The 53303-nt window shown below is 40.1% G+C and overlaps 3 protein-coding genes across 5 annotated transcripts; 1 reads left to right on the plus strand and 2 right to left on the minus strand.

The window, feature by feature from the left end:
* Positions 1 to 4344: 4344 nt before the first annotated feature.
* On the minus strand, positions 4345 to 40737 carry fam168a (family with sequence similarity 168 member A). Of its 3 annotated transcripts, XM_039597967.1 has the most exons (9): positions 40609 to 40696; positions 38314 to 38429; positions 19793 to 19900; positions 19038 to 19129; positions 16790 to 16870; positions 12378 to 12523; positions 11399 to 11585; positions 10699 to 10825; positions 4345 to 10458 (listed from the first exon to the last, which is right to left on the minus strand). In XM_039597967.1, exons 3-8 carry the CDS (start codon positions 19852 to 19854, stop codon positions 10713 to 10715), a joined length of 681 nt encoding a protein of 226 aa, XP_039453901.1. In that variant the 5' UTR covers positions 19855 to 19900; positions 38314 to 38429; positions 40609 to 40696; the 3' UTR covers positions 4345 to 10458; positions 10699 to 10712. The 3 variants fall into 3 exon arrangements, with proteins under 3 accessions (XP_039453901.1, XP_031598918.1, XP_039453900.1); XM_031743058.2 differs by lacking the exon at positions 38314 to 38429 and having other exon boundaries at positions 40609 to 40737; XM_039597966.1 differs by lacking the exons at positions 4345 to 10458; positions 38314 to 38429 and having other exon boundaries at positions 10471 to 10825; positions 40609 to 40737.
* Positions 40738 to 41720: 983 nt separating this feature from the next.
* Positions 41721 to 48047, plus strand: kbtbd3 (kelch repeat and BTB (POZ) domain containing 3). Its single transcript, XM_031743332.2, has 10 exons — positions 41721 to 42066; positions 42406 to 42697; positions 42824 to 42989; positions 43914 to 44096; positions 44532 to 44705; positions 44809 to 45099; positions 45290 to 45532; positions 45630 to 45920; positions 46045 to 46194; positions 47342 to 48047. Exons 2-10 carry the CDS (start codon positions 42417 to 42419, stop codon positions 47462 to 47464), a joined length of 1902 nt encoding a protein of 633 aa, XP_031599192.2. The 5' UTR covers positions 41721 to 42066; positions 42406 to 42416; the 3' UTR covers positions 47465 to 48047.
* Positions 48048 to 48161: 114 nt separating this feature from the next.
* On the minus strand, positions 48162 to 49746 carry LOC116322932 (sarcolipin). The gene is made up of 2 exons (XM_031743153.2): positions 49511 to 49746; positions 48162 to 49106 (listed from the first exon to the last, which is right to left on the minus strand). The coding sequence occupies exon 2, from the start codon at positions 49044 to 49046 to the stop codon at positions 48951 to 48953; it is 96 nt and encodes a 31-aa protein (XP_031599013.1). The 5' UTR covers positions 49047 to 49106; positions 49511 to 49746; the 3' UTR covers positions 48162 to 48950.
* Between the last annotated feature and the right edge of the window lie 3557 nt (positions 49747 to 53303).

The raw sequence follows: 53303 nt of genomic DNA on the forward strand, positions 1-53303 counted from the left end.
CCTTAAAGAGTGGAGTCACTTTTTGAGTAATTTTGGTGAGGTTGCCACTCCAGGGAAAGTTCACCACTGTTCCAGGTTTTCTGCATGTGTTAATAAAGCCTCTCACTTTGGTTTGCTGGACTCCCAAAGACTTAGAAGTGGCTTTGTACCCATTTCCAGACTTACAGACATTAGTGACTTCATTTCTTAATGCTGTAGGACGATGTTCTGCTTTTTGAGATTTGTTTTAGCCCACTTCACTTCGTCAGGCAGGTTCTGTTTCAACGATTTCTTGATTTAACAGTCAGACATGGATATGGCAAGTGAAATTAAACTCAGCTTCTCAAGAAATGTGGTTAGTTTAAGTTAATTCACAATTTATGACAGGGGGAATCTTGGAAACTTAGAATGCAAGTATGTTCTGACATCTTTCTTCCCTTAATAAATAGTGATAAATAAAGAAACTCATAAATGGATGCGTGTGACAAGTATGCAAGTGTTTCTCTCCAGGAAGGGGAAAGACAAAGCTGTGACAAATCTCCACTCCACTTTCTCTGGAAGTAGGATTTTGTTGCTCAATCCTGCAAGATCCATGCAGAGGAAGACGGAATCAATATTCCTAATAAGACATCAGTTATTTGGACTTGCATGGCCACTGTGATCGTTACCGTTAACACCCAAATATATTTTGACATCTTTTTTTTTCCCCTTATGTTTTCTAGCTGATGCACCTAAAGTTTATACATTAGTCATTTCAGAATAATCAGAATCAGAAGACTCTATTAATCCCTGAGGAAATTATCTAAAGGTTCCTCTTGTCTGCACTGTACCTGCAGCAAACCTGCACAGGCGATTATTAATTCACACAACTACACGTGTACTTATTACTCAAGGCTTTGTGTGTGTGTTTGGTGGGGCATTGTGCATAAAATAGGTGTTAGTGTTTGCTCAGTGCATGCCCGACTTGTGGTTGTATTGCTCAAGTCAGTCAGATCTCTGTGGTCTTACAGAGAAGTGAAAGAGCTGAGCATTCTTTCACTATCTTTTTTTTTTTGTTTTTTGCTACACAGGAAATAATGCATCCTCATTCTCTCATTCATCTACTTTTTTGAAGGTACTTTTTTGGGAGGGGGAAAAAAAGCATCAAGACGAAACAAAAAGGAGAAATTAACTTTAAAAACAGAAGGTACAATGCACTATTTGCCATTATGGCTACAATTTTGTGCATTTTCATTTTTAACTTGAGGAGTTACACAATAGAAATGGGAAGTATAGTAAGACAAAGATTAGTTTTGTTCTCATGCAGACATCTACAGCTACAGAAAGTCCCACCCAGAGCTTAGTACAACAAAGCGAGCTAGATCCTCACCCATTACTCCAATTTAGGAGAAAATTTCCAGAAACATAAGCAGGTGGGGGTTTTTCTTTTTTTTATCTGCCTGGACATGCGGAGAAATACAGTCATAAAGAAAACACACCCTCTTTTAATTGTAAGGTGTGATGCAACAGGACGTACGAGAAAAAATTATCCGGTCATGTGTTGTTCAACCTCAGATGAACAACACATGACCTGTAACACATTTAACATTTTAGGTTAAAATGCAGAAGCAGTGTGTGAAAAACTGAGTGCATCCCATAATACAACAGCTTGCAGAGCCACCTCTAGCAATAACTAAGCCAATCAGCCTCTAAGATTATTGTGGGGGATATAATAACGTTGCTTCAGTACATTGAGGTTTTGCAGGCATTTGTTGGTGCGTCATTGTTCTGCTCCATCTCCTAACTTAAGCCAAGCTTTAGCTGTCTTACAGATTGCCTCATATTTGACTCTAGAATACTTTGGTTTACAGAGAAGGTCATGGTTAAATTAATGAAGGTGCCCAGCAAGCCCAAATCATCACCTCTCCACCACTGTGCTTGACAGTTGATATGAGAAATTCGTGCATTAGGACCAAACATCCGCACTTTGGGATCATCTGTCCAAAGGACAATGGGCCTAGTTTACTAATATGGACCCAATTCATAAATCATACTCATTCTAAATGAAGAAGCTCTTGCTCACTGCCTGCAATCTGTATACATAAGATAAAGAATGCTGGAATTAAACAATGAAACATTTTCTTCACATGCAATTTGTTTTTGTTCTGCTTTTTTTTTTTTTTTTTTTTAATTTGAGCATTTTGTGGTTTATGGGGTTTCGGTAAACTGGAAGTGGCTTCTAAAGTCCGACATGTCGCTCTTTCTGGGTTTATTTTGCAGTTTGAGGATAGTACACTGTGTCCATGGGGGTGAATTTGCTGGGACTGGAAAGACTGGCAACTGTCTTGAATGTTTTGCACTTGTGAGTGACGGACTTCACATTGTTGGGAAATGACCTTAAAACTCTTCCCAGACTAATGTGCAGCAACAATTGCTGCCATCTTTCCTGCTTGGCACTGTGTTGTGACACACCTAAATGCTTTAGGCCAGCAAACTGCCAAAACGTCTGCATTTATAGTTGTGCTCACATTTGATGAGTGGAATTACCCTCCTAATTACTATAGAATCAGTAAGGGCGTACGTCAGTTTTCAGCTTGCTTTTTCTGCACTTTGGCTTTCATCTGAGGTGGTACTTGCGTAATGTTAAGACCTGCTAAAATCATGATGAATAAAACACTACAGGGAGTGCAGAATTATTAGGCAAGTTGTATTTTTGGGGAATAATTTTATTATTGAACAACAACCATGTTCTCAATGAACCCTAAAAACTCATTAATATCAAAGCTGAATGTTTTTGGAAGAAGTTTTTAGTTTGTTTTTAGTTTTAGCTATTTTAGGGGGATATCTGTGTGTGCAGGTGACTATTACTGTGCATAATTATTAGGCAACTTAACAAAAAACAAATATATACCCATTTCAATTATTTATTTTTACCAGTGAAACCAATATAACATCTCCACATTCACAAATATACATTTCTGACATTCAAAAACAAAACAAAAACAAATCAGCGACCAATATAGCCACCTTTCTTTGCAAGGACACTCAAAAGCCTGCCATCCATGGATTCTGTCAGTGTTTTGATCTGTTCACCATCAACATTGCGTGCAGCAGCAACCACAGCCTCCCAGACACTGTTCAGAGAGGTGTACTGTTTTCCCTCCTTGTAAATCTCACATTTGATGATGGACCACAGGTTCTCAATGGGGTTCAGATCAGGTGAACAAGGAGGCCATGTCATTAGTTTTTCTTCTTTTATACCCTTTCTTGCCAGCCACGCTGTGGAGTACTTGGACGCGTGTGATGGAGCATTGTCCTGCATGAAAATCATGTTTTCTTGAAGGATGCAGACTTCTTCCTGTACCACTGCTTGAAGAAGGTGTCTTCCAGAAACTGGCAGTAGGACTGGGAGTTGAGCTTGACTCCATCCTCAACCCGAAAAGGCCCCACAAGCTCATCTTTGATGATACCGGCCCAAACCAGTACTCCACCTCCACCTTGCTGGCGTCTGAGTCGGACTGGAGCTCTCTGCCCTTTACCAATCCAGCCACGGGCCCATCCATCTGGCCCATCAAGACTCACTCTCATTTCATCAGTCCATAAAACCTTAGAAAAATCAGTCTTGAGATATTTCTTGGCCCAGTCTTGACGTTTCAGCTTGTGTGTCTTGTTCAGTGGTGGTCGTCTTTCAGCCTTTCTTACCTTGGCCATGTCTCTGAGTATTGCACACCTTGTGCTTTTGGGCACTCCAGTGATGTTGCAGCTCTGAAATATGGCCAAACTGGTGGCAAGTGGCAAGTGGCATCTTGGCAGCTGCACGCTTGACTTTTCTCAGTTCATGGGCAGTTATTTTGCGCCTTGGTTTTTCCACACGCTTCTTGCGACCCTGTTGACTATTTTGAATGAAACGCTTGATTGTTCGATGATCACGCTTCAGAAGCTTTGCAATTTTAAGACTGCTGCATCCCTCTGCAAGATATCTCACTATTTTTGACTTTTCTGAGCCTGTCAAGTCCTTCTTTTGACCCATTTTGCCAAAGGAAAGGAAGTTGCCTAATAATTATGCACACCTGATATAGAGTGTTGATGTCATTAGACCACACCCCTTCTCATTACAGAGATGCACATCACCTAATATGCTTAATTGGTAGTAGGCTTTCGAGCCTATACAGCTTGGAGTAAGACAACATGCATGAAGAGGATGATGTGGACAAAATACTCATTTGCCTAATAATTCTGCACTCCCTGTAGAATTAGGTGAGGGATTTTGACTTGATTTCTCTCTTTGTGCATATTTTGATGAATCTCAAAAAGCAGTGTTTTATAAAATATACCCCAAAATAAAAAACATAATATCATGACAACACAACCAGGAAAAAAGGCCACACACACAATAAGTCTTCCTTTTATAGGAAAATTTTAATAGTTATTCAATGTTCTACATTTTACAGTAAATATACAATTACAAACTTGGCTTAGTTATAGTACTAAGATCACTAACTGATCTTTAAAAAAAAAAAAAAAAATAAAAACCCTCAACAACAACAAAAAAAATAAACATTAATAAAAGAAAAAAACGAGGAAATAAAAAAAAAAAAACCAAAAAAAAAAAAAACAGATTTACACTTCATATCACAAGCCTGACGCAGGTCCTTCACTCTGGACCAAATAGCTAACATACAATTCACTTCTCTCAACGCTGAACAGACGTTGGGCTTCAGTTTCAAACACAACCTTACGGTAACAGATATACCATAGCATGTGCAAACTGGGTACCAAACTAAAACTTCCAAAGATGGGGTTGTTCGTCGTACTTGATCCCAGAAGGATGCAAGCAGTTTTTTTTTCCTTCTTCTTTTGTTTTTTTGTTGTTTTTTTTGGAAGACAAGGAATTTCCACTTTTTGCATCACATTTAGTGTCAAATCAAACTAAGAGATATCTCTGACAAGTTGAAATTAAAAAGCTGCAGCAGAACATCGAAGACATTTAAGAGCCTACTATTCATTTTGATAGTAGTGTTTTAATTTATACTCGTGAAAAACTAAGACTTTGCAACTGCAAGGCAAAAAATCAAACAAAAAACAAACAAAAAAAAGAGGAGGGGAGGGGAAATGGAAGAGAGGACAGGTGTTATGAAATGCTTCTGGTCAAATTTTCACTGTCAAGATAAAAAAAAAAAAAAAATAAAAGCAAAAAAGGTTTGGAAATCTACAGGTTGATGGATGAAGCGCTGAAGCAGAGCCACGATTAAGACAAGTTTGCACGCCGCCATCCCCCCTCGTCCCCAAACGCTGCAAAGTGTGCAACTGCCCATTTTCACTTAAGTGCAAATCGAAATAAATGAAACAAGGAATGGAGTGAAATGAGAAGCAGTTTCATCACTCTGGAAAAAATAAACAAAATTGAAACTGTTTCCAACCTCTTCACTGGGTCTCCACATTAAAACAAAAATAAAAAATTTGTTTAAGAGCTTTGGTCCACAATCAAAAAAAGAAAAAGAAAAAAAGGTAAAAAATACAGGTCTGTATTTTTAGTGATGTTTTGGTTGATGAAACATCTAAAAATATCCCCCAAAAAGCCTTCAGCAATTTGAGAAAGTGTTCAACGATGACATTTAATTATGAATTTTACATGTAAATGACTAAAAAGGCTCAAAGCCATCAGCCATAGATGCCACATTAGACTTTGTCACCAGCGACATCTAGTGTTTAAAAAGGCGTCGATGTAACAACCATCGCTTCTGCAGTTCAGACGGGGAGGTGAGGGATGCAAACTTTAGGCAGGTTAGCACAGAAAGGTATGAGAGTGAAAAAAAAAAAAGTGCTAAGAGTGAAGACGGGAGGAAACAATATGATCCGACATCATTTTGCATCCCTGAATGTGATGAAACCAGATGTGTAATGGAGTGCAGAGTGGGCACAAAGTGAAAACGGGGGTAAACCCAGAGAGGAGAGGAGCAAAAGTTAAGAGTCAGACAATATATGCATCAACAGCGTGAGAAACAGGACAGCAATAGGGGAAAAAAACTAAACTAAACACAGATTCACATGAAGCCAGACGCAACAAGGACTCAGAATTCACCACTTAGGAGAACAAAGCAATATTTATCGAACAACGACTGGTGAAATATGGCACAGAACAAAGGGCACAGAGGCTGAGGGTTTTCAAGACATCATTCAATACAATTCTTTGAACCCACAAAACAGAAACGGACAGAAAAAAAACCCAAACTGATTCTAAAGGCATCCATTTCAGTTCCGTCACCGATCCTCTTTTTTAGTTTTTTTTGTAATATATCGTCTGTAATTTCAGGCAATGATCAGAAAACCGTGGGAATCTGGTGATAAGAAATCCCACAGTTTTACGTACAGACCTTGTGTGAACTCCACTCCCTCCTATAGAAACGGATATGTAGTGGACAGATGCAGAAGAGGTAAAACAAAAACAAAAAATAATATATATATATTAAAAGCACAAACAGTAGCTGCCACACTGATGCAACCATGCTTAGCTAGAAATACATTACTGTACCACTTGCTGTATAAATATACTGCATGTTTTTTTTTTAAACTTAGAAATCCAATGCTATAGTGAAATACACCTGAATATTATGCATACCCATTATGCTCAATTGACCATAGGGAAAGAAGAAGAAGAAAGAAAACAAGATTTAACTGAGAAATACTGACAAAAAGTAGTGGTTGGTTAAATAAATCCTAATGGAGTAACATCACTGCTGTCGCAAGAAAATGTAGTTTGTGAACTTGTGAAGTTTCACCAGCTTAAATTAAAATGTACAAGATCCTTAAGCGGCGTCATTTTCCTTACTCTCATGCTAATAACACCCACTTGATAGCGGCTAAAATACAAGAGTCGCTTTAAAAACGGGGCCCAAACGTAGGCGCTTTTCTTCCGACAGCGGCATTATGCCATATTTTCTTGAGAATTAACATACTAGTGTACAAACATCTGGACTAAGAATACCTCAAACACTCAACCTTATTGTTTTATTTTTAATTATGATATAAATTGCTTCTTCCTCCGTCTTGCACTACAAAGTCTAGGTACCTGTTACTTAGCATTAAATTATAGTAGTATAGTCAAGTTTCTTTTTTTTGTCTTATGTTGTGCAATATTTCCTCACAATGTTATTCAATACTCCAAAAAAATTTGATATGTCTACTTTTCTTAGCAGTAACTGTAATAATTATTGAAAGGCGGCTGCATACGGAGCCTTGAATCCATATTTAGAGATTACAACAATATGCATTTGTTTATTTAACCAAAAAAAAAAAAAAAAAAAAAAAAAAAAAAAAAAAAAATCAATTCGAAATGCTGATAAAATAATTACTGTATGTTAAAGTTGGAGGCATTCCCCTCTTATTTTATTGCAATATCAAACCACTTCATCCACATACCCGTGCGCTAAATGCTTTTTTCTTTTTTAAGACCAATCTACACTCGCAGGAATGTGAAGTTCTCCTTTGAGCTTTTTTCTTCTTGTAAATCCTGAAAAAATGCCACAGGCCTCACCTAAAAGTAAATCCCACCACGATCATGACTACCCCACACTGACGAGGACCAATACACAAAGTCTTAAAGTGCCGCTATTATGCATCTGCGTTTAGATTTGCTTACAAAGCCCAAAGTTCACACCGAATGGAGTCATTCTCTCCCTGAAAACACTGCCATGGAAATGCTTTGGCTGTAGTCCAGGCTCTTCTTGTGTTACATATCTGTGTCACTATGTAACAGCCATAATCTTGGCCAAGAAACCAAGAAAAAAAACCAAACAGCTACTCCCCTATTATGTCCTTTTTGTTGAGTTCTTCTACAAAATGATCAGTTTCTGCCAAATTACATTTGTCTCCACAACAATAATGAACCCCACATGTTTAATTTTAGCATGGTGCATAGGTATAAATATTTACTCGATCTGTATTGTGTTTGACTGTAGATAAATTGCCAATAAAGTTGTTCTTTCTAACATAAAAACACAAGAGGAAATGGGTGAAATAGTGCCACAAAAACAGCAAACAAGAGTGTCATATTTTCAATTTCCTGACATTAAGTTCAGAGAAGAGAAAATCTGGCTGAAGCTAAAAGTTTCTGTTAGTATTTGATGGCTCTTAGACGAGCATCCAGTTATGAATGTGGCCAAATTTGATTCTTTTCTGTCAAACTGTCAGAGCCACAGGCAGGATAAAACACAGATGCAGCTTCTAGGTCAGAAAAATTCAGCCAGTGTGGAAGTGCTTTAAATCTGCATTCTATCTAAAGACCAGCAGATGGCGATAGCTGTGGCTGCAAAAACACTTGCGGTCCTATAGAAGTTCATGGGCTCATTAATTCACTTTGAGTCACACTGAATAAAAAAAGTCTGTTCTGTAAATGTTGGTGATTTTATTTATTAATTTTAAAAAAGGATGATTATCTGCTTGCCCATGGGCTAATCACTTGCCAATCAAAAAACAATAAGATACAGTTTCCCAGTCAGACCCACGCCTCCTTGTAACGTCCAGTCTTTTGCAAAATGGGGCTTAAACAAACATGTGACGTCACAGTATCCATCCATCTTTTATACAGTCTGGGTACAGTGCAGACTTCAAGAGCCAGGAGCCAAAACTGAGCATTTCAGAGAGAGAACGACAAAGATGCTGAAGCACTGCGTGAACTAATGCGTGACTAAAATTGTGTTTTTTAAATTGGTTTAACTTTAAAATTAATGAAATGGAAAAAATAATTGTGAATACAAGCGTAACGGGGCACTTTAAGCTACATGACAAGGTACGGTATCATTCTGACCAAAATCCTAAAAAGCCGTGCTGCGACATGGACCTTGTGCTGAGCACATTATTAACAGAGTGCGTCCAATCAGAAGGCTGTGATGTGCATAACATTAAGAAGGATGGACTAGATTGAATTCTATTCATCTATCCAATGATATTTATCTGACATGTCCATTATTTAATAAAAAAAAATTCAATAGTCTGGGCTCTCATCTGCAGGCCGTTTGGTTATTAGTCCTCGTCTGGAAAATGGAAGGAGGAGGAGGAGATGATATATTCACAGTGAGAAAAATCAATGTACATCACATACAGCGCAAAAGAGCCGTCTGTTTGTGCACCTCCTCGCAGGCGAGATGCAACAAACTTAAATCTCTTGTGCCTTAAGATGACGGCTGTGAATATGTCATCTTGTCTACTGTCCTCATCCCTCCCGGCTCTCCTTCGACATCACCACCAATCCCTTTAAACTCCATCACTGCTGGCTGTGTCTCCCATGCACACCCCAGAAATCCATATGTGTGTGTGTGAGTGTAAGTGAGTGTGTCCACCAGCTAAAACATAACTGGAGGTACTGTACAATAAGTGCCACTAAGTGACGGTGTTTCCCAACACACCACAGGAGCCCCTGTGTGTGTGTGTGTGTGTGTGTGTGTGTGTGTGTGTGTGTGTGTGTGTGTGTGTGTGTGTGTGTGTGTGTGTGTCAGAAAGTGTGCACGACCATCCAAGCTGTTGTCACTGTTAGTATAGCTGTATTTTTTTAAGGTTTTAAATGTACTTACCTACTCTAACCACAGAAAAAAGCTGACATGACCCAAACCACCCAGGAACGTCCTCTATAGCTAGGATAAAATTTTGATAGTGTCACAACATACCAGCCTGCATAGTATGTAGCATGATGTTTGTACTAGGTACAATGCTAAAGCAAACAAAAAATGTGACGCGTAGCATCACAGGTGATGGCTGGTCAGTGCTCACAGCACTCCCATGGAGGCGTAACAACCGGGATGACATACTGACTACTGCTGGACACAGCTACGCACTGGAAGACGACCAAGATCAAACTGAAAAAGGATGAGGAAGAATTTGGGGGGAGAGACTGCAAAGTAAGGTTGGGTGTGGCAAAAAGAAGGAACATTAAAAATCAACAATCTGTAAAACTAAAATCCTAGTTGTGTTGAAACCCTGTGCTGATATCTAGTCATTAAAAAATTTGGCAGCATAAGTCAATAAGTCTTTGTGACCGATGGAGATGATGAAGAATAAGTGCCCAATATTCTCCAGCCAGCTGAGTTGCAGCAGGCAGAAACGCACACACACGCGCGCGCGCGCACGCGCGCACGCGCACACACACACACACACACACACACACCAGCACAACACAGTAACAGGAGCGCTCGACACCCGTGATTGGTCAAGAGTCCTTCTGGAGTTCCAATGACAGACACAGCAAAGAAAAATGAGGAAATGAAATAAAATAACCATACAAAATAAGATAATGATTGGTTGGCAGATGAAAAGGAAAAAAGAAAAACAAAACAAAGAAAAAGCAGCTTTTGTAAAAATGTTAGAGAATGTCGCATAATAACAATGATAGTAAAGTGGCTGTTGCACTTTAGTTTTGTTCTTGCAGACAGATGCAGAGTTCCCGTGATTACTGACGGGAGCTCGCGGTAAGATTCGAGCAGTTGCATACGATGGTGGACTCCAGATCTGGTGGGAAAGAAAAGCAGAGGCACACATAGGTGATTGAGTTAAGACTGCCTCAGACCTCTGAGGGAAGAAGGGGGAAAAAATGGCGAGGCAGCGCGGTTTGTTAAAGTCGAGAGAGACGGGGACGAGACGAGGAAAGGAAAAGGTGGAGAGGAGGGGAAGAAAAGAAGGAGGAACCAGATGGAGCAGAGAAACGTCTTGAAGAGGAGGATCTGAAACAGCAGGAGGGGAGATACTTACATGATGGATGGGCTCTACCAGTGAGGCGGTACGTAGCTGTACCCAGGTGTCCCTTGGGGCCTGTAGGTTGGCACAGTAACTGGGTGTGCTCCAATTGGGGGGTGTTGTGGCGTTGTCAGCAGAGTCCCTACACAAAGAAAACACCACCAAGGATGTAAAAATCAATCTGTACCTGAGCTGCATCCAACAATCATGCACTTCTTTTTGCTTTTTTGCAGCAAAAAGGCAATAAAATAAAGAAAAAAATGGTTTTTTAAGTCCAAGGATTTAAGGTAGGACTAAAAAGGTAACAAACGTCCTTTGTTGACAACATTTAAAATACACCAACACGCATTGGCCTGCACCATCTTCACAGACACTATCAGGGCTATTGCACCTTCACCCATCACAGGTGGGCAACAAAAGTACACATTTTCATTTTTCTTTACTTTCTCAGGGCAAAGATAAAGAAAACGATCCTTTAATTAATGCTATAGCTTTTTTTTAAGCAAAAACAAATTCAAAAGCTTTCATCAGTGCAGTAATAATAATATTAATACCAATTACAAAAAACCACATCAGATGCCCCCCTGACACAGCCCCAAAGGGATTTGTGTCTCCCCCAGTAGAGCCAATCACAAATTATGGTCAAGAGTGAAGAAGCCATTATGTTGGTACCATAGTAGGCCCACATGGAAAGAGTTCACAGTTGCTTTCATACCTGCGCTCATGGCCATGGTTGTCCCAGCTACCATCCCCATGGCAGCCATGCCGTTGTTGCGAGGAGCAGGTACGGGAACAGGGGCCGGGTAGAGGGCTGTGGAGGGGATGCTGTTAGGCTGCACCACGGTGGTGTGATGGATCACATGTGGCTGAGCGGCAAACACTGGCTGGGTGTAGTACGCTCCCTGTCAGGACAAAACATCGGAAAATCTTCAATGATTACAAAACATTTTAGCAGAAGAAACTTCTTTAAGTGATTTTGCATTACAAGAACAAGCAAAACAGACTGAAACACAATACTTTGAAATGGCCAGAAATCGAAGCCGTCTTCTTTCCACTACACTTTTCAAAGCACCAAATTACAAAACAACAAAATGATGGCCTTATTGTTGTTTTATTGTGTGCGACTGAATCTCAAAACTAAGTTCAATTCAATCTGTTTTCTAATTTAGAAAATCGTGACTGTTTATTTCCCCCCCTCTTTGGATAACCAAGCGTGTTACTACCGGCTAAAGTCTGCCATAACAAGAATCAGCCAACGTCAAATGTCTGTGTTTTCATTCATCCAGGTCATGGTCATCTAAGGACTTTAGAAAAGAAAGCGAGGGTTCTTCAGCCCTCGCTGATGGTAGAGAGTGACATATTCTGTATCCAAACAGTGTCCCTGTAGGCTGGAGAAATGCGCTTTTCACTCAACAGTCCAATTCTGCAGAACAGAAGCTACCTACGAACACGGTAAGTGCTCTGAATTTAAACGAGGAGAATCAACAGCCATGTGACAGACCATTTACTGTCACAAACCGCTTCGCCTAATTGTTTTTAATACAGAGTAAAACGACGCAGACTGAGCAGGCAGCACAAATGTATTTACCGGAGTGGCTGCGTTAAATGGTTCTGGCAGCCGAGCAGCTGCAGCAACAAACCCCATCAACATTTTTCACTGTTAAAGTAACAAACGCCACTCCAGACATCCTCACCTGTGTGTATAGGTTCTGCTGAGGGTAGGCACTGCGGATGGGGTACATAGCTGTCGGGTACGGGGTAGGGGTCGGAGTATAAGGAGGAGGGGCTCCATTTGACTGAGTGGGGGGCACTTTGTATGGAGTTCCTGCTGGAGTATATCCTATAAACAGAAAGAAAAGAGAAATACAACATAAATTCACCAGCTCACCAAGAAGAGGTCTTCTTAAATCTAGGAGAGTTTCTTATTTACACCTCAATAACAGATTAGAATAATGGAGACTGAATTCTCCACACTGTCTTTAGTCAGTTGAGCTCTCACACTGTGTTTTTATGAATAACTCTATACCTTAAACATTTCATTGTTGTGTGTTTCTATGTGTTGGGGGAGCAGCAGCAACCAAAGCGAGTACAGACTCACCCGTTTAGCACCAGTCCTCACCTCTCATTATTTGCATTTCCTATAAAATCCACCAGATGGGGACGACTGCCATCTTTTGATGGGATTTGAATATCAAAACAATAAAGCCGACAGTTTATGTATATTTATCCAGTTTAAGCGCAAGCTTTGAAGATAGGGGCTTTGCACTGTGTACTGAAAAAGCCATGTAGTGACTGTATGTGAGGTATTTTCAGTTTTTTTCACGGATTATATTCAGCAGTATACGCTGAAACCAACAACCACAGCAGAGCTGCAACACCATTTCACATAGTATCCCCCCTTTAGCTGACGCTACGTCACTGGATGAAAAGCATGACGTTGGGGACAGTAAAGGAATCTGGCTCAGACCGCTGCATTCATGTCCGCTCTGATCTCTGGGGGTGTAGTACCTCTGAGCCGCCACCTGGAGGAGCCTGAAGGTCAAACATGCTACTAGCTAGTTGCTGCTGCTGTGGAGCTTATGAAAGCGCTTTTCTCACACAAGGACAAGGGAACAAAGAGATGCTGGAGCTGCTCTGTGGCTAAAAGTCTGTCTGTCTGTGTGTGTGTGTGTGTCTGTGCACACACATACTCTCACATTCATTCTTTGCTCTAACATGCATGCAGGGCATTAAAGGACAATGGTGTGTGACAATCACACAAAAGCCCTGCTGATAGAAAACACTTTGTCTCCTCAGCGGTCTTGAGAAATAATGACCAAGACACGTTTTCTAATCAGATGGAGGCTGGTTTGTCTGGACGATTCATTGTTGTCCCTGACACAAAATCTAAACATTTTAATTTTCCCATAAATTAACCACTGTGGAGTAAAGGGTAAGATATCTGCAGTCGAGCACACACACACACACACACACAAAAAACAAAACAAAAAAACCCCAAACCAAAACAACCCTGATAATGAGTCTCGGGTTTCGGCTGGAACAAAGCTGACAGAGCTTTGCCAAAGCATACCTGATATTTGGTTAGACTTCCAAAAGACGGAAAACAAACTCAGGGAGGGAACAAGAGGAGGAAGCTTCAAAAGCGGCGCAGATAAAAAGTGCAACCCCCACCCTCTCTGCTCGAGTACCACACTCAATATTTAAGACAATAGAAAACAATTTAAGCCGCTATCTTCGCTCTCTGCTGAGGAAATTAAATTTAATCCATACGTTCAGTAGCATTTTTTTTCTGACGGATATTTTAATCAAAATTTAAAGCAATCAATAGATTCTTACATGAATATATCTCACATCTTTACTGCTGCTATAAAAACACATTATCGTTATCTCTGAATTCAGTAACAAAGCATGCGTTCAAAGACTCCATTAAATAAAAACATCTTGCTGACACTACAAATCATCTGATTATTCATTTTTCCCTCTGCTCATTATCACTCCCATTCATTTCACCATTCCTACTCTTTTGGGGGTTTTTTGTCTTTTGTGTGCTGTTTGCTTGTTTTTTGTTGTTGTTTTATTTTATTGCTCAACGTTGAGCAATCCTTGTTGACTTCCTTCCTCGCCTACACCCATTCAGATCAAATTGCATTATTGTACAATTACTTTTATTACCACAAATCTGCACAAGATTGAAAAATTGATATCCCAAATGAGCAGAACGATGAATTTAATGCTTTCAAGCAATGTAATAAATTTTCTTATGCTTGGACTACAAGAAAGCCTGCAATCACCAAATCTAAACCATCTATACATACATTTCTGGAAAGCACCGAGACAACTGTAGTCCCATCTGCTGAGGGGACCACACAATGAACCCCAGCAGAGCATGCATTTGCTGCTATATGGGCATTAGCAGCTGCTACTGGCTAGCTTCCCACTCCTTCGCCATTAATGCCCCTTTAGGCTGAGATCACCACTTAATTCATATTGCCTTTAAACGACTCGAGTCTGTGTGGAGCTCTAAACAACATTGTAAGTGCATGAGTGATGGTAATGTTCCGTCAATTTTTATGAGCATGGATTGGTTCGTAACTTAATTGTAACCGCATGTGACTCTGATAACCATTAAATATGTAGGAAACTGTATTTGCTTTAGGTTAAACACGCATCATAAACGGACAAACTCATTGCATTTCTACGCAGCGCTGCAGAGCCGCAGTAGCAGTGATGGATCCTCTTTAAATTAAAATGTCATCAGTGTGTAATTTATTCAATACATTAAGTGTTAGACAACCTTAACCTTAACACTGACTAACTTTCATTTCACACCATCACATTACTCAACTGCCAGACTGCGCGGTTACTGATTACTCATCAGGAAGACGAAAACATTTCTGAAAATTATTAAGACAAATTGGAGGCACAGTTTGTTCTGGCTTTTTTCACAAACACTCGGTTCTGAGTTTTTAATGATCATTTCTGCATGATGGCAGAATTCACAAAAAGGAAACTAAGAACAGTAATAGCACTGGACTCAAATTCACCAATGCAGGGATGAAAAAGCACGTATGCTAGGAAAAAAAGGCTTGTGAATTTATGTACCCATTTAACTCCACCTCGGTGTGAGGTTCTCTCCTGTAATCTTGCTGTCATTTTAAGTCATGTTAGTTTCTCTCCTTTGTGCTGCTTCACTCTGCGTGTGGGCGTAACCGCTCCTAACCAGCTTGGTCTCATGGTAAAACGAGAGAAAAGACTATGTTTTTATTTTTTTTATTCACATGGACATCAATTGTCACATTTTTTCCATTAAAGTCAGCATTCCTCTTAAATTCTTGTATTTCAGTTGGAAGAACGATTGGAGCAGCCTGCAGCTCGTATGCTGTCGCTAGGCTTTCAGCGAGGACGCATCACCCTGACAACCAACAAGTCTTAAAAAAAAAAAAAAAAAAAAAAAAAGTGGCAGCGGTTGTAGTTTAACCCAAACAATGATTGAAGTGCTTTTACTGGCTAAACTTAACAGAGCAGTTTTATTAAGGAAGTTAAAGCGCCTCTTGGCTGCTGTTATGATGAATTGGTGTTATATAAATAAAGCTGAATTAAAAATAGCATGAGTGGCAAAAATGTAGTCATGCAGTTCTCTTAAAAAAAAAAATCTTTCACTTTGTTTACATGTAGATATGAGGAAACTGTGGTCAGGAACAAAAAAAATTGAAATGTCACGAGCTTTTAATAAACTGTTGTGAGACCGTCGTGTTGACTTAATGCACACACAGTCAGGTAGACATTCAGAGTCTCAGTAAACATGCCCATCAGTGCTTCATCGGGCAACTTAGAATACCATTTTTTTTTTTACTAAACTACTAAAACTACATATATTTTCTGCATATTTTGTATTTTACTTTACTTTTCCAAGTTGATAAAATCATTAGTGTTTTTAAACAATCACAATCATGTGGATGTGATGTGGCCGCCTTGGATTTTGAGGCTGGTCGATGTTACTCTTACATATTCGGGAGCCAAATGAAGCATGACAGAAATTCTTTGTAAAAGTATTTGTCTATTTTCCATTCTGCATTACTTTGCATTAATATAAATAGTTTCTCATGTTTTAACTATTCTAATCTTGTATTCAATTCATTTTTATTTATATAGCACCATATCACAATAACAGTCGCCTTGAGGTGCTTTATATTATAAGGTGAGACCCTATAATAATACAGAGTAAAAACCAACAATCAAACTTCCCCCTATGAGCGAGCAGTTGGCGATAGTGAGAAGGAAAAAAAAACCCTTTTAACATGAAGAAACCTCTGACAGAACCAGGCAAATAAATCAACCCAGCAAAGGCAGGCAGAAGAAAACAGTCTAGTAGCTTAATACTTATAGCTGCATGATAATGATTTGTCTGAATTCATGAGTGTTTGTCTTGCATCGTGCGCACAAACTTCAATGGTTCCTTGTGGTGCGATTATCCTTTATTCTTCTTAGGAAAAGAGAAAGAGACCCCTAATTAACTCTGAAAATTAGTCTAAACTGACAATTACTCCCAAGATATTACCTTGTTAAATATGAGCTCTCTGTGTATGGGGAGGAAGGTAAAGCTTACCTGGTGGATACCCAGGACTGCCTGTTTGGTACAGGTTGGGTGTGTAGGTAGGAGCTGTAGCTGGATACCCCCCTGGATAGCCTGCAAGACGCCACAGGCGAGACAGAAAATATTAGAAACCTTAACATCGAGCAGAGGGGCCGCAGACACGCACAACTGAAGCCCCCCTCCTCTCCCTTAACCCGCTCACTTATTCACACAGACACACAGGTAGGGGAGTATTTGGTTTGAAGCAGGATGTGCACAGATGGCGCTCATTAAAAAAATGTCTGCACCAATAACACAGTTGGCTGAATGCGTCTTACATACACCAATTTGGCAGACGGGACACACCTGCCAATATGGTGTGGGAGGAGAGACAAATTCAGAAACATTAGCAATGCCCGCAGACACGTGCGAGGGATGCACGCACGCATGCACCACGCATCCTCCCGTGCGTCATAAATTATGTGTCGAGCGAACAAAAAGTCAATCTGACCTGCGAAAAAGCTTCTGCTTATAAAAAGGTGCAGGTTCGACAGGGCGAGACAAAGACGATGGAAGTAAAAGGGGGAAAAAAGCAGCACAGAGTGAAGAGAGGGAGTGTAAGCGAGCTAAGTGCTGTTCTCTCCTCACTCTTTGCTATTATTGGCAGACAGTCTCACAGATCTGTTCTGTAGCCTTGAGCCTCCGCTATATCGAGCTTTGGCTGCTGTAGGTTGAGATACGGTCGGATGTAACAGTTCCAATAAACACAGTTATACGATGGTCGAGATGTTAATCACGATCACACAACATCCCGTGTTTATTTCGCTCATGCTAATGCAAAGAATACTGTTTAATTTAACAACGCAGCAGACACACGCACGCATAAAATTAAAGCACAGCATAATGAGCACTTAAAAATTTACAGATTGCTTCTTGATTTTCCAAGAACCAATCTTCATTGCTTTCAGATTTGGAGGATGTGTTGCTGGTCGGGAAAAAAAAGGAAGAAAAACAAACAAAAAAACCCCAAAACCCTGAAATCATGAAGATTTAGGGAAACTAAAATTAATTTGTGTTAAAACATTTTTTTAAATTTTTCACTTTTTGGGGGAAAAAAAGTGGCAAAATCTGTATTTACACTAGAATTCAGTGTTATATTAAAACAACAGTGTCTTGTCAGTTCATCATAAGCAGTAATTAAAGAGTCCTGAATCAGATGATACATTAACACAACAGATGTTGCTACACTCCAGTTAAACATGTATGCCACAATCCCATGTTAATTCGATAGGAGCCATTATGACTGCTACAAGTTGGGTTTTTCCCCTTTAACTGCATGCATTCAATCATGTATTGGTTTCATCACAAAAATAAAAATGGGCACAAGAGGAGTTAAAAGTTGCATCTTAAATATATATATAGCTTAGGATTTCTTCAGGATTTCAGTGTATTATAACCTTTGAGGCCCAAGATTAACAAAGGCCTATATTTTTGTCTCCCTCCTTTTATCTCTTCTTGCAAACTCACTTCATTGGGCACTTTGCTAGTACTGGGTTGGACATCCCTTTGCATTTGTAGCACAGATTCAACAACGAAACATTCAGGTTTTGATCCATATTGATAGGATGGCATCACAAAGTTACTGCACCATCCATGATGCAAATCTCCCGTTCCACCACTACTCAAAAGATTCTCTACAAAACTGAGATTTGGTGACTGTGGAGGCACTGTTGATGTCTTGTTGATGCCAAGTGTCTATTCCCTGTAACCTGAGAGATGGTCATGTGGGAAAAGCCCAGTAGAGCAGCAGCTTCTGAAATACTCAGACTGCACCAACAACTACACCATGTCACTTAAATCATCCATTCTTATGCTCGGTTTGAACTTCAGCAGGTTGTCCTAACAATGACTACATGCTTATTTGCAATAAATTGCTGCCATGTAATTGGCTAATTAGTGATTTTCATTTAAAAAAAAAAAAAAAAAAAAAAAAAAAAAAAGAGCAGCTGAACAAGTTCTATAATAAAGTGGCCAGTAAGTGTATATACAAGAGAGAGCATATAATAATATTTTTTACACTACTGCATAACTGATTGCTGGAGTCACTGGTAGGGATGTTAATAGACACCAAGTTGTTGGTTTTTTTTTCACAAACTTGAATACAATGTCTTATTAGCATTTCTGTCCTATCAGAACTCTGTTAGGCATATCTCAACTGGCTTAAACCTCGGTATTCAGTAGTACTGAAGATGATAGACCTGTACGTCTGTGTACATCTTACCTGTAAAGGCCATATTCTTGGGGTTTCCATATGGAGTTCCAGGCTGGACAGGGCTGTAGACTGGATTCATAGCTGAAGATAACCTGTTCTTACTAGGAGAGAGAAAGAAAAAGAAAGTGGAAAACAGAGGAAACGGTTAAGAAAAGACAAGGAGGGGAAAATGGAGGGAAAAAGAGATATAAGCCATGTAAACTGGAAAGAAAATTGTTACCATTATCAAGCACACTCACACACTCACCACACGCATAATCCCAGAGTCAGATTCTTAAAGCGGCATCCAGCTGAAGGATTTTGCCGGCATGCAACAAAATCAAGCCCTGCAACTCCCCAACCTCAAAGCAGGCTCAATATAAGCAAGGACTTAAAAACACAGACTGCTAGGATTTAAAAGAAAAATGCACAAGTTCTGACACAAAGGCACAAGAATGCTTGGATCAATTGAAAAAGAACGCTTTGGTTTCCGCTTTGGTTTAATGCTGCTACCTGCCTTATTTTCCCATCACTGCACCAACAAGGCGCTACCTTCTGGGTTTTTCAGACGCGGGGCCAGTAATCAATTCGGGCGGGGGAAAATGGTCAGGCTGAAGGTGCCAGATAATGACCCATAAGGCATCCTTCTCCACACCGTAGAAGACCTCAAGTGCACGCTCTTCATTTCCACTTACCTGCTCATTGTGAATACAGGCCTGCGAAATTTCATGTGTGTGTGTGTGCGCGCGCGCGCATGTGAGTGTGTGTGCATGCGTGCCCCGTACCTCTTGTGCGTGTCTGGTTGATACATGAAACTGAATTTGTCTGTGGGATGCCCGCTCGCCATTCTTGCTGTATGCAAATGAGGAAGGAGTGGAAGTGGATATGCAAATCTGAAATTAAAACAGCGAGAGGTCATGATTACAATGAACACAAGGGGAAAAAAATTAATTAAAAGAAAAACAACAAAATAATAATAAAAAAAGCAAGCACCAGTGCAACAGCAAATGGTTAGTGATAGCAGCAAGGGAGACAGTGATCAGGACCATGTCTGAGTGAGTGTTTGTGTTGACGCTCGTGTCTTTAATGTGCTCGATACAGTGCATGGATTAAAAAAAGAAAAGAAAAAAAAAGGATGTGTGATAACGTCTCTCAGTTTTAAGGTGTGTGCAAGTGAAGCAGTTTCCAGAGGTGCTTGAAGATTATTATTATAGGTGTTAATAGAATAGAATAGCCCTTTACTGTCATTGTACATGTACAAAAAGAAATTATGGATCTGTCTATTTGCATAAACTTTACAATGTGTGTCCCCAAAGGAGAGTGAAAAATGAATATGGACTTGCATGTACATGTGTGATGTGCTGTTCAGAACGACAAGTACAAGAAGCAAAGCTCAACATCGACACAGCCAATGAAAAAGCACAGCAGATCCAGTGAAAGGTGCAAGTGGAAAAGCAACACAACGGTACTGGGGTGGGGGGGCGGGGGGTACCAGGCTGAGTTTTGCACCAAGCCAAGAGTAAGCGTGATCCAGAATTATAAGAGAGCTGCACAAACACAGAGTGGAACGGCTGAGCAATAAATAAGGAGAAGAAAGGTGTGTGCGGGCTGTGTGTTATATGAGTTCATGTGTAGCTTGTGTTGATTTTAACCCCCCTTCTCTTAGATATGGGACTTGGCATGTGATGGCAGGGATCAGAGAGGTGGATTGTGGCCTGCAAAACACTGTGTTGGACGTTTCATGGCGAGCCCTCTAAACACGGCACATCCCTCACCCGTTCGCCGTGTAAAAACCTATCAAAATTTATTACGTTTGCGACTTCAGTTTGCACTGATCCATCCTGAGCTTCTGCTTCACGGACAGTTAACAACTGACAAAACACAAACCCTTTACACGATTATAGCGTCGGTGTCATAAGAGCCCGGCATACGCTGTAACGTGGTGATGCCAAACGGCACCAAGTGACACTTCAGATTAGCCAAGGAAGCATTTTGGTGCTTTGTAAATTAGCACTGACGTCAAAACGCCCCAGAAGGCAGACAAATGGATGCAAGCACAAAACACGTGGGTGAGGTTGCTTTTCAGTTGTTTTGTGCGCGAATCCCCTTTAAAAATACATGCTCATCCTTCCCCCCAAAAATAACATGAACCTGTGTGTGTCTGTGGGTGTGCAAGACAACAAGAGTGGTGATATGCAAGCCGTGCCTCATTACTGAAACTCATGTCTCATAGCTAAAGAATGTGTCAGGGGAATTGATTAACCTACTGGCACCTTCCTTTTTCTCTTCACTGCTCTTCGTTGTTTAATTTATCATTAGCCTTCTCTACCTCAGTTAATCAGTACCTCTGCATGCAAAACAACACTTTGATTATAGCAGAATTAAAGTTGAATTTTCATTATTGCAACTCCCAAATTAACAAGCACATCTTAAAAAAAAAAATTTTTCCACCCAAAAGCTCTTCTTTGGAGATACGTGCAAACCCGGTTACACTGAAGTACTGTGCAAAAACCTAGCACCACCCTCTTTTCTTTGTATTTTGCTTCCAGGGAGCCCGACTTTGTTATAATTTTTTAAAGTGATCTTGGTAATAGTTTTCCAGGCTTTCTGAAGAACTTTCAAACCTTTTCTTGGTACATTGGCTACTTTTTCACTCATTTTCGAACAGAGAAATTATTTTTGTTGTTAAACTACTTAACGCTGACATATGAATCATTCAAGCTTAAAAAAGGCACGTAACTCATGGGATGAAGCGATGTGTTTACACACAGACAACTTAGCAACGAATCACTTCTAAAATTCTATCTTGAGGCACTTTGTTGCTAGCCTGCCAGTAAAACACTTCCTTTGTTCCCATTTCTTTGGTTGAACTTATGAAAAAAAACAAAGATAACACAGCCTAAGACGGTATTTTTGCACCAACAACGTGATTCCTAAAGAGCTATTAGAAAATACTGAGGAAAATGGAAAAATGGAAGGACGAGCTAAAGAAATATCTACAGCAGATGGACAATATTTGAAAGTCATGTACATGTATCCAGCATCGTATAAGACCTGATACAGGACTTATATGATACAGGAGATGCATCGGGCAGCTGTCAAGCAGCCATTCTCTAGGAAGGGAACGGAGTGATGAATCAAAATCATCATCAATGTCTACGGAGGAGGTCAGGAGACAGGTAATAACTGTCTACAGCCATCTCTAAAAAACGGTGAAGGCCATGTCGTGGTTTGGAGCTGCATTTCTTGTCAAAATTGATCCAATTATCAACACAGAAAAGTATCATCAGATTTTGACCCACCAGGGAAAAAAGCTTAATTTTACAGCGTGACAAAGATCCCAAACACACTGCCAATGCAGTGAAAACAAACCTGAATAGAAAAACACACAAGATAGAACATAATCAGTCATGTATGGGCCTCTCCAGAGCCTGGATGTCAACATTACTGAAGTAGTGTGTGATCATTTTACCTAACATTCTCCCATTTTGTATCCTGTTAAGATGCTAAAAATACATTAAAGCAATGCTACGAATTTCAATGTGTTATTGAACAGAAGTAAAAAGGAAACTGAAAAATTGTCACAAATTATAGTCCAAGATAAAAATGTCCACCAAGGTTAAATTAAGGACAATTCATATGATTGAAAACAACAGATGCCTACCAAAGCACAAAGAAAAACTATTTAATGTCTTTCTACAAAAAATTCTTAATTAAAGAAGAAACCACAAACAACCCAGTTTTGTTCCAGTTCTCAATATTTGGGTTAACAGGCCTTTTTATGAAAAAAACTAAAATCAAATAAAAAGGTACAATAGGCCATGTAAGAGTATTAATCAGTAATACTATATAAGGTAAAAAACCTTATAGGTGTCCGAAACTAAATTTATAAATCCCATTAACACATAGACAAACCATCCCTGAGGTCCTGTCCTCAAAACACACACATACACAATAACAGCTCTGGATGAATAGAGGAGCGAGAAACGGGTGTGTTCATCTGTTTCACTGCACCCGTGTGAATGCAGAAAAAGGTGATGAAAAGTTAAAACGGGAGAACAAGAGCGGCCGTACAAAGCATCATAATGAGGGTGTGCACAAGAAACAGAGGACTGCAGAAATGCATGTGGTGAGTAGGAGTGTCCAACCATGCCTCCCTTTGTTTTCAGGGGGAGGTGATGAGGTCTGTACTCCTAAAAAGCCCCTTTCTAACCAGAAGACCTTCTGTTCGGCACTGCATTATGGTAGAAGACCATTAAACAGAGTGCGCTTGCTATACAGAGGGAGACTGAAAGAGAGATTTTGCTTTTATTTGTAGAACAGGCTGTAAAAGGGCAGATACAAGTCTAAACATATCCATGCATTTATATACTTCAGAAAGGTCAAAAACACATCCTTACTTGCTTACAGACTACCAAAAAGTAAGCGCTATAGGCAGGTTTGGGTTTAAGGAACAGCAAATCGTTATGGGAAATTACTTACTTACACTTAGATGTGACGAATACTGGGGTCACTTCTATTGCTGCAATTTTAATTTCTAAACTAAAATTTTTTTTATTTGACTTGTTTCAACCTACGCCAACTACATTTCTGCATAACTGAACTGTCTGTGAAAGGAAACTGTGAATACTTTAGACCCTAATTACTGAGACTAATAATGACAGCATTAATTATTACCATCCTTGACCAAAAGAAAATACTCTCACCATATGTTTACACCATCTATTTATATGAGGTAAACATTTATACCATATATTCCATTTCTGTGCCATGGTTTTTCTTTGCACCATGACACGTTTGTGGCAAAAAGCATCAATCTGATTCAGAAGAATTCATATTTTTCAATATATATTCAGAGAATCAAAACCAAGCTGATATCACAGAGTACTACATATCAATGAAACTGTCTTTAGTTTTAGAAACTGGAGCACAGTTATTACAATCAGATAAGTATTTTTTGTGTTTTGGACAGAGGCTTTTTTGTTTGTTTGTTTTTGTAATTTAGCTTTGATTTTAAATCAAACAATCAATACTGGATCAAAGTGCAGATTTTCAGCTTCAATTCAACGTAAGTTAAGGCCAAAATCTTCAGGAATTACAAACATTTTTATGCAGTCTCACATTTTCAGAAGCTCAAAATTAATTGAGCAAACATAATCTAAAAAAACAAACAAACCAGCTTTTAATCCTTGAATGAAAATTATTTGCAGTCGATACCTATGTGAAGTCTAAAAACCATGGACATCACCGAGTGTTGTGATTCCCCCCCTTGAGATGCTCTCCTAGCCCAGTATGTTAACTATAGTCATGAATGACTAACGGGTCACAACTGCTGTTTGAATCCAGATTTGTCCTTTTCAAAGTGGCTTTTCTTTTTACTGCCTGCATTAAACTCCATGCTGATGCACTGCAGACTATTTTCTTCTGTTTGCTGAGCCTTTTTGTAAAAATGGATTTATCTGTCTTTTCGCTCTTCTCTCCTTGATCCAAACACATCTGACTGAAGACACGGGGCTTGCTGCAGTGTAACATCTCTCCATCAATCAAAGGACTGCTGCTCTGACAGCAATGATGAAACTGCACTTGTGATGATAGCATTTTCACTTATCTGTTGACAGCTATTACACTTTCCTGTAGGTTGTGACAATCAAACCAATGACCATGTTACCACGTTTGGCTCTATAACCGCCTCACTCAATTTTTTCTCCTTCTACCTGACTGTGACATTGCAATGATGAAAAACATTATCAGAAAATTGGATTTGCACTGAAAGATGACAGAAACCAACAGATGCTGTTTAGTAGGCGACTGTTACAGGTGACTTCACTGGGCAGTGTTCAAATTCGAAAACTGATTTCATTCATTTTTTCCCCCCACCTGCAATCGTGGAAGCATGCTTTATTGCACAGTGAGCTATTTTAAGTTTCAAATATGGTTCTGGTAGGTGTTTTAATAGTATTTTTTTTAAATCCTGCAGCAGAGGAGGCAGAGGAGATGAGGCACTGCTCGGCTGAGACATCTAATGAATATTATACTCACAAGGCCCCCTCAGTGGGTAAGAAAATTACATTAGCTCCATATCTGATGGCTCTTCATCTGACAACAGTGAGACAGGCCTCAATACACAATGAGTGCAGGCTAGAGCTTCTGTACATATTGGCATGCTTTGTGACAACTTTGTTTAATGATTTCTCTGTAAAGTGGACTATGGAGAGGGCAACAGATATTATGAAGCAGTGTCGCAGTGAGGCAGCCTCAATCTGGAACATATACCCAACCGTGCATGGAAAAGAAGGCGTTTTAAAGCCTTACTTTTATTTAAATTTACAATGGCTTCAACATGCTTTGTTTACAGTTACCTCATATTATCTTATAACCACTGTGCAATTTTACCACTAGTGTCTTTTTCATATGTTAAGGTTCAGCTTCCTGGTTAGCATCAATGCCAGACCCTCACCCACAAACATGCAGGACTTCTTACTTGAAACAAAAGAGAAACTACCAGTCAATGCTAACCTGATGTGGCAACAGCATTCCTGATAATGCAAGTGTTATGGCTAGCAAGGATAAAGACAGAGGAATAATAGCCTCTGTTGTAAAGTAAGCATTGATTCTGACTAGAAAACAGCGCGTCTAAAGCAAAAAGGTGCTAATCTTTTAGGAGCGGTGTCTTTTTTAAAAGCATCCAGCTGCAATGGAGGCAAAATAACTTCCTCTGTGATGACCCCACCCAAGTTGGCCAGGCAATACTTGTGCATCCGAGGAATTGGATATCTTGGAGATTGTTTGTAGTTTCCATTTATAAAGCACACTATTTTAAAAAATGACTTCAATCTGCCTTGTTGTTTTAGAAATGGCAGCAGTGGCAGTCCTTTGGCATTGTTCTGTCTGGCAGCAACCTCTGTTGAACCTTGTGAAAAGCACAGCTGTTTCCCGCAGAGTCCATTGTTTTTTTTTTTTATCCTGTTAGCTTAAAATGTTGACGTTTCAATTATATGGTTTTTGAATATGTTTCATATAACTACCATGCTATTAGATGTATAAAATACTCCCAGGAAATAATGATATTTTCTGTATTACTCAATGCATTTATTGTTAGCATGTTCAGACCAGTTAGGGAAAACACACAGAAACTGCAACCCTTACATTAAACCACAATAGAAATGGTTTTTTTTTGTCTTGTGTACACACAGACAGACACACACGCAGACAGCAAGGATTTACTGACGACTGACTGACATTATTAAAGGAGACCTTCCCACTCCCAGGCTTAACCTGGGTAATTTTTCAGGACTTTGTTAGGCTTAAACTCTATTAGCGGGACTTCATTTTAGCTGAACTCAAAAGCTATAGCCTCAAGGCCTTAGCACAAAAACGCAGCTTACAAGCCTGCATGCTAACAGAGCTGGTATTTGTGTCCGTCTATCTTTTAACGTCTGTGTGACACTCAAGTTAATTTGTGGACGTCAATATAAATATGAGCTTGTTTCAAAATAATAATGTTGGTTCCACTCCATAAAGGGAGACTCCTGCAGCCTGGGGGAGTCAGAAGAGGCTATAATGAGGGAGGAGGGAAAGATTGTGAAAGAATAAAACCTCTCCCTCTCTTTGATGTACTCGCACACACACACACAAAGAAATACCATTCCTGGAGAACATGTACAATACGCCACAACCCCCACGCCGACTCCATCCTCCCACATAATACCTCACCAGGCATCTACTCTTTAAGCAACAAATCAAAACCGGTGGGCGTTATCACACTTCAGCATGGGAGAGAATAGTACTGAACAGCTTTGTTTTTTAAGTCCTCCAGAAGGAAAGCACTTCACTGGGGTCATATGATTAAGAAACAAAGAAAATCATAAGACAATAACTTGCTGAGTGTAATTTGGTTTGTAAATTGCTTTTTTAAAATGCAGCAGTTTAGATTTTATAATCGTAGATTTTGTTCTGTAGCATATTAATTTAGCTTCCACTTATTATATTTTAAAGCTGAAATAATGATGAATGATTCCAGCTTTCCACTTTACCAATTAATTTAAAAATAAATAAAAAGAACACACTTTTTATTTTAATAAAATAAACATAAAAAGTGCATTGATGGCAATTTTTCTTTGCTGCTTTCAATTTCAACTGGTGATCCACTGATAATGAGTTTTTGCAGATTAAGATTTTCTTTCTATTAATTATAACTGAAGTATATAAAATACACAAAAAAAAAATCAAATTTTCTTCAGAATTTTATTTTCATATTAAGAAAAATGATTAAACTTTAAAAATGGCCCCCAAACTACAACAGGATCTTCTTTCACTAAAACTACTCAAAAATTAAGTGCAAATAATTAACCAACTTGTACAAAAGGTGCAACAGCTTTATAGAACACAACAAATGTCAGGTATTTACATTATTTTCCAGTATAAATTCAGAACCTTTATCTGTATTAATTGATCCAATAAAGTTAGAAGTCAGCGGTCAATGATCAACAAAGTGACAGCAGACAGCTCGCCAATCAAGGCAAATATTTAATTTCTACATTGAGGAATTCAATTATTATTACCAGTCTTTTTCTTATTCATGACGCCCTTTTTTTTCTTTTTAAAAAAAAAAAAAAAAATCTGCCAATTTACAGTTTCATGTCACACCTCATATAACACTTGAAACACAGATGCATCTGGGTGCGCACAGGTTTGCATGCCTGGACTTCTGCACACTTTGTTAATGTGTGTGTAGAGTAGATACATCCATCCGTCATCATCATCAGCATCAGCATGTAATACGTGCACATCGGCCGAGGTGCTCGTTTCTGTTGGAAAGAGTCGATGACTCTTTTTTTTTTTCTCTCCTGTGCATGTTTGGGTCATACATTGTATTTAATGGAGGGCGGATAGCACTAACGTAATGGTAGGCTCCTCTGCTCTGCAGGCTACGCCATCCAAAAAGTAACAGCTACTCAGTGTTGTGTATTTTAAGCCGAGGTAATTTATCAAATTTCTGAAGGCTCCATTTTCAATTATGGAGAACGGCTGGTCCTCCAGGGCCATAATTTTCCTTGTAATTGCTTTGGTTCTTTTCACTGCTCATACCAAGAACAGGCTGCTGCTTATGGCTGGCTCTGACCTCTAGCTAGCTTTAGCCACTTTCCGTTTGTTAGCCTCTTTATTCTGGACACGTTCAGTTGAATGATAGTGTTTTAAAGCTGCGTTCCATTTGAAATGGGAAGTTGGAAATCCCAGTATCAGAGTCTGACTTTTTAAGCTGGAACACCCGCTCGAGTTGGATTTCCCTCTGAGAAAGTTGGAGAAACGCCACCAACCCCGACTTTACAATCCAAGATTGGAGCAGTAAACATAAACAGTAGTAAAATTGTACAACATCTACACTGTAGTGCCACTGTTGTGTATTTCTGACTCACTAAATAAGCCACACAGAGAGAACTGACCGGCATCTATCTGTGATTGTGCTGCTAGTGTTGCATGAATGGCACTAACTTGCTAAGAAGGAAGAGAAAGCCTCCCTCCCTTGCTTTTGCAGCTACCATCACCAGAACACTGATTCAAGAGTAATATCTGAATTCTGAGGTAAAAGAGAACAAGCAAGTGTCTGATTAGGTACATGCATTACAGAGTGCAAGCTTTGTGTCTTCTTCACTCATAGTAAAGAACCTCCAAGCCAGTGAAGTGTGGCTTAATGGTGTTGTGTGGGAATGTGTTTGTGCCAATCTGCATATGGCAGGTTACACACGTATAAAATGGACCAGCTCGGAATTGAAAATAGTTGAGACTTACCAGTCCGACTGTGGTGTGTGCCGAGGTTGCTGAAAATTTGCATACTCTAGTCCCTGGCTAAAAACCCCCAAACAAAAACCACTTACCGTTGACAACTAATTCCCAACAATAAAGCCGTTTTAAATCCCCCCCAAAATCCTGAAATTAATTTTCTATGACATGACACCTGTGAAACATTATGTGTTCATGGTGCATCCTCTCACTTATAGGTTCAAAAGGTCTGTTTTCTGGGCCTCGGGTACAGCAAAAATCCAAACAAGAACGATGCAGCAAGATGTATAACAAAACACAGGTTGAAGGATGAGACTACCAGTGCCTGCTATCTCAATGAGAACTGATATCTATAATCAAGTCCAAGAAACAAATCCATCATGCTGCAGCATTGAAAGGCAGCGTGATTGAATGCCTGATGACACCCCCGTCTTTCTACACAATCAGACCTGCCCTGCAGTGATGAGCTCCAAACAGCTCTGGGCTATTTTAGATCTAGGACAGTACTATTCACTTTGGGACAGCATCTCCCCTTTTCTCCGCACTGCCTTTCTCCTCTTCTATTCTCTTTTCCTGAATCATCTCATCAGTCAAACACCTCATGGGCCTGCATTCCTAGATTGAGTAAAGTCCTAACAGAAAATAGGAATGACTTCCACATCTAAAGCACCTAGACTGTTGAGAAGCAGTATCCATTTATGGAGATTGAAATGTCTAACGCTAACCAGGGTAACAAAGACCTGCGCTACAGTAAAGAGTAATATTGACTGCAACATGCTTGGAATAAAATATCCAAAATATCAACACACAAGAGTAACTTTTTTCCTCTCTTAAAATAGATGATGTTATTACAATACTAAAATTAACAGTGCATGCTGAAGCTGAAGAGCAAAAGGTTAGCAGCATTACCTTCGCTGAGGTTAAAAGAAAGTGGAAAGTGGGTGGTAAGTGTTTATTTAAAGGTGTTCATTAGCAGCTTCTGTCTAACTTTTTTAAAAGACGGCATCAAACAATATGACTTTTAATGAGTTCTCACAGCAACTAGGAAATTAAAGTAACGGCAGTTGGGCTGAACAGCAGAGGAAAAAAAACTTGGAAGTCTACAGCCACGCTAATTGCTCAGTGAGACTGCAGTCACGCATTAAAGAGCAGACAACAAGTGTTGAATAGGTGATAAATGGAGGTTAAAGGATCTAAAGACACCCCCCCCCCCCCCAATAAAGAAAACACACACATACAATCAGGTATCATGCACATCCTTAATAACAGGATATTCTACAGATTAACAGTACAGTGTGGTTCTAATGACAGAAAAGGCTCCACAATATTCATAAGGCTGCTAGTATTTTCTCACAGTTTAATGCAGCTGGGAGTGAATTAACCTAAGAGGATTTCCACTGTAAGACCTGATGGCTGCATGCGGTGAAACTCATGGGCTCTGCATAAACAGCATTTGAAATAACAATACATAAAGTCACTGTTGCTCACCTGCAATAATTTTCCACCAAATACTTCTTCTGTCAAAAATGCTTTAACCCTTTGTACCCTAAGCTGTACCCGCAGCTGGTAAGTATCTACTAAGGTCTATTTATAAAAGAAACATTTTGCACACTGTTTTTATGTGTCAGTTACATGTGTTCAGACCTTTAAAAAAAAAAAAAAAAAAAAAAAGTTTAACCTCGAGTCACCTCAAATGCTCTGGACAGCATTTATCTGTAGGAGATCTAGCCTGTTGGTCTGCTGTTTACCTCTGCTGTCAAAAAGCCATATGTGGCGTGCCTATGTCTATTTACTCTTGAGGAGACTGATATGCAAGTCTGATATGAATCGATGAGTTAATAAAGCACATTTCTAACTGATAATTGTGTTACTGAAGCTGAACTGAACTTTAATGTTGTTAGCTTCTGTTAGCAGCTTTTACTGAAACGTTCTAACATTGTCAATGTTAGACATTTCAGGGCAACTGCAAAATAAACTCCCATGTGATACGAGAGTGCTATCAAACTGTTTATCAGAGAGAAAGTGCTGGCATAACTTTAAAGCTTATAACCAGATGCTGTTATAGCCACACGTCTAATCTGCTGACAAGTAACTACGGCACTATCAAGAACAAATAACCATGTTAATGCATGTTTTCTTATGTTACAGCCCTGACTTCAGGGCTTTTTTTTCTTAACCCTAGCAACAGCACTCACAGCAGCTTGGCCTGTACTGCCACTTATCTATAAGCACCTGTGGTTGTGATGGCAGTGTACCACAAAAGATGTGGTTAACAGAGCATCTCTTTGTCAGTTTAATAGGAAAAGTGGAGATGTTTTTGTCAGTGTGCACTCTTACACCTTCAGGCTTTGTAAATAGAGTATCCATTGATACCATGAAACATTTTACTTGTAGATAGTACATAAATCCATCATGCAAAATAAAATATGAAATTTAAAACTTGAGTTTTAACATACAACTTTTACAATAGGCAATGTTAAATATATCAAAATGTGATTGCCATTGGATTCATATTCTGAATAATTCGATCACACAAAGGTATATACACACAAACACAAAAACTCACACATACTAGACCATACAGCTTTATGAGCTAGGACTTGGTGGTTAAACCCAAGGTAAACAATCAATTCTCAGAGGCAGTATTAACAGCAGACAGGCATTATTGCCTGCAGTGAAGGTGGGACTCGACAAATATGGGTGGAGGGAAAGAAGAAAAAAAAAAAGAACACCATTATATTGCTGTTAATATAGAAAGCAGCAAGGTTTTACAGAGTCCCTGCACAAAATTGTTGTTATTAATGAGTAGGGGGCGTGCAACAGTTACTGATCATAGCGGCACACTTTTCTGTTTTCTCAGCATTGATTTTCTGCGTGCCAAAGAGGACCGAGCCTGCAGTTTGGGGTTTTTTTCCCCTCCCTGTTCTAACCTGTCAGACACTCTGAAGTACTCCACAGCGCACTTCACACCGAGGTGTCACTATAGTAATGTGGCACTCTGTGGGCCACGTCTGTCTGAGGATGCAGCTCTCAAAGAACAAAACTGACACGAAACCTTTAGCATTTCGTCGTCTTCAAATGCAATGACAATGTGAGTGGGAATCACAGTAATTCACAAGAGAATACTATCACAATTTGCTGCCCACAATAATGACAGTATCACGATACATTGAATCTCAAAACACTGCAAGACAATCATCTACAGCACAGCATGATATCCTCTATTTATTCACATTACTGTGAGTGGGTGAATTAACTCTTCCTGGCTTTCCGAGGACAATCAGTATTACCCCTAAGCAGCTACACATTTTATAGAAATGATTCTAAAACTATTGATATTTTCCAGTATCCCAAAAAGCTCCTGACACTGAGCCACTGTGCAAAGAACTGAGTGTAAAACATTTTTTTTTTTTAAAAACTGCACACTAGCTAACATGATAGTAACCTTTTCAACACAGCCAAAGATTAAAGTTCTGTTTATCTTAACTGTTTAAAAAAAAAAAAAAAAAAAAGCAGATACTGTACTACTTCAGACCTAGTTGGCATTTCTCTACTCTTATTATCAATCAGCTAACAAGGTTGTGTTGATGGCCAATTAGGATCAGTGATGGTCAGAGCTAACAGCTATACCTCTGCAATAAACTGCAAAGCCATAATTTTAAGTCGCATCTCCACCTAAAACTGACACTTGCAATACAGACGTGCCTGGGCGTGCACATGCAAGTGCACACGCTTAATTATGTACTTGTGTGCCCGTGTGCTGTGTCTACAGTGATCCATCACCATCATCATCAAATGAGAGATAAATAGTAGGAGGATATTTTAGACTTTTTGATTGATTTAAAAAAAAAAAAAAATCAGAGCGTAATGTGACTGCTTCTGCAGAGACGCTCGTTTATCTCACCCACCTAACCGTTTCCTTCCACTGGCCATTTTTCTAAGAGAAAAACTCATCTGTGTGTGGGGAGAAGATGGTGAAGAGCGCACAAGAGACGGGTGAGATTTTTCCCTCTCACACTCACACACACACACACACACACACACACACACACACAGAATGAGTTAGAAATACAGGTCTAAGTTCAGCTGACATCCAACCGCTTAATTTAACTAACTGAAGTTGGCCAAATCAGTCAGTGTTTTAGGTCAATGTGCAAAAACATTTCTTAATGCTGGAGATCTAAAATAACCCCCTTTGTTCATGTTCCTGTTTCTCTTTGACTCACCACATATTTTATTTTCGTTTTGTTTTTTTGTGTAAGCGTGTGTGTATTTAGGTCACACACAGTTACAAAGGGTAAATAAAGACACCATAATGGTTGGCCCCTCTGCCATGAATCATAATAGGATAGGAATAGGATAATTGGACTATGAAGCAAATTTCCCAACTCTAACATATAGATATCAACACACTTGCAATAAGCTAATAAAGACTAGAGATGGCACGATACCACTTTTTTATGTCCGATACCGATACCGATATCATAAATTTGGATATCTGCCGATACCGATATGAATCCGATATAGTGTGTTTTTTAATCAATAAAACTGTTTTTTTAATATCTTGCTGCATTTTGTATAAGTTCATACTCAAGTTTAAATAAACAACAACACTAAAGCTATTCTGTTATACCTGTATGTAAAAAAATACACTGCACCCAAAATATTTTATAGTTCAGCAACACTGATCAATCTAATAAACTTAAACCTACACCATCCTTCCTATTCTGGTATTTTAAAGAGTACTTAGCAGAAATATTAAGCAACCTAACTAATAGGGTTGCAAACTCCCAGCAAAAAAAAATAGGGAACCACCCTCCACCTCATGATGCTTAATCGACGTAATCAACTTTAATTTGATGCAGTGTGAAAAAAAAATGCACAGAATTAAATTATTTTTCAAGAATAATTAAATAGATTCAACATCTTTCTTCAACAGAATTGCAAACTGCACAGATGGTACCTTTCCATAGGAAAAAGTACTATAGCTTACTAGGGTATATTAGACTTAACAGTTACTATATACAGTAATGGACTTCTATACATTTTACATCAGATTAAAACTTTGGGTGTAAGATTCAGATAATTATTTATTAAAAGCTACATATTTTAAATGAGAATAAGAAAGAAAAGTATGTCTTTGTGCCCCCTTTTCCCTGTTAATGCCCTATCGGCCCCCCTGGCTACACTTTGCTAGATCCGCCCCTGCACAGTTACCAGCCGTCAGCTGCGTAGAAAAGGATCCTGGTTTAGAAAGTAATATTAAATAAATTCTAACAACAGCTTATCAAGCTTAAACGTGCTGCTGTTGTTCCGCCGCTGGTTTCCTCTTTCTGGTGCAAAGTGGGCCAAAAACAAAGAAGAGAGACGGTCTTGCGACAGAAAAGCCGATCAGCTGATCATTGATCCGTTTCATGAAGTAGCGGCAGGAGAGAGAGAGAGAGAGGCAGTCGCTCCATATATCGGTTGTTAAGCTTAACATGGGAACGCTTTACAAACATTCAGAGATGAACTTACACACTTGCTTTACTTCTCTCTGGGATAACTTCTTCCGAGATGAAATGCTGGTTTGGTAGCGAGGCTACAAATACACACAGCCGCTCTATCACGTGAGCCCACTGCTCCGACATGCTACGGTTATGAGGCGAGTTACGCCGTGTCGCAAGTTTTGTGAGGTGTTTTTTTTATATATTTAATGGATCGGATTACATTTTTAATTTCTCACCGATATCCGATCCAGTAATTTAGGTCAGTATCGGACCGATACCGATACGTAATATCGGATCGGTCCATCTCTAATAAAGACTAGTAAATTTATTGGTATAGCTCTATACGTTACTAAAGACCAATGTTTCATGTTTTCCACTAGTACCTGACTCTACTGTACCTTTCAGTCCTTTTCCATTATAGTCGAGTACCACCTAATGTGTATAGGGTCGTAATAGCAGCATGGTTGGAAGTCCCGTGACGGCATTTGAACACCGAAAAAAGGACGACACTGAGGTGATGGTACACCTGCTGCTCAGTGTGTGGCTTTTTTCCAGACTCAGGGACCACTGTGGTTTTTTGTGTAGCCATTTCCCTCATTGCTGGAATTCAAAAATGGCGGTTGTGATCTTCGTAAAGGCAGTGGCATGCAGTCTTTTAGCGTCACATTTTGGATCACCTCAGATTGCTTGGAACCCCGGCCAATTGGGTACTAAAAAAGTGCCAGATAACAAAGAGTAGGTAATAGTGGAGAAGGATTATTAGTAGCATTGCTCATTGTCCTGGTTAACAAGTATACACACTGAAGGCTGGTGGAGAATTTGAAACACTTAGCTAAGACAGACTTATTTCAAGAGTGCTGTCCATTCACACCAGTGCTCTTGTCACTCCATATCTGCTGGGTGTGTAAGCAGCCAAAAACCAAACCTAAACTATATCATGATCATCAGGGCTGTAGCTCAGGAGCTAGAGCAGGTCACCTACTAATCGGAAGACTGGTGGTTTGAGATCCTTCAGTCTGCATTACACAGTATCCTTGGGCAATATACTGAACCCCAATTGGCTCTTCGATGCATCCGCTGGAGTGTAAATGTGTGTGAATGTTAAACAGAAAGCACTTCGGTAGAAAAAGCATAGAAAAAGGGCTTGTATGAATTAGTGTAAATGAGTGAATGAGACGTGTTTCATAAAGCATTTTGAGTGCTCTAGTGGAGTAGAAAAGCACTATGTAAGAACCAGTCCATTTACCATCAACAAGTACTTTTTGTTTGTCTTAGAGACAGTTGTCCTGGTGGTGGTCTAAAACTAGCGCACATAGCTTAAGTAATCAATATTTATTACATTTATGTGGTCTGACATCGTTTAGGGGAAGCACTTGAATGGCCAGTGCAGCAATAACTTTGGATTTGATCTTATTAAGTGTCCCGGAAAAGCCCTGACACTGTGACAGTGAGCCACTGTGCACAGAACGATGACTGTAAAACAAAATCCACTTTAAAAATCAATCAACCAAAATGAATTTTATGCTTTACATTTTTTTTCTATCTGTCTTTACCTATTTAAGAAGTGGCCCAAGTGTAGTCTAGCTCTTGTTTACAGGAGTACATACCCACAGAGTTTGTGGGGTCAATCAAAAACACTGTGTCCCAATCCAATATAATTACACGAGAAACCGATGTGCAGTAGGAGCACATGTATCCTGACAGAGTGTCAAGATACAGATACACTCAACTTAAAGCCAGAGAAATGTCCTCACTTCACCTCATACAATATTTTTTTCTTTCTGACTGCTCATAACACCCACTCTGTTACGGTCCTGCAGTGTGATGCAGTGCAACAATGGCTACTGACACCACAAAAAACTCTCAGCAGTCACTACAAGACATCTACTGTGTTTCAGTAATAAAGATTAAATGTTGTCTCTATAGACTCAGCTAAAACTAATAAGGCTTATAAGAATAGCTCTGCTCTACGAAGTCTCGCAGACACAAAGGGGTGGATAAAACAATTAAAAAATATTGCAAACTACCCAAATTCTCATTTATTTGAATCAACGCCTCTTTATAGTAGATTCAACAAAAACTCAACATTATCACATTCACAATGTTAAGATTTTTTGTACAACTGTTGTATGACTGTGCTTAAGTTTCAGTCAGTTGTTCCTAATAAAACGGCTACTCTTTGTATAGGTTAAATTCAAAAGCTGCTACAGTAGAATAGCATAAAAAGAATATGTAATGACTGTAGGTATCACTAATGAATAGCCAGCCTGCGGCACAGATGCATGTGAATGTCCATTTGCGCATGTGTACACGCAGTACGACTGACAGCTGAATGCATTACAACTTTGCCTCCAGGGATCTGTGTTCAACCTTTTATCCTGATGCTTTATTCCCTCTAACATCTCTCACCTGCCGCCGTTTGTATGCGTGTATGCATACACTTACATCAAAATGTATTTGTCGTAGAGAGACGACGATCTGACTGAACCAGTGTGGTAGGATGATGCTACACAGTGTAAATCTGTGTAGTAGTTACAGGGAAAATAAGAGCACTACGTTTTCTTATCCTACTTTCATCACACTAGTTCATTTATGAAAACATCAAAAAATGTACTTCTGTAAGACCTCTATACATTTTCTAAAATAAAAACAATGGGGTTTTTTTTAATAGTGGACATCTAAAAACCTCATTTTCAGTTAATAACTGAATAAGAACTGGAGAATGAGTCATTCAAGTGGTGCTGAGAGGCCTTGTAGCGAGATCAGTGGACCAAGTAACTGCTGGGAAAGTACGCCTACATCTCTTACAGACATTTATAGAGTTGATTACTGAACACTATTTAAGTGAATCAGCTGCAATGCACAAATGTATCATCAGATGATGTGTCCGTTTTAGTAAAACTAAAACAGTCAGTGCCTTTCAGTATGTTGCAACTACCTCAAAAACAAAAGGAGAATGTGTTGTTGTAAAATGCCTTTTTTTTTTTCCTCCACTACCTCTCACTTATAGGGAAAAAGCCACTGCAATGTCACGGATCTAACACTGCAAGCTTCTCTCAGCTGTTCCCTTACTGGTAAGAGGTCACCACAGAGGATGGATCCACATATTTGATTTAGCACAGACTTTCAGGCCAGACATCCTTCCTGACACAACCCTTCCAGGGATCTGTGTCTCCTTTCACTCCCGAAGCAGGGGGACAACATATCTGCCCTTTAATCCACAATATATTGATGTAGAACAAAACTGTAATATGCACGCAGGCAGTAAGGTGAGAATTGTTTCCCAATGTATGACTATGAGGCACAGTGGTACAGGTGCGCTAAATGTCATCTCAAACCAACAAGTAGAAAAATACAATTTCTTTTGTTTTCCCTTAGCAAGAAATTAAAGCATTACTCCTTCTTTTGGCTGCTCCCTTTACGGGTCGCCACAGCGGATCATCTGCCTCCATTTCACCCTCTCTTTAGTGTCCTCTTCTGTCACATCAACCCTCTGTATATCCTCCTTCACTACTTCCACAAATCTTCTCTGTGGTCTAGTTAAGGCATTACTTAATAAAACAAAAAATAATTTTCAATGCTTAATCACTATTTCATGTGGATTTCATGAAGGTATGACCTACGACTGGTTTGCAAGTCTATTTTAAGTGCAGCTTAATTGCTTTGACTGATAGTTAATCAGGAATAAAATAGTGGCCAATTTGTCTGATAATGCTTTAATAACCAATGTTACTTTTCAGGGAAAAGCTCAAAAGCTCCCTTTTTCTCAGTGTGTGTTGCCATCTTTGATTAATATTATTGTCAGTTAGACATCTTTTGATTTTAGACTGTTTGGCAAAACACTGGGACACATTTATTATAATTTTCCAATGTAAATTTTATCCAAATGAACAACTGAAGAAATAAATAACCCCACTTGATCGATTCCTATACAACAGAAATATTCAGAGTCCCCGAAATGCAGTTGAATGAACCTTCATGTACAGCAGCCATCTTTTTAAGACTGTCCAACCATTGAAATGTTTACATCTGCTAACCTCTAAAAGAACAGTAGCATTACTGGAGGTCAAGTTGAGGGACCATGAGCTGGACGAGGCACAGGAAATGAAGGTGACTCTGGAAGCTGCCGTCTTTCAGTGCTTCATTCGCTGATCTGTGATGAGCAAATCATTAAGTGGTTCAAACCACACAGGAATGAAGTGTTGGAAAGCTCTGTTACAGAAACGCTGTCTGTCGTAACATTAAGTGACTCCTGCTTTCAACAGTCTGACGGTTTTATGGCTGCATTGTACAGCCTGCCATTCATATACATGAGCCTGCGCCCCACACATGCCAAAAGCCACACGACATCCACCGTCTTCCTCCAGCGAGATAGACAGATGAATCAACTTTAGCATACAGCAACAACACTACTTCTCATCTTGTGGGAAAAAAACCCAAACGTAGTATTTTCTGACTAGAGCTCCCAAAGAGAACCACTGACCTTTAAGTTAATATACTTTCATCTGGTGGATGCAGTTCTAGTGGATGCCTGTTGATTTATTTAGAGTCACAAAAATAAAGTCAGCCTTTAACAAAGACTTCCTTGTTTGTATATTAATAAGATTTATGCTGCCCCCCCAATCACAAAGGGAAGTATTTCTAGATGTCATAATTACAAACAGGACGAAAGTATCACCTATTAGAATGACTTAAATTAGAGTCACTGAATGTCTATCATCCACGGAGCAGTGTGCGTCTTCCAGTCTCGATCGTAGACTATTATTTTAAATGTACATAGTTTGCTTACACAGTAATGCTCTGGTGAAGCCAACAACAGTAGCATCTCACAAATCCCTTTAGACAGATAAGGCTTCTTGAATTAAATGGGATTAGTAGTCAGTGACTAAAGCAAGTAATCCCTCCCCCCGCCTACAAAAAAGGGAAAAAGAGATGATGGCAAAGAGGATTCATTTCACTGATAAGACTAGTCAAAAAGGAGGAGAATAAATAAATAAATAAATAATCACCTCTAACATTTGGAATAATTCTATCTGATTGGCACTATTTAAGCACAAATCTTGTAGTATATGCATTACAAACAAAGCAGGTTTTATCAGGTTTTTTAAAAAGGGCCTTTTTTAACTTCTGCCACTGCTCTTTGCATTAGGCATGAATAAATAATCCAGCTTCCATATGTTACCCTGAGCAGTGCACTTGGAACTGGCATGTTCACTGATTTCCTATACTGTATACAACAAAAAGCAATTAGATTTAAATAAAATGGAGATGAATAAGTAATGACAACGTGCATAAGTTGCAGTGGATATCTCTGAAAACCAGCTAAGGCCTAGTGTAAGTGACATTCAGATAAAGTACACCTTTGTTATGAGCCCAGGCAGGAGTTGATGGGCACTGACATAGTTAGCCACTTTAATCCAGTGTGCAAATATTTGCATATGCGGAGTAAACCTTTTCTATCCATTTTGACCTTTCCTACTTCTCTCATTCGTCTCCTTCCCCTAGATTTAGCTCCAAACTCTTGACAAATTTAACTCCAGAAACAGTCATTTTCTCCACAGTGGCGTCTGCAGCCTGGAGGCGTTTGTATTTACCCCTCACTTCAGTGGTTAATATGTAGTTATATCAGTCAGAGTGTGGCATGCACTGGCAGTGCACTGCATACCAGAGATAGCAAGCAAAGCCAAAACAGCGATGGTTGGACAAAAATGGTCACACTCAAACAAGCTTAAGACACCATTTTGAAAATCCACCGATTTCTAGATAACCACTCCGAGATGCCATCTTGCCAATTATCACTAGATTAGCCACCGTTAGCATGGCGATCCATCCATTCCGAAACACTCCGTGCAGGAATCTGCACGGGTCACATAATACTAACGTTAGCTTAGCTTGTGTGCTAGCCTGAAAAGCCAGCCGCTAACCCGCCGTAGCATCCCTGCATCCCTCGGCACACGCTGCCCCCCTTTAAAAAAACGCTAATTAGCAAGTTAGCCGGGGCAAAATTAGCAGATGACAATGAAAACCACTCGCAGCAGGTCAGACCCGCAACGCACTAGGACAGCTGCTAACCTTACTACCTGGCGGACGACAAATAAAGTAAAAAAACAAAACAACAAAAAACCCTGACACATGCTCCAAGTAGTATCACTTTAACTCCGCTGTTTAAGCTAGCCGCTTTAGCTTAGCCCGCTAGTTCCCCACCGTAGCCACCACGGAGGACAATTAAAGGGATACGGAGGGAAAAAAAGACAGGAAAAAAAACCCGAACAAGCATTAAGAAAACACATGGACATTCCTCCTCTTCGTGATAAACAGCATAAAAGACTTACCAAAGCTACTCGGTCGACCACGGAATGGGAAAAAAACAGAAAGATTCCCCGAATGTACGTGCTCTCTCCCGTGTGAGTGTGCTGCCTCGGGTCGGTGCGGACTGGCTCTGCTACAGCAGCGTTTTGTCGGGCCAGTGGCGCTGGGAAGACAGGTTTCACCCGGAGAGACGGCCACAGTGTGGGGGATGGGGATGCACTGCCGGGAGGGGAGGGAGGGAGGGATGCAGGGATGCAAGAGAGAGAGGAGGGGGCCAGACCCACTATAATATAAACTGGAGAGGCTCTGATAATAGCCCGATAATATGTACACCGATTCAGTGCAGTCTCGTAAAAACTGAAATCAGTAAATGGCGTTAGTATGTGCTGCCCGTTTACTCTGATTTTACTCCAGTTTCTCAACAATGGGACGGTCTCTGACTTTTATAGGATGGTCTGTTGCATGACGATGAAGGAGGATAAAGCATATAGAGTATAATGACTGCATTTTATCCATGATTAAGCCCAGGTTTTGTGTAGTAATAGCATAATAATAATGATAATAGTAATAATGATAATAATCTTCAGAATAAGAAGAATTTAATTGTGTCCACAAAAGCTCTTATACTGTAATCATGTTTTTCACGCGTTTTCAAGAGTGTGTTTTTATGTCACTGTGGTGGTGAGACGTTGTTCTGAGAAACCGTCCTACTTTGACTAATCATCCTACCCGTGTTATAATTTGACGGCGACTTGTGACTAATACAAACCCTATCCCTAACCATAACCCTAACCATAACCATAAGAAATAGTCACAATGGGTTAAAAAAACGATGTAAATTTGGGGTTTGTGTTACGCGCATGCGCAGCGTATGCTCATAAACAACGGGTAGGATGGTTTGTGAGGTAGGATAGACCGCTTTAAGTTCACGTTCACGAGTTCAGATTCAAAGGCTGTTGTCCTATGCATCGCCATAATAATTTCTCCGCAGCACGGCAGTGTCACCCAGTGGTGAGAAATATTACTGCATCAACAGAGTCAATGAGAAGCAGACAGGAGTAAAGTTCTGCCAGTGTTCCCTGTGACTTGATATGTTTGAGATATATTTTCATTTGCAACAGAGTAAGCACGCATGGTTAACTAAGCAAGCTAACCTGTATAATTCCTGAACCTTAACTGTTCTAAACTTGCAACTCGCCAGAGAACACAGAAATAACCGACCAATAGAGGAGAACTACAGTTCCCAGCGGCCATTGCGCCTTCTTCTGCTATAAAGAAAGAGTACACATGAAAATAAATGAGGGGGATGTAAAAGAGACACGGGCATTATTCTTCTTAGGAAAAAACGCGAATTCAGCCAACAAGATGACAGAAAGAAGACAATTAAACGCGAAAAACAAAAAGTCGACCGAAACCTCGCGTGATTTCAGGCTTCCGGAAACTACAATAGCATGAGAGCTCTCCGTGGTGCTGACACTGTCGTGAGTATTACTTGTCCTGCCTCAGACTCACTAGCTGCATATTTCACGCATTTTATACTCATATATTTTCGACTTTTAACGTCTAGACATCATCTCAGGTAGTGTCTAATGTGCTTATCTTGAATGCTGTAATCGTGTCAGACACTCAGTGTGCCAGACACAATGATACTACTGCATGTCTGAATGGTAGAGAAGCCTGGACTGTGTGTTACAGATCTGTTCATGTAAAGTAGTTTGTTGCATTCTTGTATCTCTTATTCTCTCTGTGTGTGTGTCTCTCAGAGACTCACTCCATTACTATAAATTGCATCATTTTTATATATATTTTTTTTTTTTCAGATTTTGGCATAATGGATGAAAATCAAGACTTGTCCTTGTGTTTGACCAACACCCACAACCCCTGCAGCAGCAACAGCCCACCCAGCAGTAGACCTGGCAGTGCTCCACAATGCAACGGGGTCGCAGAGCGTCGGACAATGCTGCGGGTGTCTGAGTCCCATGGACTGCAGCTCCTGGGCATGCTCAGATCGCTCCGGGAGAGAGGCTTGCTGTTTGATTTCACTATTAAGGTGCAGGAACGCAGCTTTCCCTGTCATCGCTGTGTTCTTGCAGCATGTAGTGATTTTTTCAGGTATCTATCTATCTATCTATCTATCTATCTATCTATCTATCTATCTATCTATCTATCTATCTATCTATCTATCTATCTATCTATCTCTTTTTCTTTAATGAATTCTCTCATGTCTCTTGTGTTTAGGGCCATGTTTGAGGTGGATATGCGAGAGCGTGATGATGGTTCAGTAACACTGGGTAATCAGTGTCCAGCAGTAGTGGCTTCTTTCCTGGACTTTGCCTATTCTGGGGAGGCACTCATCACTGAGGGCAACGTAGACATGTTGTTTCAGCTCGCCTCTTTTCTTCAGGTAGAAATGCACCTGCTTCATCTTCCTATTTACCCTTAAACACGTTCATTTTTCCATGGCTTCGTGGGATACTGCAGTAAATCATTAATGTTATTATTAAAAGTTATTGTACCAGTCTGTCGTGGTGAAGAGAGAGCTGAGTAATTACTGAAAGAGTACGATCATGAATACAAGCGGCCGAAATGAGCTTCCTCAGCACGGTGGCTGTGCTCAGCATTACAGATAGGGTAACGAGTTCAGACATCTGGAGTGGAGCCACTGCTCCTGCATTTCAAAAGGAGTTGAGATGGTTTGAGCATGTGGTTAGGGTGCCTCCTAATCGGGCATTAGAGGCGCCTCACCGGGAAGAGACCTCAGGGTAGACCCAGAACCTGCTGGAGAGATTATATTTGTCACCTGGCTAGGCAGCACTTCGGGATCCCACAGGAGAAAACTGAGAAGTTCGCATCAGGAGAAGGATGTCTGGAATGCCCTTTTATCTCTTTCCCCCGTAAAGATGACACTTGACTACCTCCCCAGTACCCTTAAAAGACAAGTTTTGACACCTCAGTATATATCAATAAAGATGTGGTTTGATGACGATTAGGATAGTTTGAGGATTTTGTTCTTTAAGCACGCCTGAAATGTAACAGAAATTGCTCAGTTCGTAAAGAGCTTCAAATCTTACTCCTATTAGGGGTATAGAGTTAAAGACCGAACACTTAAAATGAAAATCTATAGTTTTGACAGTCTATCAGTTACGCACTTATCTTTTTGTTGCCAGGTTAATTTCAGTTATGGATTCTGTAGAGATCAGCGTTGCATTTGTTGCTTTTATGCCAGTTTCTGAAACCCTACACTTATAAGTGTTTCTTGACCCATCACTGAGGTCTTTAATGTCATTTTAACGTGAAAATTTCCCTGCTCTTGCTGTTGTGCTCTCAGGTGTCTGTCCTGTCCAAAGCATGCAGCGACTTCCTGATAGGAACCATGGATCTTTATAATTGTCTGTCTCTCTTGTCTCTGGCTGAGGGATACGGCTCACCCTCTCTCCTGCAAAGTGCCAACGAGTTTGTGGTCCAGAACTTCTTTGAACTCTCCAAAACGCAGGACTTCCTGGATATGCAGGTGAAACCCAATCTTGCACCTAAATATTGTGTCTATGCAGAGAAAGGCTAGAGGCTGATCAGAGTCTCTGTTATCATTTATTCTCTATATCCGGTTGCTACACACTTTATTATGTCTGACTTAAGAAAAAGTTAAGGCTCAAAGCACCAATGATGTTGGATTTTTTGCATATTTGGTGGGATTTCTCATCATTTTTATAACAGCTCTGAAATCCATTAAACTCAAAAAAATATCAAACTCTTATTGTTTTATGATGTATCCAAAAACCAAGTTTATTCTGATTAACAAGCCCAATAGTTAAGCTAACTGTTCCTCTGCAACATTTTATACACAATATATTGTCATTAAATCTGCTCTTATATCAGTAACAAAACATTTTTTTGTTTCATGTTTTTAAGCTGACAAATACATCACATTAAAAAAAAATCTCTTCAGGTTGATGTCTTGGAGCTGTGCCTCAGGTCAGATGCTCTAAACGTGCCCAGTGAGGAGGCAGTGGTGGTGTCTCTCCTTAGATGGATTCGTCATGATCTCCCAGGAAGACAGAAGCTGTTGCCGGGATTGTTGTCTCTGACCCGGCTGCACCATCTTCCTGCACCTGCACTAAAGGTACAACCAAACCTTTACCTGCACGGGGTTTAAAGACTTTATGCAGTTTGCAGATTTGTGATCGCATCACCTTTCCTGTGTTGACTCTTACATTCTCTCTTAGTCTCTGTGTGATTCTGACCCTCTCCTCTGCAACGATGAGTCCTGTCTCGCCCTTGCATCAGAAGCCCAGAGCAGACAGACAAAGCACAATGGCCTGCTCACTGATGCTAGGCCTGCCACCACGCAGAGTTATATCTACATCCACAAGACAGAGGAAAACGGAGAGATCCGGCACACCTTCTGCTACTGTCTGGAAACAGACCAGTGGAAAGAGCTGGGAGCAGGGCAAGAAGAGGGGACAGCTACGATGCCAGATCCACCAGGATCTTACCTTACCAGCTATGCTGAGAAGGCAAGGTTTACAACAGATCTGCAGCTTAATCTAGCAGTCCAGACATTAGTTACATAAACTGTCAATTTGTGAATATTCTTTATAGTTATATAGTGCTGTTTACTAGAAAAAGCATAATCTTATCTTACTCTTTGCTCTTGTTGACTAAAGAGTTTGATCACCATCTTTTCTGCTATCTACTGGATTGAAGATGTTTGTCACAGGTGGTTGCCAGGGAAATTGCTGCCGGGCGATACGCCTCCACGTGGCTGAACCTTTCCACGATGCCACTGATGAGGTTTGGTGCTTCTGTCCCGTGACATTAACCCGCACACCTGCACCTGCCATGCTTAAGCCCAGAACCATGCACACAGCCGTAACATGCCTGGACCGAGTGTATGTCATTGGAGGACGGACCAAGGGATCCAGAGGGGGGGCTCCCAGTCTGCTGGAGGTAACAGTGTTGGTTGGGATATGCTTCCATTAATAGGTCATGGAATCAGTCATGGCCAACAGTGTTGATCTAATTTATGTGCGGTGTTGGATTTTAGGTGGAGTATTATAACCCTTTGGCTCAGACCTGGTGCTCTGTCAGTCCACTTCCCACTGCTATCTTCTACCCTGAGGCCAGTGCTTGTGGCAGTGTAATCTATACGCTGGGGTCAGAGGTGGAGATCACAGACTCCTTTAACCCCTCGCTCGACTGCTTCTTCTGCTATGACGCCCTGCAGGACCAGTGGAGCCGCCTGGTGGCAGAGTTTGGCCAGTTCTTCCACGCTACACTGGTCAAGGCTGTGTCAATTAATAAGACACTGCACCTCTGTGACTTATCTACATACAAAGTGAGCCACAGTTTAGTTTATCAGTCATGCCATTGCAGCCAGATAGCCTTAAAAAGATTCTGAAGCTTAATTCTGTGGTAAAATACACTGAGCTTGTGTAAAAGTGTCCCTTTTTTCCTTTCAGGTCTACAGTTTTTGCCCAGAGACCTGCGTCTGGAAGGGTGAAGGATCATTTGAATGCGCTGGGTTCAATGCCGGAGCAGTGGGCATGAGAGACAGAATCTACATTCTGGGTGGAGACTATTCACCTGATGAAATCACTGATGAGGTTCAGGTAGGATAGAAAACTCACATATTTATTGCTAGGAACTGAATGACCTTTACCTTTGACCCAGACCCAGACAGAAGTTTACACAGACTCTTTATGGGCATGGATGTCATGGTAATTTTGGGCTTTTAGTGAATTTGCAATCCACTCAGGGACAAAGGCATGCATACAGGCTCAAATACATACAGACATCCTAATATATTACTAATATTTGGTTAAATGTACTTTTGCAAGCTGCAGACACTTTTGGTAGCCATCAACAAGCTTCTGGTACAATTGCAGATATTTGACCACTCTTCTCTGCAGAAATAGTAGAGTTTATTTAAATTGCTTGGATTCTTGGCATAGACCTGGTTGTCCATGTGGGCAGCTGTAAATTTCAGTCATGTTTTGAGAAGGAGCTTCTGTCTTGGTCAGCATCGTCTCGGTCCATGTGAAATGTGAAACTTGCTTCATTGTGGACAGTAACGCTGTTGTTCCAGCAGTTTCCAGTTCATGGCAGACTTGAGCCTTGGTGGTTCCTGGGTTATTCCTGAACATGCAAAGGTCCTCTTCCAGACCTTGGCAAGGTGGTGGTGACAGAACTGGGTGACTTGTACCTTACATACAATTGTTTAACTGATGATCTTGGAATCTGCAGTTGTTTAGAAATACCTCCGAGAGACCTTCTCATCTGTGTAAATCAGCAATTCTTCTCAGATCTTCATTGAATTCCCTGGAATTTTCCATTCCTCTGAGAATTAGTCAATCCAATGACTGCTCTCAAAGAAAAACTACCAGCTGTAGTTGATAATGATCACTCACGAGAAGTTAAAAGGCCTTGGCCTTGTAGGATCTTCAGTGCCCTCAGATTTAAGTGGGGGTATGTATATATTTAAACCTGTATGTATACATTTGACCCTGTATGGATTAGAGAAAATACAAAAACAAATTTAAACTTCTGCAACCAAATTTTCTGTAAAAAAAAAGTTAATAAACATGTATATAGTGTACAATCATTCCAGTCTGGAAAAAGCACAATTCAAAGAAATCATTTGAAACCACAAATTACCATGATATTCATGCCTATGATGAGAGAATGTCTGACCACACCTGCATTCTTAGTTTTTACTAATTTTACTATCTACTGTATGCTTTCTTACTACCTATCCAGGTGTACTACAGTGGGAGGAGTCAATGGGAGGAAGTGGCACCCATGCCCAAAGCACTCACCGAGTTCCACTGCCAGCTAATCAGCTTCAACAGATATAGAGACCCGTGGTGTGATACAGCATAACTGATGGCAGACACATACACGCCCACCCATGCAGCAAACATGCAAGCGAAAGTTTGATGTCTGTGTGAATGAGCCTCCCTCAGCTTTCCAAACTGTGCGCATGACGGACAGCTAACACTTCAAGAGAGAATGCTATTCCCTTATTTAACCAGCAAATAGATACTCTTGAAACCTAGAGTCTCTTTCGAGAGAGTATCTTAGCCAAAGATAGGCAACTAACACCACATTTCCTGTAACAGATCATCAGTATATGTGAACACATTAGCCAGATAGTTTATTTATTTTTTTATTTAGGGTCAAGTTTGATCTGTAAATTATATGTGCGAAGCTCCTGTTGTCATAGGAGCTTTGTTGTCAGTCTAATTATTGCCCCTCCCATGGAGGACCCCTTTAGAATTCTATTTTAGTACCTGAGTGTTTTTTGACAGCATGTTACAGATAGAGAATCCACATAAATAATTAGCATTATCTGTAAACTTTCCAGCTTCCTTGCAGTTACAGACTCTGTTCAGGAATTCAGACTTCTTTAGTTTTTCTGAATTTGGGAATTTTGATTTATATATATTTTTTGGCAGGAATACACAAATTATGCCACAGAGAGCCTCTAGGAGGCGAGCCTCTCTTGCTTTTACTTTAAAGGGGAAAGTCAGTCTGCTAGTACATAGGTCAGCTTTTGAAAGCAAATGTCAGTATGCACTTTAATCAGCTTGCCTTTATTCTGTTATTACATTGCCACGTGTCCATGCATGTTCTGGTTCTCTTCTCCGGGTGTACACAACAGTTTTTCATCTGCACTTTATCAGTCGTAGAGAAACACTCTGTAGCTTCAAAAGGATAGTATAGATTAAAGTTTAACAAACCCGCAAAGAGCAAATGTGGGTGTGAATCATGACTGCATGGCAAGTTTGTGCTGAGAAACAGAAGCTAAACAAATGAAAGACTGTTTAATGTTAAGAAGTGATCATAAACATAATGCTTCAAAATTCCTGTTGTCTTGTTTTATGAGTTTTATAAGCTTGTTTGTTGTGTTCATCACTTTGACAAAAAAACTGAAAAATTGGACACAACAGCATTGTTAAATGATTTGGGCACTTAGACATACAGGCTATGGTATGCACTCCTGTTTATAGTGACATTGCATTTTTTTTAGAGTTTTCAAGCCATCCCATTTGGGTTTTCAACAATTTCATTCTTATTTATTAACCCTGACCACTCTGCTGTGATTTCACATTCATGGCCTTATTCAAAAAACAAAACAAAAAACACTAAAAATACAGATTGTGAACTATTTTATCATTCATAGTTTGTCCCGGCTATAGTAACCACTTATTGTTGACCTCACATGAATAAGCAGAGCTGTAGGTGTAAACACTGTATTCAATTTAGCCAGCAGCCAAGTCTTCCGATAACCACGCCAGTTTCCCGACGCACGTGTCTCTCCATCCCCTCCGCCTCACGTCCGTGTCCTCTCTCATTGCTTAATTTTTTAGTCCTGGTAAGATTTCACCAGCAGCCACATCAGCAGCACAGTGATTAAGACGATCATGAAGTTGAGGAACAGCTCCTGCACCGAGCGATCCATGGCAGCGTGCTGGATGGAGAGGATAGGTGAGACAGTCGAGGAGAGGTCGGTTGCTGTAAACTTTTAAGACAGAGGTAGGAAAAAGAAACTGTGTTTCAGTTGTTAGAGTGTAGACAAAAATGCAATACACAATGGTGCACATGCTCTGTGCTGGTTTATGCAGTCCCTGTTACAACAGGTTGGAGGGATCAGTGACTTCTCTGCTGGGTTACTGTTTACAGTCACCAAAGGTCAGCAAAGAAAAGGACAACAACATCCCCTCATATTAACATGGGACAGAAACACACACAAAGCATACACGCTAATACACTAATAAATCAGATTAAACATGTTCTATACATTTAGAAGTTGGGCTGTTTTGATAGTTTTGATATGTGCCATTAATAGCTTACATAAAACTGGCAAAACTGAGGCTTTACTGAGGACAATAACACAAAGCCAGACCCAGTCGCAGTTGCTGTTACCTTGCTTGCTTGGCTGTGATCCCACTATGAACAGGATAAAGAGAAAGCAAATGTTATCGTCCGCTCCTTGCCTTGCCCTCCAAGAGAAGTGTTTCTTCTTCTTGGAAATGTCTCGATTGCAGCAGTTCTCCCCTGTAGCATCTGTTTCTTGCTGTTGTCCAGTTTTCTGCTGTTGCCAGGGGCAGGGCCTGCTCCTAAAGTAGCCAACCTCAGTGGACCGCCCATGGTTCACATACACACCGACTGATGTCACACACCAACTAAACAACCAATAGAGTGTGTTATTTTCCACAATCTCATCCACTGGAGTTTTCCTACCCATAACCATACAGAGTCTGTCTCTCTCGCTCTCACACACACACACAACAGAGGAGGGTCTCAGGGTTATTTATAACACATTATTGGAGATACTTGGTGGATTACAGTTGTTCCAAACACAATACTTATATCATCCAATGGATATAGGAAACTAACAATATCGCTCAGTATCAGAGGAATTGTCCTCAGGAGCAGTCTCTTCAAAATGTAAAATACCAGGCATGCTTGTATTAAACCAACTGAAGCCTCTGTTAACCAGTTGCCTATCGAGTCCCTTCTCAACTTAAAAGCAAAGAATTTGTAATGGCCCAAAAGTATGATGATATCATCAGAATACACACTTACGTGGAATTTCAAATAGGTACTGATTACAGAGGGGTGTCAAGCACAGTGGCTTGCACCCTTCATTAAGTTGCTTATCCTTGATGGATGAAGATACAGAGGATACATAATGCTCTTAGTAGAATGCACACATGTGGGTGGGCAAAGCAAAAAATTAAACCCCTTGATTATGCCTGGACCTAATCTGAATTTCTCATCTTTTCTACAGATTAAAGAAATTGTTACTCAGTGCTGATTAGTGGTTATTATCCTACTGTTACTTTTTGACAAAGCCAGGCAGGGCTGGATAGTAATGGGATGGATTGGTATTATATATCAATATAACAAAAATTAGCATAATACGTACATCTTTATACCCACCAGCCATAGTGGTAGCTACAACTGTTCAACTGCTTGTAAACATAAATATCGAATCAGTCATTCACAGGGCAGCAGCTTAACTTAGGCTAGCAAACATAGTCAGACAACTGCTGAAGTTCAAACTGAGCATCAGAAAGGGCAAGAAAGGTGATTTAAGTGAGTTAGAATGTGTCATGGTTGTTGGTGCCAGGCTGGCTGGTCAGAGCATTTCAGAAACTGCTGATCTACTGGGATTTTGCCACACAAACATCTCTGGGGTTTACAGAGAACGGTCTAGAAAAGGCAAGCTATCTAGTTCTCTTTCATGTCAGAGGTCAGATGAGAATGGGAAGACTGTTTAAAGCTGATGGGAAGGCAACAGCAACTCAAACAACCACTCGTTACAGCCACAGTCTGCAGAAGAGCAGCTTTGAACAAGCAACATGATGAATCTTGAGGCAGCTGGGCTCCAGCAGCAGTAGACCACACCATGTGCCACTCCTGTCATCTAAGAACAGAAAACCGAGGATACAATACAAACAGGTTCACTAACACTGGACAACAGACGTTTGGAAAAGTGTTGCCTGGTCTGAAGAGTCTTGATTCCTCCTGCGACATTCAGATAGTAGGTGCAGAATATGGTATAAACATCTTAAAAGCTTGGATCCATCCTGTCTAGTGGTGGTGGTGTAATGGTGTGGGGGATATTTCCTTGGCACACTTTGGTCCCCTTAGTACCAACTGATCATTGCTTAAATACCGCAGCCTAGTTGAGTGGTGCTGACCTTGTTCATCCTTTTATGGCCACAGTGTTCCCATCTTCTGATGACTGCTTCCAGCAGGATAAAACACCAAGCCACGAAGCTCAAATCATCTCGAATTGGTTTCTTGAACATTGAGTTCACTGTACCCAATGGCCTCCACAGTCACCAGATCTCAGTCCGAGAGTGCACCTTTGGGGTGTATTAGAACAGGTAGATTTCCATCATGGATGCACAGCTGACAAATCTGCAGCAACTGTCTGATGCTATCATAACATTATGGATTAAAATATCTGAGGAATGTTTCTAGTACCGCGTTGAGTCTATGCCAAGAAGAATTAAGGCAGCTCTGAAGATAAACCAACCCTGTACTAGCAAGGTGTACGTCATTAAGAAGCTGGTGAGTGCATATAGCCAGTGAATAATTAATTATATAAAAATATATGTACTAAAGTATTCTCTGTGTAAGATATTATCTGATTTTTAGCTTGCTTAGTGTAGTATTTTCCGTTATTGCTAATGCTAAGTTAAGCTAACTGCTTGCTTGGCTTGGCTGATAACTGTTTGCTGCAGCTTTAGAATTTACTTGGAGCCATTAAAGCAGTATCAAGTATCTCATCTGTCTCAAAATATCATCCACAGCTTTCCTTTAATAGAAACTAAATTGAGAATAGGTTTTCGTTCTTTTGTGGATTCCCGATATTCTGTATTATGCTGGTGCTAAGAGAAGGATTTTGACATTTCATCAAAGCAAACATCTCAACTCACCTCACACTTGACAGCTGCTAAAAACGGTGTTATCTCTGACCTAGTGTTAAACCCCCTTGACAAACACACTTTCTCCTGCACACACAGAGGGGCCACAGAAGGACAAAGTCCGAGCACAGATCACTTGAACCTTTCCATCGCAGGATTCCAAGGCCATTCCCTGAGGATTAAACAGATCAAACCGGTTGAATTTTATCACCCTGCTGCTCTGCCAGCCTCAGACCAAGAGCTATTTCACCCAGGGATTCCCATTGTCACAGAGATCCAATTCTGGGGTGATTGAATAACACAGCGTGAATTGTGCTGGCATCTCTGTGCGGGGTGGACTATGGCCCACTGTGACAGCTGTGTGTGCATTTAAGATAGAAAAGTGCTGGGAGAGTTGCCCTCTAAATCTGAGGAGAGACAGAGGGGTGTCAACAAGGCCTCAGAAACACCATTCCACAGATTCTGGGACGCTAGATGTATGTGTGTGTGTGTGTGTGTGTATACACATCCATTTATTGAATGCAATATCACTATGTTTATTCTGATATGTAAGTTAATGTGGTGACAGTTTCCAACTGTGAACATTATGGAAATTAAATAATAGCAGTAATGTGTCGGAATCAGAGCAACACATCTAAAATATAAGATATGCTTTATTTATTCCAGCTCTAGGGAAAATTCTCTTGTCATGGCAGTTACTACTACTACTAATAAAAATATTACAGTAATACACAAAAATCATTGTCTGTATGTGTTTTTGTTCGTTTGTTTGTCCACAAACTCCTCCTAGACCATCAGGTATCTATTCAATGCCTGAAGGTTCTTATCTATATAGGATAATGTGGAGTCATCATGTTGCCTAGCAACCAGAGCAACAAGCTAAAATTACCCCTTTTTATAATTTATAAACTATAAGACTGACCACATTGTATGATTTTTATTTCATGACAAGAACATCTTATTTATAACCACGCACACTGAATTATGCCTAATATATTCTGATGCCACCATGTTGCCTAGCAACCACCTAGCAATAGGCTAATATGACCTGGTTTTAGTTTTAACACCTTATGAACGCTATCGTTTTAATCTATTGACAGTAGCATATAATTTATATCCACAAAGACTGAATTACACATGTCTGGCAGCCACCTAGCACCAGACTAAAATGACCTATTTTTAGCATGTAAACAACCAACCCAATATCATGGCATAGTGTGTTTAAAGCCAAGAAGTCCGAGTGACCAAGTACATTCCCGGGTCCTTCTATCCTACAA

This window comes from Oreochromis aureus, linkage group 14 (genome assembly GCF_013358895.1).
Source record: "Oreochromis aureus strain Israel breed Guangdong linkage group 14, ZZ_aureus, whole genome shotgun sequence".
Taxonomy (NCBI): Eukaryota; Metazoa; Chordata; class Actinopteri; order Cichliformes; family Cichlidae; genus Oreochromis; species Oreochromis aureus.

Coding starts and splice junctions, on each gene's coding strand:
- fam168a (XM_031743058.2), bottom strand. CDS start 19,854: ATGGCGAGCGGGCATCCCACAGACAAATTCAGTTTCATGTATCAACCA. Junction 19,130..19,792: donor CAACCAGACACGCACAAGAG/GTACGGGGCACG, acceptor TCTCTCTCCTAG/TAAGAACAGGTTATCTTCAG. Junction 10,826..11,398: donor AACCATGGCCATGAGCGCAG/GTATGAAAGCAA, acceptor TTCTTTGTGTAG/GGACTCTGCTGACAACGCCA.
- kbtbd3 (XM_031743332.2), top strand. CDS start 42,417: ATGGATGAAAATCAAGACTTGTCCTTGTGTTTGACCAACACCCACAAC. Junction 42,698..42,823: donor GCATGTAGTGATTTTTTCAG/GTATCTATCTAT, acceptor TCTTGTGTTTAG/GGCCATGTTTGAGGTGGATA. Junction 45,533..45,629: donor GGGCTCCCAGTCTGCTGGAG/GTAACAGTGTTG, acceptor GTTGGATTTTAG/GTGGAGTATTATAACCCTTT.
- LOC116322932 (XM_031743153.2), bottom strand. CDS start 49,046: ATGGATCGCTCGGTGCAGGAGCTGTTCCTCAACTTCATGATCGTCTTA.